Source organism: Aedes albopictus, chromosome 2 (assembly GCF_035046485.1).
Source record: "Aedes albopictus strain Foshan chromosome 2, AalbF5, whole genome shotgun sequence".
In the NCBI taxonomy this organism is placed as follows: Eukaryota; Metazoa; Arthropoda; class Insecta; order Diptera; family Culicidae; genus Aedes; species Aedes albopictus.
This window is the reverse complement of record NC_085137.1, coordinates 309,365,606-309,429,377: the sequence shown is the minus strand read 5'-3', so window position 1 is coordinate 309,429,377 and position 63,772 is coordinate 309,365,606. Positions and strand designations below refer to the sequence as shown.

Sequence of the window (63,772 nt, the reverse complement as noted above, 5' to 3'; positions counted from 1 at the left end):
GTTTTGCATTTACAGTGTACATCGCTGTGACATTTGAACACTTTTTAATTCGACATGTGTCGTATAAGCGGGGTACGAATTAAAAAGTGTCGTATTAAAACGTGTCGAACCAGAGGGGTAAGACGGTATCGTGCTTTCAGGTGCACCATACGCATAATTTTATGACGGTGTGTTTAAAGAAGAAAGTTAACAAAAAAAGATGATAATCATTAGGACCATCACACAATATTTGTGGGATCCTTCCAGAAGTTCCTCCGGTGATTCTTCTAGACATTCTCGCATCCAGGAATTCTTCCAGAAATTAAGTAAAAAGAAAATCGTGTTAAGTGCTGATACTTTGAATTCCACTAAGAATTTGCATCCTTTGACAGATACGTATTTCGACCTCAACTGTAAGGTCGTCTTCAGTGTCTTAATTGTACTTGACTCGACTGAAGAGATCCATCGCATCCTACATGTTTTATACATCTTAGTTAAAAATAATAGGTAACTAAATCTAGGTAGTTTTTTTTCGAGCGTGCAAAACTTATATCTATATTAACCTCCAGAAATTGCTTATGGGATTTCTCCAGGAGCTCCTATTGTCCTCCGGGAATTTTAGCTGGAATTCCTGAAGCAACTCCTGCTGCGATTCTTCCAGCAATTTATCCTAGAGCTTCCCCACAAATTCTTATTGGTTTACTGGTGTACCTTCATGACTTCTACTAGGCAGGGATGGGAACACTCACTTGCAAAGAGATACATTCACTTGCTGCAGTCTCAATCAAGAAATGATGTATGGACGACTTTTGCCTGTAGGTATTCCTCCAGGTATTTGTTCAAGGAATTTCTCTTAGGATTCCCAGGTATGATTGATGGGCTTTCTGTAGTAATTCCTGTAGAGATTCTTCCAATAATTCCTACTAGGATTTCTCAAGGAATTTATTTTATGAATCCTCACCATAGGCGAAACTACTGGGGGTGCCAGGCAACCCCTAGCATTTTAATGCATTGCTATGAAATATTGGGTGATGATTGATGAATGGATGAACTAATGAATATTTGTTTGTAGGGAACCCCCTGGCAAAAATTCGTAGTTTCGCCAATGATCCTCACGGAATTCTAGGAATTTCTCCGAAAATTCCTTCAAGGACTCTTGGTGAGACTATTTAAAACAATCTTCCATGGATTATTCCAGAAGTTCCTTCGGTGATTCCTTCAGGAACATGTTCAGAGATTTCATCCAGGAATTCTAGCTGCGATCCGTCAAAAAATTGCAGATGTGGTTCTATCAGTAATTCCTCCAAGGACTCCTTCAGAAATTCATACCGTAAATAGTTTTTCCAGGGGTTTCTTTAATGATTTATCCAGAGACTTCTCCTGGGATTTCTTCAGTAATTTTTGCTGGGCAATATTTCGGACATTCATCCAGAAGTTCCTCCGGTGAATCCTCTAGGAACTGCTTCAGAAATTTCATGCAGGAACTCCTGGCTATAATTTCTCATGGAATTCATCGTGACCTCTGAAATTTCTCAAGTAATTCTTCCTGCGGTTCATCCAGCTATTCTTGCTAGAACTCCTCCAGAAATTCTTACTATGATTATTCAAAAATTCTGTTAATGGTTCTTCTAGAACTTTTTCTTGGTTTTTATCTGGGACCTTTCCAGGCAATCTTCCTGGAATTAAACAGAAATTGATTCGGTTGTTCTTCCAGGGATTTCTCCAAGAACGTATCCAGGAAATTCTCCAGAGATTTTATCTAAAGATTCCTCCACAAATTGCTCATGGAAACCTGCAAAAACTCCTCTTGGCCTTCCTCTAAGAATTCCACAAACAACTTCTCCTGTGATTCTTCCAGCAATTTCTCCTCCAAATATTCTAACTATGGCTCCTCCAGGAACTTTTTTTAGTGATTTATATTTTTTATATTTGTCTTGGCATTCTCACTGGAGCTCTTCCGGGAAATATTCCTGAGATTCTTTCAGAAATTCCTTCTGCAATTCCTTCAGGGCCTTCTCTGTGGATTCCTCCTGGCATTTCTTCAAGGATTTTGTAATCCTTCAGGCATTCCTGATGGGGCGGTTTCTCCAGAAATTCCTGTATAGTTTCCTCCAGCAGTCTCTAGGATTTCTGCTGAAATTTCTTTCAGAAAATCGCTACGTTACCTCAAACACTTTTGAAGACAAGGTGTAAATAGTGAGCTGGTCTCAGCGAGAATTACCCATATCGAAGATTTGGTATGTACTGGATCAAGCAAGGACAGTTCGTTCAAGCTGTGGGAGCCCATAACCAAAGATATCCGATTAACTTAACAAATAAATGTAAGTCCACATTTTAATATTTTTCAAAAAATCAGAGATCGCTTCCAGATTGATTCTTGAATAAATAATGATCAAATCTGTCTGCATTCAGGCTCTTAACTTTTGAAATTCCGAAGCACTAGATGATCGGTTTTTTCAAATGCAACTTTAATCTAGTACATACTGCGTCTAGTACTTCAATCTAACCAAAATTTGACAGCTTGGCAACTGTCAGAAAATGACAGGGATTTGTTTACTTTGCTTTGTAGTGTTCGTGAGGCTTTGATTGATAATAATGGCTACATACCCTTCAACACATATTCATTTTCATTAACAACTTAATGTGTCTGTATGCATCACATTCATGTCGTTCTGTTCATCCCTCAGCTAAGAACGATGAAAACCGTTCACTGAGCTGCTATCGGACTTTGATATTTACTGCTCGGTTGTCAGCTGCTGCTGATTCTAGCCTAGTAGCGGACCAGTCTGTTCTAGTGCACGTATGGTAGTGTGGCATATCGCGCCTATCGCTCGCTCGTACTGTTATCTACAAATCCAACCAATCCAATCAAAATCATCCCAGTTTGGAAGCGACCACTGTGTGTTCAGTGTGCAGGCATAGCCATCGGTCGGTACTCTGAAGAGATCTCCCACGTAGTGGAGTGGACGCGTGTGCATTCAATAAAGATTCGAGAGCACGAGGAACTAGGCTACCTTTTAAGTACACAAAAGTAGTAATCCACCGAGGTATGTTCTGAAAAATCCGGTTAGTGACTATTAGTGGACAAAATTGTTGTCTCATCCGAGGGCACAGGTCAGTGTGCGTGCGTCGTCGGTCGTGTGGCACAACTTGAATATTTATCCAAGCAACTCGCGAAGAACCTTGTGTCGGTCGAGCAGTCTGTGCGATGCGCTGGTTGATGCTCAGTGCTCTCTCGGTGTTGATTACGTTCTACAAACGAATGTAAACAAGGCGAATTTGGACTGTGATTGTGAGGTTCATCGAAGCTGAATAAGTGAAATAAATGAAGGCAGACTTTGTAATTTGGAATTTATTATTTATTTCCTTATTTTACTACTTATTTTATCCTTTCCTCCCATTTCTTGAAAACAAATTCTATTACTAAATTCAGTCATTTGAGTTTTATTCTGAAGTGAAGTGAATCAAGGTGTTGTTGAGTGACGGGTGTCGAAGATAATCTTATTTTGTTATCACTTTTTCTCTAGATCGCAGAAGGCGGCTGCCAGTGATTGATTAGTAGTGGAAAGCCTTGGAAAATAGGCCTAGTGTTTCGTGCAAAAGTCAAGTGCAGTGTTCTACTTGGGAAGTCTAGTGTGGGCATTGGAGTGGAAAAGTTATTACTGCCGAGAAAACGGTCCCAGAAGTTGCAGTAAAATAGCGTCGAAACGCTTCGTTTGAGGTGAAAAAATGAGCACAGAAGCGGAACTTCGGAGGCGAAACATTGGCGAGGGAGATTCGTTGGGCGAGTCTCAACTTAAACCGGAGGACATTAGCAAACAGGCGCCACAGGAATCGACCACTGCTGAAAGTTCTGATCATGTAAGTTCGCTGTACGATCTTTTTCGCTAAACCATGCAAAATCGGATTTAATGCAACATTGTCGGCCTGTGGAATGGGATAAATTTATCGATTTTTCCGCAGTATCTCTCCCGTTGCTTCCCATTACTCAGCCGTCGCTAGGCACTTTCTCTGGAATGGTTTCCCTTGTGCAGCTGATGCGAATCAACAGCGCCTGTCCGCCTGAAATCGTCTTTCCCGTTCATTCACCATAGCTCTGTTATGATGTGGTACCTACGATTACTTCGCATAAGTTTGCAAACAGAAAAAAATTAAGATATCAGACATAATATCGTTTACCATCGTCAAAAACGACACTTGTTCGTATAGATAGATTGCCTGTCCGACCGAAGGCCTGTGCGTGTCTATTTGTCTAATTGGATTTGGTTCCACCGGGACGCCGCCTGGCAAATCGATAAATGAAACCTTGTCTAGTGTACTCATATAATCGGCTCTGAAGAATGTTTCGTAACCTTGGTGATGGATATTCCGGGGATTCCAAATTGTATAATGTCTGTTTACTCAGTTTAATTGACTATGCTGCCGTAAATCGCTAGTCAGTCCCATCTTAGGCCTCGAAGTCTTACAACTTGTTTCCTATAGTGTCGGACATATGAAATCACACAAAATGGCCAGGTTTAACGGTATAGTTCTCGGTTTCTAGTAAACCGATTTAGCTGAAATTTTGGCTGTCGCCTTGGAATTATATAAATTTTGATTTCTATAGGGTGTCCCAGAAAGTACAACTTTGCAGCTCTGCCATTTGGAGATGTAGCTTTCTTTCTTAAACATCCTGCCTTAACCCTTTGGAGCCGGAGGAGTAATATATGACCCCAACATAGAAACGGCTGTATAAATTCACCCATTCGATAAAACAGAATACTGTCTTCAGCAAAGTTGCTGTAAATTGAGTCCTCTATTAGGGAAAAATGAGCATATTTGTATTTCGAGCTTGATTGAAAACCTGGAACATTTTTTAATTTCTTTTCTATTACGAAAAAAATCAACCGAGAACATCCTGAACATCATGAAATTTGGAAAAACAAAATAAATGACATATATCATGATGTATGACACAGATCGAAAAAAGAGTGTAAAATTCTGCGACATATGATGCACATGATTGGAGCGTGGGATATCACAGAAGTTTACATGACATATCATGTAAAAGTCATAACATATAATGTAATCTTCCATTATATGTCATGTAATTTAGCATGACTCTGTGTGTTTACATGACATATAACACAAATTTACATGATATATCATGTAAAGCATCATAACACTAAGTTTACATGACTAAACTGAAGTTTACATTACGTGTAAATCTCATTATTTTTATCTGTGATACCACTTGATCTAAAAGCTGAACTTGGATGTGGGTTACCTTTATATATATTCATTTAACCTTTGCCAAGAATAGAATATCCAAAGGTGTTTTATATTCTGGAATGTTCAAAGTGTTCCAAACTGTCCTATAGTGAAGTCCTTCAAATCTACAAGAATATTTTATGTATTTTCGCCACAAATAATAGCATTGCATAACCTACTGGCATCCGTGAAGCTGTTGACATCTACAATGTCATTTATAGACACTACAGGGATATTCCAGGTCAGCCAAACTACCTTGGAGTTCAGAACTCCAGGTCTACACTCGCCAACAAAAGGCGAGTGTTATACTGAGTACGTTGCACAATCAACCGCAGTTACTGGAGCGATCTGAAGTCTACTAGCTTATTACAAATCTTTGGGGCATTCAGGATCGTCCAAATTGTTCTATAATAAACATCTTCAAATCTACAAGCATCACTTTATGTGTTTTCGCCATAAATAATAATATTGCATAATCTACTGGGATCCGTGAACCTCTTGAAATCTTAAATGTCATCTAGAGACACTACAGGGATATTCCAGGTCAACCAAATGACCTTGGAGTTCAGGACTTCAGGCCATATCTGTTATACTGAAGTCTACAAGAATAACTTTGTGGTTTCACCATAAATAATAATATTGCATAATCTGCTAGGATCCGCGAAGCTCTTGAATTGAACCGCGCGCGACACTGTCGGCCATGATGAATTTCGATTTGACGTTTTGCTGACACGCACACTTGCACAAATTGCTTGTAATTTTCGTTTGCATCATTCAGCAACGTGTACACTGGCATACGTCAAAGCGATCGAACACTAGCGCATCGATCGCGCAAATCAAATGAAATTTGAATTGGTCGTTAAATGCATGTGCCAAGCCGTTTTGAAGAGTGTTACGTCTGTTTGTCTGTGCTACAGGGATATTTCAGGTCAGCCAAACTACCTTGGAGTTCAGGACTGCTATACAGAGTAGCGTTGCATATTTATCCGTGGTTGCTGGACCAATCTGAAGTCTACTTGTTCATTATACACCTTTGGGACATTCAGGTTTGTCCAAACTGCTCTATAATGAAGTCCTTCAAATCTACAATAGAAACTTTATGTGTTTGCACTATAAATAATACCGTTTACCCCCGTTGGTTTGAACGACACCTCATGCAAACCACTGAGGTTCATTTTTCAATTTGAACTTCTAGTAACCCTGTTGGCATCGAAAAACACACTGATGGTAACTCTTTTTGCTGTTTTGTTTTGATTCTGCGTTCCGGTTCACCCCGTTCCAAGACCAGAATGACGTTTGAACCATTTTTAGTTTGAACGATATGCAGATTAGCGGGGGTCAAATTAAAAAGTGTTCAGATTAGATGCGGTCAAACTAACGGGGGTGGACGGTAGCATAGCATAATCGGCTGTGATCCGTGAAGCTATTGAATATTTCAAATGTCATTTAGAGACACTATGGTAATGTTCCAGGTCAGCCAAACTATCTTGGAGTTCAGAACTTCAGGTCTACACGCGTAACACCAACTATATCTGACATATTGAGTAACGTTTCATAATTAATCGCGGTGACTGACCAACCTTACCAACTATATATTATTATGAACCTTTGAGACATTGAGAGTCGGAAAAAAGTTACTATCCTGAAGTTCAGTTCTTGATAGTAACAATAGTTATTCTCATACTAAGCTATAAACTGTAATCTGTAATCGCCTTGCATATCATGAGTCATCTATAGAGATATTATTATTATTATTAGTTTATTAAAGACACTTTACCACTAGAGTGGCATTCGTGTCGAATAAGGTAATCATACAAGCTAACAAGTGGTATTCTAGATTTCGTTAAACAGATTACATTCTTTTAAAAACTTAATTACTGCACTTTCTTTTCTTGCATCATATGCTAGTATTTCCCCAATCGATCCAGGGATTCCACAAATTGTCCTGTTTTGCTGAAATCCTCTGCATTCCGCCAACAAATGTTGAACCGTGATCTGCACTCCGCATAAGTTGCACACCGGTGGAGTGCCGTTATTGCTCATCAAGTATGCGTGGGTTATTCGTGTGTGTCCAATCCGCATTCGTGAAAGGACACGTTGTTCGGAGGGGCTTTTCCGGTCCGGATATTTACTAGGTGTTGGCTTGATTCGCCGAAGGTGGACGTGGCTGCGGTGCCACTCTGCATTCCATACTTCCCAGATTTTGTTTCCCAATGAGCGTGCTACATCTTCTGCCGGTATAGGTATGTCTAACAGTGGTTTGTTTCTTCCTTGCTTTGCAACTTCGTCTGCAATTTCGTTGCCTACTATGCCGGCGTGACCCGGGATCCAGCTAAAGGTGACGTCGTGTTTCTCTACCATTCTCTCAATCACTTGTAACCATGGATGTTTGGAGCGGCCTCCTTTTAGGGCATCAATACAACTAGCAGAGTCTGTCAATATGACAACTTTTTCACCAGGTTGAATGTTGGATACAGCAACTTTCAGAGTAAATGCTTCAGCCGAGAAAATACTGCATTCTTCCGGCAATCGATAGCTAAGATGTACGTTATCCATAACTACTCCTGCGCCGATTTTATCGTTGTCTTTGGAGCCGTCTGTGAAGATTTTCTCATGAGTACTGTAGCGACTAGTGATAAACTCTTTGAACGTGGGTTGTACAATTTCTTTGCTAGTGCCAGCTCGGATTTTTCGTTTGAGGTAGTCATCGATTTTTGGAGGTGGTTTAAACCAAGCTCTGTCTGTAAGCCTTAGTACCTTACTCACACCTGGCAGAGGCCACCCGGTTATCTCCAATACTAAAGCTCTTGCTCTTTTTATTAGAGGATTGTCAGCTCCATCTGCATTTTTCTCAAGCAGCCGAATGGCCATTTTACCAAGCCGTTGGGTTAGTGCTAGGTTGAAAGGAAGACATCCTGCCTCTGCCATAACTGAAATTACAGGGCTTGTTGGAAAAGCTCCAGTGGATTGTCGGACCACATCGTTGTAAACAGGTTCAAGGATTCGCTTCATTGCATCTACAGGGGATAGACAAAATGATCGGGACAGGCAAAATTTTCACTTTTCAAAAAATGTTCAATTAGCTGTAACTTTTCGAAAAGTGCATCAAATATTCTCAAATTTTTACTGTAAGTTCTTCAACTGTGTATCAGTGGACAAAATTTGGGAAAGATCGGACTATTCTTCACGAAGTTATAAAGATTTTTGAAAAAGGTAAAATTATCCGATAGCCAACTTTGAGCTGTTATATCTCCGGATTCAATGAACCGAATGCAATGAAATTTTGACCATTTATGATTTATATAATGAGCTATGAAAAACCGTTGACTTATTTTAATATTTTCAACACGGAAGAAAATTATAACGATTAGATTATTTTTCTAATGAAACACCAAATTATCCAAAACATCAACATCGTTTCAAAATTCAAGATGCAAATTGTAGTTCATTTAGTTTCCCTCTAATTGACTTATATATAAATGCGTTTTGAAGGAAAGTAACAACATAGCCGCCAATAAGTTGAAAAAGTTATGGGATGCATATTAAAAATAGACCAATTCACTAAAAAATCGTGAAAAAAACAAAATCGCTGTAACTTTTTTGCTTGTTGAGAATTTCAAGTTAAGTCAAATGTTTTCCAGAGTTCATTATATAAGTCATGAATTGTCAAAATTTCATTGCAATCGGTTTATTGAATCCGGAGATATAACAGCTCAAAGTTTGCTATCGGATCATTTTACCTTTTTCAAAAATCTTTATAACTTCGTGAAGAATAGTCCAATCTTTTCCAAATTTTGTCCACTGATACACAACTAGTTGAAGAACTTACAGTAAGAAATTGAGAATATTTGATGCACTTTTCCAAAAGTTACAGCTAATTGAACATTTTTTGAAAAGTGAAAATTTTGCCTGTCCCGATCATTTTGTCTATCCCCTGTATGTTAGTGCTCGTTAGTCCTAAACCAAAGAATATCTTCGATATTACTAAGGCGAATCCTATTTTCAAGAGCGTTGCTCTGCTACTTCTTTTAAGACGGTAGCCCAATATCCGCAGTACATTGATTTTCTTTCTGCAACTTTTCTTCGTAAAATCAAAGTGTTTTAGGAAGTTGAGTCTCGAGTCAACAATGACTCCCAGAACTTTAAGACTCCGTACTCTTGGAATAATGGCTTGGTCGATTTTAATGGCTCTGCCTCGTTTCCGGTGGGGTATCAGGCAAGCGTGTAGCAATTTGGATTTTGTCGGGGCTATAGAGAAACCCACACTAGCTGCCCAGCGAACAGCTGCTGAAACGGCTTTCCTCAGTATCCTACGAATGGTACCGTGGTCTTTTCCTTTCACTATCAATATGACATCGTCCGCGTAGAGAAGAATTTCAGCGTTAGTTGGAATTATTTTGAAAATTGGTTGCATTGCGACGAGAAATAGTGTCACAGAAAGTACCGACCCCTGTGGCACTCCATTTTCGGCTTTTCGTAAGCTAGATACGGAGCCGTTAGCTGCCACTTGGAAGTACCTGTCACAAAGGAAGCTTGAGATTATATTCATCATCCGGCCAGAGATCCGCCATTCTGTCAAGGTCCGTAGAATTTCCGGTCGGTACGTGGTATCGTATGCTTTTGAAATATCAAGAGATACGATTTCCACGTGCTCGTCGTTTTCGAGGCAGATGAGAGATTCCAACTTGGCGAAATGTGTATCAACTCCTTTTCCAGCACGGAAACCATGCTGGCGAGGATATAGCTTTCCAGTGGATTCCAACTCGGTGATGAGCCTACGGTTTACCATTCTTTCAAACAGCTTACCCACGCAGCTGAGGAGAGTTATAGGCCTGTAGCCCTCCGGTTTGCTTCGGTCTGCATCGGGCTTTGGGATAGGGATTATGGTCCCAACTTTCCATTGCGCTGGGAAGCTGCCACTATCCCACACTCTATTGAATAGTTCTAAAAGAGTAACTTTCGAAGAGAATGGAAGTCGCTGCAGGTGGATGTAACTGATGTTGTCGTTACCGGTCGAACTACCAGTGCATCGATCAAGTGCCCACATAAGCTCCTCAATTGTGAAATCTACGTTGTAGTTCTTGTGTAGGTTTGTTCGTTGATTCCTGAATGTAGCGCAATTATCGGACCTGTGTTTTTTCCTGAATTCCTCAGAGTAGTTTTCATTAGACGATTTGTGTTGGTATTCGTCAGCCAGTGCATTCGCTATTTTTTCTCCGTCATTCGTGTGACCTGTTGTTAGGTTCAGTGTGATGGTGATATTTTTCCTTTTACCTTGCAACCTGTTGATACTATTCCATACTTGGCTTGTAGGAGTATTTGGGTTGATACTTTCCACGAATTTTTCCCAACTTTTCTGCTTTGAATCATTGATCGTTTTACGGCAGACAGATCGAGCTTTTTGAAATTGCTTCAGCATCACGGGTTTCCTCGGATCATTATCACTTAATCGACGAAGAGCCCGGAGACATTTACGTCTGTTCTTGATAGCTGCTTTGATTTCCTCGTTCCACGATTTTCTTCCTACAATACCAGAAGTTTTTGGAATACTTGAGTTTGCAGCGGTAATAATCCTCTCCGTGAATTCATCTACAGTTAAAGCAGCATTAGGGTGTAAAGTTGCACTTGTTATTTCTTCAAAATAATTCCAATCAGCCTTATCGAAGATCCATTTAGGGCGGTTCTTCGGTTCATTTGTATTGCCAGACGTGCCTATTAAGATAGGGAGGTGGTCAGTACCCGAGAAATCTGACAGAGTTCTCCAGTGCAGTTGCGCTGCATGTGACGTTGAGCAAATGGAGACATCGAGAGCCTGTGATGCTCCAGAGGATGGGTCAATTCGCGTGTGGGTTCCGTTATTAAGGACGACCATGTCATAATGTACTACTAGATCCAGTATGTGATCACCTCGTTTTTTTGCTTCCGATGTTAGGTTGTTAATCCTGCTTCCCCAAGCGAAATGGTGAGCGTTCAGGTCTCCTAGTACTAGCGTGGGTCTTGGGAGTTCTCCAAATAAGTCATCGAGCAGTTGGCCAGCATTTTTGTCCCTTGGTGGAAGATACACTGAGGCGATCGTCATAGTTATTGGTGCGAATATTTGAACTGCGATCGCTTGTATTTTTGTTTGGATGTGGATTTGTTGGAAGGGCGTTCCAGTTTTGATGGCCATTCCTGCGCCTTGTCTGCCGTGGGTGGAACCATGGCCGAGCAGCAGTTGGTAGTTTGTCCCGAGAGCGGTTGATCCTAATTTGCGACTATCAGCATTTGTCTCCTGAAGGCAGATGACGACAGGCTGATATTTAGCAATCAGGAGTTGTAGTTCGTTGAGGTGTGAACGGAGACCACTGATATTCCATTGAATTGCCAGAGACGAGGTGGTCTGTAAGCCGATGGGGCATCTGTCGGTATCTGTCGAGGTTTCTGATGGTGAACGCTGTCCTGGAGAATGGCGGCGAAGGTCCATTGATTCAGTATTTGTATTTGGCCCTAAGTCAAGGGAAAAGAGAGCGGAATTTGCCAATTCATTGGATGGGAGAGATGTAATTATACTTGCCCGGGGGTACGGGCAGCCCACGCCGACTGCCGCCAGGGGCTCATCGGAGGAGTGCTCCGGGACATCCATGGTCAGGGTCGACGTGGGAGGCCTCGCGCATGGCGAATCGGAGAATCGAGGATCTGTTGGTAAGTTGACGTCAAGACTTCGTGTTGGGGTTGATACCTGTTTGGATGTGGTGTCTATTCTGGCACGAATTCCGAGGAGCGGCAGTGGGCTGGATTTGTTCCTTTGTAGTAGTGGAGATCTGATATATTTGTTTTCACTTGTATTGATCGGCGGTTTAGGTTCTGTATAAGTTGAAAGGAGACCGGTATTTGACTGTTTATTGAGCGAAAGAAGTTTGATACTTGCCCGGGAGTGCGGGCAGCCCACGTCGACTGCCACCAGGGGCTCATCGGATTTCTCCGGGACATCCCTGGTCAGGGTCGACGTGGGAGGCCTCGCTCGTGGCGATTCAGATTCATGAGGTGCTGGTAATACGTTGGATGCTGAGTTGGTGCAAGGATTGTTGGTTGTTGGTGTTGACGCTTCTGTTTTCTCCCAACCTTCCACTCCGTGTGTTGAGAGGCAGCAGGTTTCTGCATACTCGTCTTCCCCTCGTCGAGGTACATTGTAGATTTCGTTGATGCTATTGCTTTTGGTGCCGTAGGATTTACGTCCTGGGTTTGTAAAAAGTTGGGTGGAATTTGATTGTTGCTTTGATGGATAGTGTAATAAAATACTTGCCCGATAAAGCGGGCAGCCCAAGTCGACTGCCGCCAGAGGCTCATCGGGTTGTTCCGGGACATCCCTGGTCAGGGTCGACGTGGGAAGCCTCGCACTTGGCGAATCATAGTGTTGAAAGCAGAGTGTTTTGCTGGTGGTTGGTATACTGGTAAGATTGTGTATTCTATCGTATTCGTCTGCAGTTATCGCTGGAAGTAACGGCATCCGAGTTTGTTGATGTTCTGCTGCAGTTGAAGCTGGATGTTCAGAATCGTAGTCCATATAGTCGCAATTGTCAAGAATAACGTTGTGAGGGGGTGTTCGTCGTTCGTCCGTTTTCATATCCATTTTCATTGCGTGGTCTTTATGTGCGTTCCAGTGCGTGTTCTCACAGGGTTCCTGGTCCATTATTATTCTCTATGTCGATGGATGTGCTGATCGTTTCTGACGGTGTTGATATGCGTTTACCACGATGGTTGTTACTTTCGGTAGGCGATATTTCCATTTGCCGTTTGTTGCTTCGGCTGCGGGTTTGCATACCATGTTCTTGCCGGTGTTGATGACGATCTTGTTGAGAAGTTGATTGTGAGGAGTAGGGTTGGTCCTTTCGAGAGAGTCGATCGTTTTGTGCTGGCATGCTTCGTTTAACGGGTGTGGTCATCGTGGCTTTTGCTGCGGGTTTTTTGAATTCAGATACACTTTGTTCGTGAGACGAAGGTGACGGTTGACTGCGTCTGGCGGGTCCCAGTGAGTGCTTCAATTCTGCAAGTTCTTTTGTGAGCATAGCTACTTGCCTTTGAAGAGCGGCTATTACCTGGTCTTTAGCGGCTAATTGTTTCTGAATTTGTTCCTGAACCACTTCAGCGATCGTGCCCTGCTTTTTTTCTTCCGCATAAATGCGTCTCGCTTCAATGAACGATATATTTTTGTCAACTTTTAGTCGGACAATTGTTTCTTCCTCCTTATACTTTGGGCAATCGCGGGATGTTACTTGATGTCCAGCTTGACAGTGAAGACAATGCGGAAGGTTGGAGCATTGTTCTCCCTCGGGGACTTCATGCGATGTAGAGCAGCGTAAGCAGATTTCGGGTTGGAGACAAGCCTTTTTTGAGTGTCCATAAAAACCACAATTAAAGCACATCATCGGCGTAGGGTAATACACGCGAACCTTCATTCTCTCCAATCCGAAGAACACATGGTCTGGTACAATTGTGCCATGGAAAGAAAGTACTACCAATGGAGTATTTTTTAGAGCACCGTTTACCCGCTTTTTGATTCTCCGAACTGCCTGTATACCCTGTGCCTTAAGGTATTCAAGCATCACCGTTTCTTCCATGTTTACTGTTTCTGCGTCGTATACTATTCCTTGGGCTGTGTTGAGGGTCGGGTGAGGGACGATTTCGATTTCAGTACCGTCTGTTAGATGCGTTATTTTCGTTAGCTTCTCGTAGATGACTTTCGAGCTGGTACGGAGAAGGTACCTTGTTCCTCGTCCTTCACGGGACGCATTGATTGTGCGTGCTTCCTTTGCGCCAATTTTCAATTCAATCGTGGTACCCACTATGAAGGAGTTCGGCAATGGGACATCTTGATTTCCTTGTTGATCATTCTTCCGACGCAGAACAAGTACCATTACTTGACCCAGATCATCTGGACCGAGCATCCACTCAGGCATATTACTTCGCCGTACCGTACCTATTGTGCCCCCGAAGGAGCCAGGCGATGAGCCGGACATGTGTCCGGAGCACTAATCACTCCACCGTTTAAATTGTTGATGTCTTTTCCGATCACTTTTTGGTATCACTTATCACTCGGGGTATATCACTCTGCTTTCACAATAGCGACGGCGTGTGTGTAGGTAAATTTATTGTCTTTAGCGGCGCACCGCGTGATATTTACACCATCGGTTAAATATGAGTTTCACTCTAAAACCACAATTTTAGCATTAACTCCACTTCACTGATGGATATTTAACTATAATCTATAACGTGACCGCGATAGATTTATTTTACACCGTGTAGTTTCAACAGAAGATGATTATCAATTTCGAGCTATACGCACGTATTGATTGTTTTCTGTATCCCGAACACGAATTCATCTATAGAGATAGTTCCTGAAGTTCAGTTCTTGATAGTAACAATAGTTATTTTCATACTAAGCTATAAACTGTAATCTGTAATCGCCTTGCATATCATGAGTCATCTATAGAGATAGTTCGCCAGCCATCCCACAGGAACGTCGGTCGGTTTTTGCTCCTTCACGATTTCTAATAAATCACTCTGCACCAGCAGCAGCTCCATACGAAACTTCCAACTCGCCCAGTTGAAATTGTTGAGCCGCTCGAACTGGATCTTCGCCTCCGCCATTCTGCCGCCGAACGATAATACACCACCAGCAAGCAACAGAAATATTCTCTAATTTCTTTTCGATTCGCTGCAATTTCTTCTCACTCGCGCCGCGCAACTGGACCCATTACCTGTTGGCCGACCTCCGAAATAAAGAAAGATTACACGATCGCAAAAGAAAAGTCTACGCGCGATGTTACTTAGGACTATCGTATATTTGGTGTTTCGCTCGGAAGGTTTACTTATTGACTAAAGAGGTATAACATAAAAACAAATAACATACACTTCTGCAATGCTCATCGTGGCAGTGTTGCCAGTTTATAAGGGGCGCTCACTGTTTATCCAACAGTTTCTAGTTGTATTCTGTGAGGTCTAGTAAGTATAATAGATTATGCAACCTAACTCTATATGTATAGCCAAAACAAAACTTCAATTGCTGTAGATGCTAGATATTAAACATCATAATAGTTTGGATGGCCCCGACTGATCTTATGATGTCCATTGAACATTCAGAACAAGGTTGTTAATCGATAAATTATCGTTATCGGCGATAAAGTTAACGTCTGTTGTCGTTTATCGTCAATAACGATAACGGCTTCAGGCGGAAACGTCATCAGCGATACAGTCAACTGTGAAAATTATCGACTCGATAACGTCTCCGAAAAATTTCGCGATCTGAACCGCTGTTGATGCCGTTACTAGGGTAACTAGAGTTATCGCAAAATTATCGAAGGTACGTTGATCTTCGCGTTGATTTATCGTTTGATTATCGTTATCGAGAGATTATCGAGCAACCTTTATCGTTATCGAGTTTGCGATGAGTTAACTGTCGATAATTTATCGGTTAACAACCTTGATTCAGACTTAACCGCTAGGCTAACTGGAGACCTCAAATCTAATGGAAATAACTGAGAAATTGACAATTCAACAGCTTACATGGAGCGTATAATAGCAAGTATAATAGAAACCCATTTTCAAACTTGCTAGCTTGGGTGTCATCTCATCCAGGCACGTCTGGCAAGTTTCTTCAGCAGGATTATGTCCATGTCCTGTCCTATCCAAATTCTAATGTTTCAGCACTATTCCAGCGACCGGGTGGTAACCTTACAAAATGAATGAATCATTTTGTTGAATATTGCTGATTTTACGATATCACGAATTTTTCTTGTTTCTTCGAACAGCAATTTTATTTCCTAAGAATAAATGACAAATTTAACACGTTTGTAGTTGTTTCATCAGCATCGAGCATCAATATAAAAGTTAATAAACAATGCTTTGGCGCTCAAATCACTTGGCCATTGTTATGTACGTCACATGTAGCATGTGCAATGCGGAGTGGCAACCCGCGCCGCCGTTCTCTTATCAATCCCCACGTATGGTCTGATGGGTGAGCTTAGGCACGTCACCTATACCAGTTAGTCAACCGTTGTTGATGTGGACCATACTTTGTTTAGCACGTCGAGTGTTAATCAGACCACCAGATGATAATGTTGATAAAAACACCGGCCGGTCTTTCAGCCATCTGATGCATGCCCGACTTGGAGTGCAAGGTATTCATGATGGAATTCCCTCGTTTTTCAACTGGTTTATTCACGCTAACACGCTTTGTGATGCTACAAAATAAAAATATCAAACTATTCGATTGATGTATCTTAGGTTATGGTCAGATAGGGATTGAATAAAAATATCTTGCCAGCAATATTACTTTAAAAATTCTATGAATCTGTGCAAATTACTTTCAATTATACATGAATCAATCCTATGTTTCCAATGATTTTTCTCTTATTTCTCAAATAGTCATCCAATTTCGCAAAAAAAATTTATTCATTAGGTGCACTAGCTTATGTATAACATGGGAAAAAAATAAAAAATATTTGCATTGCATTTTAGTTGATGATATTTTTTCGTTTCTTTTTTCAACTCTACAAGACCTACGTAAATGAACAGCGCCAGCGTTTTGTTTCTCGTCAGACCAAATCATCCGATGATTCGTTCTCAAATCGCATGCGTACTCATCTCAGCGGTTCTGCACCATATGTCATTGACGACGGCGTGATTGAGAGCAAAGTCTACTGAACGAATGCTCTGTTTTGCCCGGCTTTGAAGTAGCGTCCCCCGCAAATTGAGAGGAACCTTGTGCAATTGCTCATTGTTTATACGTGGTTGAGACAATCACGCAGTGAACGCAAATTGATGTAAATTGGTCGCATGGCGTCTGTATTGTTATATATGTATTCAATTTCAATCACCCCCAACCTATATTGCTGATTAATTAACATGGAGTGTTTCAATCTCATCAACATTTTACAGGTCGATTCCGAGGAAGAAAAGTTACCTGAAGAAAAAGATGTTGAAGAAATGGCCAAAACATTACCGCAAGGAACGAATAAAGCTCCAGAAGTACTCACGGAAGTGCTAAGCGGACTACCAGACAAGTAAGTTCTTTTTCAATTACGTCATACGATGGAATATTAGGCAAACCAAATCATGTTAACTTGTTATGTTATTGACAGGAAGTTACCTCTGAAGCATGTGTGAAACTAGGTCATAAGTCTAGCAGAGATGGGTGGTGTAAAAGGGCATGTCGATATAGTAATAGATTTGTTACACTTCGGAACTGCCTAAATCTCGTGATTAGAAAAACGACGTCACATGCTAACATCCAAAAACTGATGTTTTGTTTGTCATCCAAGTTAGCGCGTACTCTGTTGAGTCACCGTCATTTTTCTTTTTTCATCACAACTGCACAGAAAAAAATATGTAATTAAAATTCTGCGAGAAATCATGCACATAAAGGGAATGCTAGAGTTAGTGCACTTTTACATGAGATATAATGTAAAATTACATTACCATCGTGTAAATTTCCGCCAACCATCGCGTAAACCATCATGGACACCAACCGGTTACGCGACTATTAGCGGAAATTTACACGAAAGTAACGTAATTTTACATGACATCTCATGTAAATATGCACTAACTCTAACATTCCCTTTATGTGCATGATTTTTCGCTGAATTTAACATGATTTTTTTTTCTGTGTGGACTGACAGCGATGATGAGTAGATGACACTTTCTACCGTGACGTTACAACGTTTTGACGCCTTATCGGTTAGATTTTCTACTATAACTCATAAATTTGACGGTAAACCTCAAATATATTTGCATATTTGGATTCCTTGTAAAATTTTCAGTAAATATGGTCAGTTAAACGTATACAGTAAGGACCCGATTTTGTCAGCCCCTGGTAGCATTTTGGGCTGACAAAATCGGGTACCTGACAAAATCGGGACATTTTTTAAAATCATTTTTTTATTCATGAAAAATTGTTCTGAGCACGTCAGAGACGGAGATAGGTGTGGAGGGTCTGCTTTGGGTTCGTTCAAATATTATGTAACGCCAATAAGGAGGGGGGGAGCCCAGCGCTGTGTTACGCTTCACACAAAATTTTAAAATTTCTCTTTCAAAAATAGTTACGCGGTGGAGGGATAGCGGATAGGGTCTAAATTTGCCAAAAAATTGCGTTACGTAATATTTGAACGAACCTTTTGTGGTGAAAAAAATCTAAAGAGTGTTAAGGGCACAGAAAAAAATGGTATTTGGCAAAGTTAACATTCAGTGCTTTTTTACAGCAAAACTATTAAATCTTCTATTTCTTTTTCTTCTTGTCATAACATCCCTACTGGAACACAGCCTTCTCCTAGCTTATAGCAATTGTGGTCTACATAAGACAGTTGACACTGGTTAGCACAGTTTAAATCATAACATCTAACTTTAGCTGTCAACGAATGAAAATGAACCAACATCTGAGTGACAAGTATAGACACTCAAACTGTCCGAATTGGCTACGTTTCCGCTGCCTTTCCACTTTAATTTCCAGAGCCTAATCTCCAAAGAATCTCTGGAGAAATCTTTGAAGAAATGTTCGGGTAAATTCTTAGAGAAACTACACAAGGATATACGAAACGTAACCCTCAAGACATTCCCGGAGGGATCCCGTAAGTAGTTTCTGAAAAAGCTTTAAGGGAGCTCCGGATAAATCAGTTAAGTAATTTCTGAAAGAATCCTTACTGCAATCTCCGTAGAAATCTCTAGAGGCATTTATTTAGCATTTTCTGAAAAATCATTGAAAGAATCCCTATTGCAATCTTTCAAGAAATCTCCTTGAGAAATCCATGGAGGAATTCCTGTAAAAACGTACTGGGGAAATATTAGGAGCAGTTGAAGGAGAAACCATAGCAAAAATGAATTGTTAAAGTCTAGCATGAATTCCAGAAGAATTTAAAACAAAATTTTCTAACGGAATTTCAGAAGCAATGCCAAGGGCTTTTCGTAAAGAAATACCAAGAGGTAACCCTGGAAAAATCTCAAGCGGGACCTCCGGGAAATCCATAGAGGATGCCCAATTGGGAAATCTAACAGAGGAATCATAGTGAAATCTCTAGAGGAATTCTTGTATGAGTAATAATTGAAGGCATTAATAGAGGAACATTTTTCGAAATTCCTAGAAGGATCCCTGAAGGAACCCTAAAAGGAATTCTTGAAAAAATCCCTAGGAAAATCGCAAGATTTATTCATCAGTAGGTTGGCTCCCGGGGCACGTTCTCTTCCATTTGGAAAATTTGTGCCTTCCGTAAATTTATTCATGGACTAATGCACGCAGTAATTCATATAGGAATTATTTCAGAAATATCTACAAAATACTCTGAATACATAACTAGAGGAGAATTTTTGAAGGAATCTCAACAGGAGTTAATCAACCTGGGGGTATCATAGGAAGAATGCATGAACAATTCTTAGGGAAATATCTGAAAAGGTTCTTATAGAAATTTCCAGAAAATTTCTTGGAGGAACTCCAGCAGAAGTTCATGGACTATCCAAACAGATATGTATGGAGAATTGTCAGCAGGATGTCGCTGAGAATTGTCGAAAGAATCGCTAGGAAAATCCCTGGATAAATCTACGTAGTAAATGTAGAAGGAATTTTTGGAGAAATCCTTGGAGAAACCCCTAGATACATCGCTGTTGGAGTTCATGTAAAAAATTTCTGAAAAAAAAATGCTGTAAGAATATCAGCAAAACTTTTGTAGGAATCCTAGCTTATTTAAAAAATGAGAAAAGCTTCTGGAAAAATCACAGGAGGAATGCCTGAAAAAATCTTAAAGAGACACACCTTAATGAATCGTTAAAAAATTCCCGGAACAATTCCTTTAAAAACTTCCGGCGGAATTCTTGGAGAAATACCAGCAAAAAATCTTACAAGAAACCACGCAAAAGTTCTTGAAGGAATCACAGCAAGATTTTTTTGAGGAATCCCATCTCGTATTTCTTAAGGGTTTCTAATCAATACAATTCTGACAGCAATTTTTGAAGCAATCCAAGCAGGAAATCTACAATACAAATCTCATAATAAATCTAGACCAACATGTAAAAAGGGCGGAACAACCATTGCATTTTCAACTGCTCCCACCCCGTCTAGGCGTATTTCAATTGCAAATTTATTCCGTTATCAGATAGAGGGCAGTCTGCTCTATCTGTTACTGGTAAGAGATTACATGAAAAATGGGCCATGTGCTCGTAACCCGAGCAGGAGAAAATAGTTGAAGAATACCTAACTCAGGTATGGAAAACCAAATACCTACAACCTGAATGAGGTATTAAGTAGCCCTGCATAAGAGGTAAAATACCTAAAACAATAACTGGTGAGTATTCTTTGCATAACGCATGAATAATGACTTCAGGTATGGCAATACCTAAGTAATAATCGGCTATTTTTCCATATAAATAGTGATTTTTCCATAATTGAATAATTACCTCAAGCAGTCCTCAACACCAAACCAATACCTCGTTGAGGTATGCTATCAATACCTACAAAATACCAAAATAAGTTATTTTCAATACCTGGATAACCGATCAATACCTTGTCCTTGTATGATACCTGACTTTGGTATGCTCCAGTTATGTGACAGTTATTCATTCCTGCTTGGGAAGGAAGGGAAAAGCAAAAATTCGAAATGGTTGTTGCGCCTTTTTCAAATATTAGTCTATCTGAATCAATCTAAACAAGTAAACCTAGAGGAAACCCAGAGATGCCGGAAAGAAGTAAATGGATTGACTTGTAATCACAACAACAGGCTGCGTTTATTGTTTGTTCTGTTCCTGAGGAAATTCAGAAGAATAGTCTTTAAGCCCATATAGCCGATGTGGTAAGCGCTGATTGCACGTGCAAAACCATGTTGAGGGTGTGGAGTTTGATTCCCGATTAGCTCAGAATCCATTTCATAATCGACTTTTCCTTAACCACCTTGTGTATAAAATATCTTCATGACTACCACACGATATATGTACAAATGTAAAATAAACATTGGCTGTGGGGGACCTCAGTTAAAAATATTAAGAGTTCTTGTAAAATAAGCTGAGGAGCAGGCTGTGTCCTAGTTGGAACGTTACGCCAAGAAGAGAGAGAGCTGGAATCTTTCAGCAATTTAAAACAATATTGGTCCAAAACATTGGCGAGGGTTTGGTGCAAAAATTGCCTCTATGTGGTAGTTTGCAAAACAAGTTTGGCCGTTTTCAAAAGTTACACGAGTTTTGTTCATTGCGTTATTTTTTCTATGGCGCCTAAAGACATCAGCTGCATTAATAATGATTACACTAGTTTACAAAATAAAACGAAAGTCGTGAACTTCTGTCAACGACCAAAATTTTTGAAGCATAATTTAGCACTGACTTCGAAACCGTGCTTCAAAAAATTTCAAGTAGAGCAGTTTTTGAGTTTTAGCTCAATATTGAGTTTTACAACTTTTAAAAATATGAAATTTTCCAAAATTCAAATATCTGGCGTTTTGTTCAACCAATTTCAAATCTTTTTCCATAAATTAAAAGCTGAATACAATACCATTCGATCATCTGAATGCAGGTTTTGCGTCAGATTGATGAAATTCAAGATATTGGCGAGTTTTAGGGTTGATCTCCTTAAATTTTAGCCAAATTTCCAAAAATATATGAAGAAATGTATTTTTTTCAATAAGAAAAAACAATCTAAAAATTCGTTCTCAAAGTTAATTTGACATATCATATGTAGGTGAGTTACAGTAAAAAATTCAGCTCAATCGGAGCATTTATTACGGAGAATGAAATGTGTCAAGTGAGCGACGTTGCTTAAAAATAGAACAAAAATCGATTTCAAACCATCAACCTTGTATGAAAAGTCGAAAAAAATTCCGCTCTACTGTAATTTTTTTCCTTCGCGTTTCCGAACTCAGGGCATGATTCTACACCAAAAATGATCATCAGCTTACCGAGTTCAAAAATGCTGTAAACTAGTGTTATAAAATTAAAATTCTGAATGAAATACAAATTTATTTTTTACTTCAAAAAAGGCTGACAAAATCGGGTCAAAAAGCTGACAAAATCGGGGGTAGACAAAATCGGGGGTAGACATAATCGGGGGCTGACAAAATCGGGTCCCCACTGTAGTGTTCATTGGAAAAGCTGGTTCAAAATGATAATGGGTAGCGTAGCAATACAACGTTGTAACGTCAAGCTGTTGATATTTTGCACACATTTTTCAAATTAAAACTGTTCAACAGATCATATTTATTGCAAATTTTACAGGGAATCCGAATATGCAAAAATATTTGAGGTTTACCGTCGTATTTACGAGTTATAGTGGAAAATTTGATCAAAAAGGCGTCAAAACGTTGTAACGTCACGGTAGAATGTGTCAGATATTATTTACTGATAGGCTATCTTAAAAATTCGTTTCAAAATCGTAATTAACACTTTCCGTGATAATATTTCAATAGGGGGATTCACTAAACAGCGTAAACTGATTAAACGTTGCAATCACCAAGACAATCTTTGATTTGATGCCATTCATTCGCAAAATCATGAAACAATTCAAAAAAGCAGAAAATCATGGCTTACGCAGCAATTTAATTTGTTTAGTGAGTACCCCTAATGTGTGATACAAAATAACAAGCATTACAATTTAGGCATTGAAAACTTTGAGATTTGGTTAGAATCGGCAAAATATCATTTTAGTTGCAATGATAGTTCTCTGAGTGTGAGTCAATATCAAGTCGTTCACTGTCACTGTCGTCTTGATACTAATCGGCCTACATGACTGATATTGTGCAGCTCTGGTCCTTAGCTTAGCTTCCTATTCTCGAGTAAAGGAAAAAAAATCAAAACCATGTCATATTCTCTGAAAATCATAGAGATTGATACGTTGCACGGCATGCTTCAATTGGAAACCAGAAGTGTCCCCAAAGAGGCGCCGATGGGACTTGTGCCAGATGTTCTAGAGTGGCCAAATCAGTTGAAACATAGCAGTTGTGCTTTATTGTTCTAAAAACAAATCTACCAGAAACTCCCTGGCCAAGTTTGCAGGGGTTGACGGTATGAAAGAAAAAGTGTTTCATTTTGATTATTGTAATGTAGTGTTCTTTAGTGAAGCATATCACCTTTTAAACACTTTAATGCGCCTTCAACGGTTCATCACGAACTGACTGTTGCAGATGGAGTATAGATGGTCATATGTTTTGACATATTCATCAGACATGCTCGATAAACACGGAGGGACCGCCGGGGCTCAATAGATTCTATTCCCAAGCGAAGAGATGAACCTCTAGATGAAATCTCTACAAGAAATAAATAATAATAATATTCCCAAGCAATAGTTTCAAGTCGGTTGGGTTTGAGAAGGTTTTGATGATCCTTACAAATCCTGGTAAAAGTATTATAGGGTTTGTGACTGGTTTTGGAACCTTTTACAGCCAGAAGACTTCAAAATGATGTTTGAGCTTTCTTTCCCACATTTTCGGTTGATTTTGATTAGTAATTTATTATTGTCATAGTCCCTTTTCAAACAATTACAATGATACTTAGTCATATTTTCTTTAAATAAAGCTAGTAAAATCAATCGAAGAAGAAACAGTGGGAAGGAAAGATTCAAAGATTCAAAGCTAACGTGCGAACAATACTTAAACGCATTGTTGACGTCAATGCGTTCGACTTGACATTTTGGACATAAACTGATTGCTTTTTGCTTAACCTTCTGGCTTCTGTAACTCGCGCGGTTGACTACCTGCATCAGCACCACGCAAATGCTGAGTACAAAAAGCGAGATTTTTTCAACGTGTTAGTACAAAATACAACAGCGCGATCGCTCGAGGGTTAACAACGTTACTTGTGTATGTCTAGGTTGACATTTCTAGGCTACGCGGGAGACAATTACATGGTTTATCTAAGTAGGACCTGTCCTATCGGTCGTATTGAACGAATTTGAATATTTTTCTTAGTTTTTGTAGGGATGAAGATATAATAGCTGACAAACAATCTTTATAATTTTTAAATTTTATCGCAATCAACTGACCGACTTGACGTACTTTTGTGTATCTTATAGATGGTATACCTAACTAACGGAAAAAGATCAGGAGTTCAGTTACATGTTTTTGTGGGATTTGGACCGATGACAATTTGGACACAAGAGATAAACGCAGAGGAGTAGAAAACGATAAGCGGCTAAAAACGCTAGTTCTGGTAGCTGCCTCCGAGTAATTTTCAGAAATATCAAATCATTAAATATTAGCTACGATAAAATTTGGTCATGTTTTTTGATATATTTCTTAGGAATATCATCTATACTGTAAAAAAGAGTCAACATAAACAGCATTTTTCTTTCTCTGAGTGTCTGGGACATCCTAGGATTTCGAAGTTTGCGAAAGTTAATATATGAAGCAATTAGCTAGTTCTTATATTTAGTCGCATCTTTAGATCTTCCATTCTGCCAAAACACTGGTGGGATGGGAATAATTAAAACACAGTATTTCAGAAACTTCTACGATCCGATACTAATTACTGAGTGTTCAGTTGACGACATCTTTGCAACTCCATCCACGATTTGTGCAAGTATTCGTGCTTCGCTATGCTTTGGCACCTCCCTGACCCCAGTACAATTTGAAATATCCACGTGAAAGGTCCGGCCCGGACAAGTGCTAAAAAATCATTTCGTCATATCTAAATTCAATCACCTACAGCTCATTTTAGAAGCTGAACCTGAGAATATGGTATATGAAAAACTTGTGCGGCTAGACCAGCTCTGCAAGAAAGTCACGAAAAAATCGGTATTTTTCAAATATTTAAGGTAAATGTCACGGACTACCTTGGAAAAATGCCAATGATATTCACGGTGAATATCATTTGGCATTTTTCAAAGGTAGCCCGTGACATTTACCTTAAATATTAGAAAAATAGCGGTTTTTTCGTGACTTTCTTGCAGAACTGGTCTAGCCGCACAAGTTTTTCATATACCATATTCTCAGGTTCAGCTTCTAAAATGAGCTGTGAGCAGTGCCGGATTTAGACTTCGGGAGGCCCGGGGAAAACCCTATAAAGTGGGCCCCCAAAAACAACATTTTGGAGAAATACATTTACATTTTCTTAAATCCTGTGTATTATCCGTATTTTTTCAATTACGCAACTGTTTTGTTCATTAAAATAACCAAAGTTTAATTTGTTTTCAATTATTTTTTTTATATTATTGTTGTTGAAAATATTCAAGCCAAATATTAAATCATTCTGATGTCTTTTAAAAAAATAAGCATTCCCAATACTGCAATCCCTCAAAATTTTGACAAATTATTTAAGGACAGACTTGTAAGAATCCCAAAATGGCCCCCACAATGGCCGACTTTGGCACCTACTCGCGATTTCGAGGGCACAAATCTGTTCGTTAACAAAACTAGCGCACCTGATCTTCTTATATTAAGCTTAATACAAGTGAACAAGAACAGAATAATAAAATGCATTGTTGTTTGAAGCTTCTTGAGATTTTTGCGTCTGAAGTTCTGATGCACTGTTGAAGCGGGATTTCAAGACGTTTGTCCCTAAATAGATGAAAAATTCAGTAACAAATTTTGAAAACGACGTATAATCAATGCTACACCGTTGATTATACATCGTTTTCAACATATGTTACTGAATTAATCGTTTTTTATGTTTTGTCTAAAATATAAAAAACGATTAATTGTAGGAAAAACTTTTATCCAAATTTATGCAAGTTTTCGATCTTAGCGTTCAGTTGAAAACCTAAATACGTAAAGCAATTTTATTAGGTATTGCAAAATTGTACGACTATTCCATGATTCAGATTGAATGCAGATAGGTCTCCTAGAGGCAACAGTAGCTATAAATACCAAAAACTTCTGTAAAACCCAACATAAAGATATGTAAAATGAAATGTTCCGAGATGTTTTTGGACATAGTTTCCAAAACTGCCTCAAATTTCCAAATATCACCAGGAATCATTACATTCTGTTCCAATAAAAGAATCTCTGTCCTCAGCTAACTGATGCAGATGGGTGTTGAACAGTTGTTTCAAAATATAATCGTATAATCGACAGACGTATGTTTAGTCATTATAAAATTATTGATTAAATTGTGGAGGTTTTTGATTCCAACTGTGATGGAATGTAATGTAAAATGAACTTTTCAGTCTCTACAAAATACAAATTCATTCATTTTCATTTATTTAGTTAACATCAAATTCATGATAATACTGAATCAACAATTTAAATACAAATACAAATGCTGCTGTTTAATCTTGTCCGACGTTTCAGTCACATTTGGGACCTTCCTCAGAGACTCCAATATTCGTTCGATTCAACTTTATCTTTCTCTTACTCTATAGAGACGCTTCTGTGTAGTAATTACAAGTTACTGCACTGAAAAATGTGTAGTTGTCCAATACTACACCATGAATCATAAATTTTGGTTTTCGATTTATTCTCAAGTGAAAATTTAGATAATTGTCAATCAATAATCTGGGTTTCCTTTAAGAACCAAATTATAAATACCACAGGTCATGTATAAAATATAAACGTCTGTTATAGTGCCCTTCGTGTGGTTTCGTTGAAAACAAATATATAGTACATCAAGATTTTCGGGGGCCCCCTAATTTGGGGGCCCGGGGAACTTGCCCCCTTTCCCCCCCCCCCCTTAAATCCGGGCCTGGCTGTAAGTGATTGAATTTAGATATGACGCTGGGTCCGGGTAATGCATGGCTACTTTGGTGCAATAATCTGCATTAAGAGTATACACATCAATTTGAAGCTAATGAAAATGCGATCGAGTCAACCCACAGATGTTTGAGTATTGATTTGTATTTGACCAAATATTTGACCCTGTGTACTAGCATCTTAGGAGAAGAAAATATCGAGTGAATGGAGCGGATCTGGTGTGATGGCTAAAGCACCTGACCATCACGCCGAAGACATGGAATCGAATCCCACTACTGACAAACTCATCAAATGTGAGTTCTTCCTTCGGAAGGGAAGTAAAGCGTGGGCCTCAAGATGAACTAGCCTAGGGTTAAAAATTTCGTTAATATAGAAAGAAAAAAATATCGAGTGATATTTTCGCCATTGGGAAAACTCGTTAGTTTACTTTATGAATGCTCCGAGCTCCATTCTAATCCGTCCGAAATTTCTGCTATATTTTATTTCAGCCATATGTTGCATTCTACCTGGGTATCTTACCAAAACAGCGTTGTCGTTTTCATTATAGCAAATCAGTGTGTTTGCGAGCATCGCTGCGTGCAAGGTATTTAATTACCACATTAAAACGACCTTAATGAGGGCGTTGAATTACCTGTTGCTGGCTGCATTGTATATAGCTCCGACACGATAGTAGGTATCTCACTTATTTGGTATATCAAACCGCAAGTTTGCGATTTCATTTACCGACTCATGCTAGCCCATGCATTTGCCACTGGCTGATAAAAAGCGGCTTGAAGTGAAATAAACCTCTACCGGCAGCTAGTTTTTTTTTTTTTAATAAAATTTATGCCATCTTTTCGATAATGAACCTTGTAGTGGTACATCCGTTCTAAAAGTGAAACTGAAATTTGATAGCTGATAGACAAGCCAATGTAAGTTATTCCGATTTATGATGAACATTTTGGGATTGGCCATGGCTTGCGGTTCAGCTCGAAATTAAACTTCTGTTTCGTTAAACTTGTTGTTGAACCACTGTTATTAACCGAGAGTTTGTTCAGCTATTTTGCATGTGTTTTTCGTGTGGCAGGCCCCTCCTATCAGCAATCATGTTGAAATAATCAAATTATTTTAAATTACTAGTTCACCATTTAAGATAAGCTCCAGGAAATTGTACTACAGAAAAAAAATAGTTTTTTTTAATATACAGTCGGGTCTCCTATAAGACGCTGCCACCCACTTTACTCCCACCGTAATTTCCAGGTTGTTTTCCGGCATTTTGTTTACTTGTCACGTTTTTTCTCGCGTTCCCGATTTGTGTAGTTTGGAAAATAGTTTAACTCGTGCTACGCCATCCGGTAATAAAACGCGTGTGATTCATGGAATTCACTGGATGTAACCTCGGAAGTTTATTTATTGCCTGTAACGTTGCATTTGTAAAGTTGTGAGATTGTGAATTTGTATGCCGTATTGCCGTATGTTTCATTTTGACCGACGAGAGGTGGTAACGTGATGGCCACTAATTATTAACGGGCTTAAGAAGATAGCGTTCAAACTAAAGAAATTCGCATATAATTTGGTGCTAATATAATGAGTGCAAGAAAAGCGTCGATAAAAACTGCAGTTGTGAAAAAGGTAGAAGAAACACAATCGCATCGTGAAATTAGCGAATGGGCAAGTGGTGTGCTCACTTTGTGTGCAGTTACAAGCTGTGATTGTGGCTCTGTGAAGGCTGCTGTCGCTACTGTTTGGTGATCATCGGCATGGAAGCAATCAAGCCGAAGGAGGACATTCGTACTGCAACAAGATTTATTATGTTTAACAAAGTGTCTGAAAATTTAATGCAATTATTTACCACGATTTTATTCTATTGCATGATCTTTACGGTGCAATAACAATGTGATTTATTTTAAATTCATTTAACATAAATTTTGTTTCAGGTACAACACAGGTAAAATGATGAATTATTGTTCTAATCCCATTTTAATAACAATGCATTTCATAATAACAAATCGGAGCGTTTGGTACGGTATGTCCACGCATCCTTCCTCCCCTGTAGATTCAAGAATTGTTTCGATATTCAATTTGTAATTTTTCTAATTGATAGTACATATACTTGAATTCGAGACAATTCAAAGAATCATCTTCGCGGCAAACACAACGCAGTAGGCCTGGCCGTTTTGATGCTTGTATCATATCTTTGATATGCTGCAAGTCTCAATATTGACAAGAAAAATAATTGGGCGTAATCTAACCTAATTATTTTCCAGGATGCTTTCTCGTACTGGCTGCGTTTGTGTTAGATTAGATTAGATTAGACCGTAATTTCCTGGTTGTTTTCCGACCAATTTAGTTAATTTTTAGAATGTAACAAGCTTGTTGTATACTCTAATCACGGTCGAAAAATCAGCTTGATCGGTTGTAAGACCGCTGGGATATTGCAGTGGGTGTAAAGTGAGTGGTGGCGTCTAATAGGAGACCCGACTATGTAAGAGATACTCTGCCGTTTTACGCATAACTGTCTCATGTTGTATATGTATTAAAGTGGGTCAACGATGTATAAGGAAAATTAAAATTTGATCGCATCAACCCGGTACAAACATTTTTCAATCTATATTAGCGTCAAAAACAACTGTGCAGAATTTGGAAGCGATTGGTTGCGCCCCATATTCCGCATTGCGATTGAAATTTGTATGGATTTCAGTATGGGAAAACGTACTATTTTGCATTTTACTCATAAGTTGATTTTTTTGTGTCTAAAACCATGTAACTAACGTCATTGAAGTATAGCTTAAGAAGTGCCGAAAAACTTGGCTGAAGACCGTCAGACCACTACGCTTGTGGAAATAGTTATACAGCCATTCCATAGAAAAACGATATAGTACATCTCCGATTGTCGTGAAACTTGGTGGGCTTGTAGTTCTTCGGAAATAATTAGTATTTTTTATTTCGTCATTAGGGTGACCAATTTGCATATAGGGTGGTCCAAAAAATTAAGGTTTTTCAAAACTAAACATTTTCAAAAAATCGTAACTTTTATTATTATTATTATTATTATTTCTTTATTATAGAGATTTTCAGCCCTAGGCTGGTTCATCTCTTAGTTTTATTAGTTTTTTCACGTTTTCATGGTCTTGGGACCAAAGAGGTACCCTGGTTTTATATTTTTATCAGAAAATACAGGAAATTTGGCGTAACTTATCAAAAAATCAGAGATGTATGTTTTTTAGTTTTTGAGATATGATTTTTTGAAAATAAAAGGTCAAATTTTCCCATACAAGACACTTTTTTAAATTTGATTATATTTTGATTCCTTATAATATTATGGATACCAAAACCACCAGGAATCACTTTAAAAAGCAATACTATGCATAGTTTTATGAGAATTTGCCATTTCAAGAAATTTTAGAGTAGCTAGTAGTTCTAAAATATATGACTCTCTATATTCAAAAAACCATATCTCAAAAACAAAACAGCATACATTTCTTATTTTTTGATATGTTACGCCAAATTTCCTGAATTTTCTGATAAAAAAATTTAAAACCAGGGTACCTCTTTGGTCCCGAGACCATGAAAACGTGAAAAAACTAATATATTTGCATATTTTATAGTACTCTTCATATTTTAGCCCCTTTAACGTATTTTTCCTGAAAACTACAATTCAATAGCTTTCAAACAAAAAAAAAAGAAGTTTAAAATCGGTTAAATGGTTCAAAAGTTTGACAATGATTTTATTGCCCTTTTCCGGCTATACCAGTCGGCTAGTATGTCTGAAATAGACGTAAATACTTGAAGTTTTTTAGGCAAAGTACGTTTAATTGGCAAATTGAGAGATAAATTTGTGAAAAAATTACCACTTGTTTTGGTGGGATTCGAACCCACGACTCCGTTATCGCTAGTCCGGCGCTTTAACCAACTGAGCGCTCAACGCATACTGAGTTTGCACCGATCATATGGTTGGTGACGAAGTATGTGTCAGTCGAGCTTCAATATCAACATTCAAAAACAATACGCGCACACTTGTTGTTCGTAGGCCGCGAGAGTGCGGGAGATTGGCATCTAAGAGCCGAAAGAGAGATAAAGTTGTGAAAGACAGACCCGGTTTAGGGTGGTGCTTCGAATCCAGTTTGACTTTCTATTCTGCAGAGTTGTAACTTGTTCTGTAGCTTAGTTGGTTAAAGCGCCGGACTAGCGATAACGGAGTCGTGGGTTTGAATCCCACCAAAACAAGTGGTAATTTTTTCACAAATTTATCTCTCAATTTGCCAATTAAACGTACTTTGCCTAAAAAACTTCAAGTTTTTACGTCTGTTTCAGACATACTAGCCGACTGGTATAGCCGGAAAAGGGCAATAAAATCATTGTCATTTTTAGTTTTGAAAAATCTTAATTTTTTGGACTACCCTATATGAAAATTGGTCACCCTAATGACAAAATAGAAAAAAATACGGGTCTAATTATTTCCGAAGAACTACAAGCCCACCAAGTTTCACGACAATCGGAGATGCACTATATCGTTTTTCTATGGAATGGCTGTATACTCTTGTTAATTCAGGTCAAAAATTAGGCTTTTATTATTGATGTTTTTCCTTTACATGTTAAATGAAGCACCATCAGACGATATGAACTTAATAACTTTTTTCACTAGTGTCGGATCACTTTGCAATCTTCGGCAAAGTTTTTCGGAGTATCCTAGGCTATACACTTATTTTAGAGTCACTTGTTCGGCTGTTCTATTTTCGGTAAAAGTTCGGATTACCGAAGTTCAGCACAGTTTTACTGAAGTTCGACTAATTTTTACCGAACGTTCGGTAAACGTCACCGATGATTCAGTAGAGTTTACCGAACGTTCGGTAATTTTTTGACGAACTTCGGTAGTATGTTGCTGAACATTTGGTAATCTGAACTTTTACCGAAAATAGAACAGCTGAATACGGTACTTTATTTTAAGTGTATATATACTTTAACGTCATTAGTTAGATCGTTTTAGACAAAAAAATCATTTTATGAAAAAAATGCAAAAAAGTACGTTTTCATATACTAATTCCATACATATTTCAGTCGCAATGCGAAATACGGGGATGTAACCAATGGCTCACAAATTTTGTCCAGTTGTTTTGGACGTTAAAAGGAATCAAAAAAGCTTCGTTCCAAAAAATCGACTTTGTTGACCCAGTCTAATATGCATCCCTATGAACATGGAACAATTATTCCATGCCAACTTCATACCACGCCAAACCTCATAAACCTACAGAAAAGTGATTTAGTTTTGATCGTAAAATCACTGATTTCGAACATTGTGGCGTTCTCAGATATGCGGTTGCAGGGATTTCCAAATTCTTGCGGTTTGAGGAATTTGCGCTGCAGATTGGTATACTAAGTGAACGCTACTAGCATTTCTATTTAAATAATGACGACAGTGATGATTGGATAGGCGTGTCTCCTTCGTTTAAATTTAGAAATGCACCACAGCTTCTCCAACCAAATCAATATTTGTGTGGTGACGAGTGAGTGGGTGTTGGATGATGTTTGACAACACGATGACTACAGTGTATCAAACAATTGTCCGTACAGCAAATTTTTGGTCAAAATAACTTTTCATTCAAATGATCATAACTTTTTGATACATCAATCAAATACGCTGAAATTTTGATCAATCATGAACCATATATTAAAGCTCCATTGGTAAAATTTTGAGCGAGATCAAATAAGTTTTCTGGAAGTTATAGAACTTTTAGTAAAACTTATAAGATTTTTGAACACTTTTTAAAAACATTATATCTTAATATGTACTCAATGAAACTTTTTCATTTTTTTTTGTGATACAGCTTATATCTAAGGCTTTCATATGCAGCTTCGTTTGAGGTTTTATATTCACTACAAAAAATATGAAAAATCTGTATATGTTCAGAGTATAATTTGGCAATTTATCATATTTTGATCAATAAAAGTGCCAAGTGTTTTCAACGTTTTGAAACTCTCTAAATGTAATATTTTTATACAAGACCTACTAAACTACATATGATAAGTAGGTCCTTTGTATTTTTTGTTCAGTTAATGCACTTTTATTAGTGGAAAACGTTTGGCAGATTATATGTGCAAAATATGGTAAATTTTTAAAAATCGTCAGCTACATAAGCTTATTTTTCATCTTTTTTGTAGTGAATTTAAAGCCTCAAAAGCAGCTGCATATGGAAGCCTTAGGCATCAGCGGTAACAAACAAAAAAATGAAAAAGTTTCATCGAGTACATATTGAGATAAAATGTTTTAAAAATGTGTTCAAAAATCTTATAAGTTTTTCTAAAACTTTTATAACTTTCAGAAAATTTATTCGATTTCGCTCAAAATTTTACCAGTGGAGCTTTAATATATGGTTCATGATTGGTCAGAATTTCAGCGTTTTTGATTGACGTATAAAAAAGTTATGAACATTTGAAAGAAAAATTATTTTGATAAAAAAATTGCTGTACGGACAATTGTTTGATACACTGTACGTATTTCTTGCAAACAGTAACGGACAAAACTGTTCCTTTATGGTGTAAAAAATTAGCATAAACTAATACGAATATACTAAATATACTAAATACACGAATAAAAAAATGTATGTAGTTTTAATATTTCTTGTCAATTCAATGTAATTAATGTGCTCCCTCAGGTTTTTATTATAAAAGAATAATCTCAATTTAATTGTGACTCACATTCATATCATAGGCACCTGCAAGATCTAATCAATAGCAATTAGATATTCATTTGATCTACAAATTACCGGTTTTAGTCAGAGTGGCCAATGCATACTTTAGGCAGGGATAGGCAGGAAAGGAATTCGACAACTCTGAGCTTTTCGACGCTTTTTTGATATATGTTTCATTTAATAGAAGAATATGCTGTATAATAACTTTAAATCTTTTACCTCTTATATCAATCAAACCAATATCATGCATTGATTGTCAGTACTTCCATTCTAACTGGGATACCAACGTCAATACTATCATCGTTTATATCTGTGTATTTTTGTTTCTGTATTTCAGATGGAAAAATTGGGTGATAAGAGGTATTTTCACATTCCTGATGATAAGTGGATTTTGTTGCATTATTGCCGCTGGACCACTAGCGCTAATGATAACGGTAAGTTGCTATGTGTTCAATTGTTGTTTTAATCTTGTTCGTAAATTGATGTAGGAGAACTGAACGTATAACGCCAATAGGGGGCAAGATATGCCACCCTTGTATTAGACATATTACGTAGCATAACCATGTAACATTTTCAACTGCAGTCGTTAAAATAAGTTTGAAAATCGTACGTTTATTCTAATAATGAGTTTTTGTTACTTTTGATGCCGAAGCAGATTTTTGAATTTTTAAGCTATTGATCATATTTTTTTCTCGCTTTCACCAGTCAACACACATCGTCTTGCTCACTTTCATTATTTTTGTTTCATTCATAGAGCTTGCTGTCACTTAAATGCTGTTGGTTGTGCTTAAACTAGGGTAGCAAACCACTTGGGCAGCGGCTGGTATTTTGGGCACTCTTCGCTATAACTCAGTCAATTTCAAACCAATGGACTTGAAATTTTGTACTATACGTAGCTCATCGCATTCCAAAAATTGTGTCAATTGGTTCAGAATTGGCTGAGTTATAGTAGAAAAGTGCCCAAAATAGGACCCCTGCCGAGATGGTTCCACTTCCCTATTAGCGAAAAAAATCATAGTGAAATTTATCTCGGATTAAATGGAGACATGACAAATTAAAAAAAAAACTGGGACAATAAATTTTGTCATTTTTGTTTTGACGAAATTTCTCACATTTTTTCGATTATTCTTATTAAACTGATTAACTTCTAAAAAATACACTTTCATTAAATATACAATGCATTTCTCTTCGGATTGTTTATACACCAAGCAGTTTCACCACGAGTTTAATAATATTGGAGATTATATTTCCTTTAAACTAAATAATGAAGTAATGTCGTAATATCGTAATAAATCATGGTACATAGTTCAATGTTCATTTTGTTTTGTTTTTTAGTGTAACCATCTTTTATGCTTAACATCAACCTATTTAAGGCATTAGTGGTGTTTTGATAACATTGGATTTTTTTTCTCGCTAACAATATAAACATGCCTTTAAATTTCAATCAAGATATAAAACGAACAAAACTATATATAAATATAGTAGAGTGCAGTAACATGCGCTCCACATACCTTACATTGGAAGGATGGAATCTTATCTAGCACAATCTTACTTCATAGCGGATTCTTTCAAATGATTACCTATCTGCTTCGCGCATTTGGGGCAGTTCTCGAAGCTGTTCCTAAAAAGAGTAAGAAAAACTGAAATACTACAAGCAACCTTAGTCGCAAATCTGGTAGCTTACCGTAAAACATTGCTTAGCACCTTATTTCTACTCATTTCGTTGGCAAGTTTCGCCTGGAGGGCTGAAATCAGTTCATCTTTGGTCTGGAGCTGTTGCTTCAGATGAGATATGGTTTCTTCCTGAGCTTCGAAAATTATCTGAAATTAGACAATTGCCGGTTATTTTCTGGTTTGTTAGAATGAAGAGTCTATCATCTTACCCTCGACTCTTCCATGCTCTCCGAGTAGGATGGTGGTTCATCAAGGCAGAAGAACTCCCGTACCACGGGGCAGGTTCGCATGGCCTCATCGCCCATGATGATGTTGATGAAGGTCTGCAAACCCTGTATCCGGTTGTCGATGAAACCGCTGCTGAAGTTGTCGCCGAACCATTTCTTCCGCGGCAGTACCAGGGTACAGTGCGGGAAGAGCGTTCGGAGTTTGTTGTTCAGTCGCACAAAGTCGGTGTAGCGTCGCAGTACCAGCCAGCATGTGTGGGAGATGCTGTTTTCGATGCGTAACTTGAATATCTGCATCATAGGAGATTAGGATTTGGCAAAGAGATGGTATTGATATAAAAAGATAAATAATTAGGTCAATTAAAAGGAATAAATAACGGCTTCGGCTGTGATCATTCAAAAGGAACCTAAATATACAATCCGGTTCGAAAGTTTGGAGTTACCCCCTCACATACATGGTAATTTTTTAATCTTCGCCAATTTGCCTCCGATTTCAAAAATCTATGACTGAAAAAAAAAAATGGTTTCTCAACTAACAATCCTTCATTTTACAAGCACCTTCACGATGAATTAATTCAGCATGATGCTGAATAGCATTTGGACATTTTTCAGGCACAACCTTTGTTCGGATTTTGTTCACACAAATTTGGAGAAACTATTAACCTTCTTCGTGCATTAGCTTGCGCGCATCTCGCTGACCTAGTGCACGTTTAGGGGTCATAATGACCCTAACACACGAAGAGGGTTAAGCAAAGTGTTGTGTACCAACTGAATTGTTTGTTGTTAAATCGTTTTACAACTATATAGTAAAAGCTGTTATTCAAGCAAAAATAATTATAAATTTAAAAAATGCAAATGCATTTTTAATCATTACGGTGGTTAATGATTGGCACTTATTCTGTGACCAACTGTTGTGAAATAATAACTACGAACTCGAGACCCGTCGATTGCCAGCCGCATGCCTTCCTATCTACGTTTTCCTAGAGATGATGAATTGAAGCGCTCAAATCAAAACATAAACTTCCCGTGGTTTAATAATGATCACACTTTGACTCCTAAATATAGTTGAATTAGCACAGAACATTATGGTTAACAACTGAACAACACATTAATTCAGCTGCTGTTCAGTAAAAAACACGTGCTTTTCATCCTGTAATCATGTTACTGTGTATCGTTCTCAAAGTTCTTTGCAAAGTGATTCTTAACCGGATACAGGAGAAGATTGACGCAACTCTCCGGCGGCAGCAAGCATGATTCCGTGCCGGACGATCCTGTGTGGACCATATTGTCACGCTCAGTATCATTCTGGAGTAAATCAATGAATTCCAAGAGTCTCTCTACCTGGTGTTCATTGATTACGAAAAAGCTTGCGACCGTTTCAATCACGAAAACATGTGGGAAGCCCTCAGGCGCAAGGGTCTCCATGAGAAAATCATCGGCCTCATTGAAACACAGTACTAGGCATTTTCGTGCGGAGTACTGCACATTGGTGTTTTGTCCGATCCCATCCTGGACGTTGCTGGAGTGAGGCAAGGATGTGTACTATCACCGCTACACAGATAAAAATAATGAAGTTTACACGTCATGTAAACTTCATTTAAGTCATGTAAACTTCCAGGTATGATAGTTTACATGATATATCATGTAAATTTGTGTTATATGTCATGTAAAAACTCTGAGTCATGCTGAATTACATGACATATAATGGAAGTTTACATGACTTTTCATGAGATTTACATGACATATCATGTAAACTTCTGTGAAATCCCACGCTCCAATCATGTGCATTATATGTCCATGAATTTTACTCTATCTTTTCGATCAGTGTACTGTTCCTCATCGTAATCGACGAGATCCTGGTAGGTGCGATTGACTGTGAACCAAATCGTGGATTGCTTTGGAGCACCGAAATGACTTCGAATTGGCTGATGACGTTGCACCCCTAGCTCAACGGCGCTCTGATATGCAGAGCAAGCTCGATTATCTTGCCAATCGCTCCTCAGCGGCAGGTCTTACCATCAACGTCAACAAGACCAAATCGTTGGATGTACACACGGTCAACCCTTCTAGCTTCACGGTAGCTGGGCATTCAGTGGAGAATGTTGAATGCTTCCAATATCTTGGTAGCCAAATGGCGGCCGATGGCGGCACCAAGATCGACATAGGTGCACGAATCAAGACCGCTTGCGCTAAATTATAGTTTCACCAATTGCGCTGAAATTTTGCACAGTTCATATGGGACCTGAATGGAATCAAAAAAGTCGACTGGAGCGAGAATTTGATGTTTGTCGCATACTAGGGTAAGAAATAAAACTTTGAACTAATCAAATTGTAATCTTAATTTGAACCATTTCGAAATTCATTAAAACGACGTACTTTTTAGGCAAATATTGTCCCGAAATAGATGTCAAACAGCTTTCCGTAATAGAACCTGATAACATTGACTTTAAAAGCATTGAAAAAAAGCGTTTTTGTCATGGAAAACAGGCAATTAAAAAATCACTGTGATTTCACGCATTTCTCCGCAGAGAAAGCACATTTTCGGTGCACTCGTACAGCTCATGCATTGTATCACACGCAATATGTGAACACGTCAAATGAAAGCTTATTTATCGGAGAATCAACCAACCGTATAACATTCCGCATTATTTAAGTAATTCTCACTTGGAGAATGTTATCTTAAGTTGAACCATTTGTAATCTAAATTTTAACTAGTAAACAGGGGCGAGCTTCCAGTGTTGTCCTGCAGACTGCGCTAGTGATTGTTTTGTTTAATCTTGGGGGATTAAAAATTCCAAATTTGGAAACTTCCAAGTTCCTGAAGAGTTTAGAACATTCTTAGTTGAAATTCCACTGCCTAATGAAAAAATAGTTATGGGAATAAGAAGATCCATGTGTTTTTCTATTGTACAGCACGAAATTGACAGTTGTAGGAGATGCTCGAGTTGCTGCCGCCAGTAGTTCAAATTAAAATTAAAATTGGTTCAAATTATGATTACGATGGTTCAAATTAAGATTAAAATCACGTATTGGACGTATACGAGCGAATCCAAAAATCGCCGTCACAATGGCGGCCTTGCAAAGTTTGAAAGCACGGATCTCACCATACACAAAACGCACGAAACTGAAAATGCTATTCATTGTTTGCTCACTCGTAATAAACATTAGTCCTGTTCAACGACGCTGGTTGAACTTGCTCGAAGTTGCTGCATCCCGCTCTTACCCATTTGTCATCAAACGGATAAGAGCGGAATGCAGCAACTCTGAGCAAGTTCAACCTAGGTCGTTGAACAGGACTATTGAGTAGCAATCAAAAATGCTTCGGGACGCGCTCCCACTGGCACCTTCATCTTTTGAACTAGTCTATGTGATTTCCTAATATTTTCCATATATCGTATTGATTTCATGTGATATTTTCGAAGACATTTTCATCGGAAAATCCAATAACAGTTATATAGCCAAACTAATGGAAATTTTCCATTGGATATGTGATTTATTTTTTCAGTGCTGAATTCCATTTTGAACTGTGAAAAACTCGTTCCGTTTCCACTCTACTGAAAATCCCTTTACGCGCTCAGTGTGGCACTGCGGTGCAATTTTTTGACAGTACGAAAATACATTTAAGGATCCTTTGAAAAGATGAACAATGGGTTGAACAATTGTTCCTTGACTACCATGCGCCTCCTTCACCTACTATTACTGCTAAGAATAGTTAGATGCAGCTCCATGGTAGCTGTTTTGTGGTGGCTTGTCAGTCTTGACAAAAATAAAACACTATTTATGTTATTTTGTCCGACGTTTCGGTCCGTTTGGGACCGAAAGTCAAGACTGACAAGCCACCACAAAACAGTTTCGTAAAACAGCTCCATGGTAGCAGCTTCTAAAAAGCAACACCTTTTCTATTTTTTTTTAACTTTTTCGATAACTTTGATATTTTGTGAGAACCAAAAGTTGGCGTCTCTGTAGTAGTAAACTATCCTCTGAAAAGTAAAACACCAGTAAAATCAGACTAATTTTAGTTATTTGACCATAGTTTGTTTGATCAGTGCATTATACCCATCATTCTGCAACAAAAATGAAGTCGTTAATTTAAATAGCAGTTATTAAAAAAAACGCTCACATTAGAATCGCTGCTGAAAATGGTCTCTTGCCCCTAGAATGAACGGGGCTCCCTGCTTTATTCCAAATCAATAGAGTCCATGCATGCTATTTTCGTGTGCAGTACAACAACTGTTGTCCATCGAGTTTTGCATACCAGTATGAAATCTTACTCTTTTGAAAATGTTAGGATTATTAGCTCCGTTTGATTATCATGCCAACTTCATTTGCATTATGTATAACACTTTCCACTAATCTATCGACAACATCGAAAGATCCCATAGTAATTTGCATTGCGTGTCGGACTTATCTCGTGTTTTCCTAAGTCATGCAAACATTCCATCACGTATAGATCTTTACTCATACCGCCACAATGCCTATCTTAGCACTCGCTATATCACACCCTCCACTATCTCTAGTTACAGATAATTGGTACCCTCTTTCATCTCTACATCATAACAAAAATAACAAAAACATGCACTTACAGTGAATCTTGCTCTCTCTTCCATGACCTCATAGCCGATGATCGGTATCCGAACGGCGACATTGTTATTGTTGCTGATTTCGGCGTACTTGTCGGCCCTGCCCAGATCGCCACTGCTGATCTCCGATGGCCTCCGGCTACTTTCGTACATCCTGTGGCGTTGTCCACCAGCAGTCCCACTGGTGGTCAAACTGGCCTGCCTAAATGGCGCCGGAGGCTGATGGGTGCTCTTGACTGCCAACGTCCGCAGGCAAACCTCGGATTTGGCACCCAGGTACAAATTGTTCGTATCCACTGTGTCACTCGACGCCATCCCTCCCGGGGATTGGGCGTTGGTGTAGAGATCACTTTCGGACTTGGTGAACCGTAACGACGACGACGACGAGTGGGTGGTGCTGCGTTTCTGTAAACTCGGATAGGAAACAGAGCGTTTCTTGGGAGTCAGTGTTGCCGTTGCAGAAGACGATATGCTGACGGTGCTTGAATTTCTCCACTTTTCATTTTTGCTACTAAGCTGGTGATGATGTCGGTGGTGATGACTATTATTGTGATGGCTAGCAGTAGCGCTAGCACCAACACTACTGATATTACTACTGCCACTGCCAGCGACGACGATCGTCGTAGGCCCTCCGCCGAAGCTTCGACTTTTGTTGATAAAGTGTTGCTGCTTCTGCTGGGAAGATGATAATTTGTTCCTGTCCCGTTTCTGTATTGCACGAAGCGACATCTTCGCTCCCTGTCGAACCTGTTACACTCTCCTATACACGTATCGCCACTGCTGGTCACTGTATTGGCCACCGACCAGAACCGATTCTAATTAGATGATACACTCGCCACTTTCTTGCGTACGATGATATATGGATGTGCGCAAAGGCTGTAGTATATTTGCACACTGTCAACTCAAGAGTAAACCTTGAAGATTGCACTGACGAAGGTCTACTTCCTCATCGTAAGCCAATTTGTGTTTGGCGAACGCTACGCTAAGCTCGTTGTTTCTTTGTCCACTGTGGACTGGTCAGACTGCAGCGCACCTTGTTTGGTGCAGAACACCCACTAGCTCGCAATTTGCGATTGATATGAGTAATCTAGTTACACATTATTGTATTCAGGTTTTTGTCCGAATAATTCCACTGGAGAGCAAGATATGATCGACTTACTGACTGACTGGTCAGATGACTGAATGAAACTCCTACTTAGTTCCTGCGCTGCAGAGCTAAGTACACCGTAGAAGTGACTTACATGACTTTCGAGTTTTGAATGCTCGAATGCGTGGTTGGATCTTTCAATGGTGTTGAACGCAGCAGCAGCAGAAGCAACAGCCAAAACGAACGGAAAACAAAAAGCGAAACAAGCAATAAACATCTGTAGGAACCACGCTATAACGAAATGTGCTGTATACCTCCTCCTCGTAGCTGGTCTGTGCTTTGGGGATGTTGGGCATGGGTGCTGGTGCTGCATATTGAATGTTTTCATTCACCACCATGATAGGATAGGACCGTCTGTGCTGATAGTCGAAAAGAGAAACATGCAAACTGAGTCTGTTGTGTAGTGGTAATCGGCGACCAGCCACCATTCAATGCAATATACCGAGGCCCACAGGTACAGTAGAGCTATTATATCACATGCTTGGAAGGTTGGTTGCTTTTGAACGTGGATTGCTGCAGCTGTATTGATGCATAAGAAATACTGAATGAACCTTAAGTTGTTCCAAGTGTTCGTGTTCGTAATCGTGAAAAGATGTTTGCGTGATATTCATTTTGCGTTGAATAAATGTTTGGAACATAGGGTTTATATTACTCTACTATTGATAGAAGAGTGAACGCAAAGTTACAGACTCGCCACAAAGTATTGATACAAAAAAGCCTATTTTGCAAAACAGCATAACTATTGTTCGGTAAAGCTGTAGATCAACATATGTTCCTAAGCCACTGAATCAAATTTCAACCATCGCACAACTATTATGACAATGCCGCAGTCTGTATTGTTGGAATTATCCACCCAATGCGATATAGGTTTGTCCCAACGTGAAAATAATACATATGCTTAAGATCGTTCACCATGTGTTTAGACAGTTTTAAGCCTTACGTTCGACTTGCGAGGGGTAACTTCGAGTTGGTAAACATTGCTTAACTGTTGAAGAACCACCATTCCCACAAAATTTATTTTGGGTTCATGATAATTGATTATTCGGAGGGAAAAGCGCAGATCGGCATAGGGTCCAGAGGATGCGTTGAGATAACAGAATAACAGAATGATAATTGACTAAACATGAGTTGAAAATCTTGCAACAAATTTAGTCAATACTTTTTTTATCTGTATTAACGAGATTTTTAGCCCTAGGCTAGTTCATCTCGGGACCCACGCTTTACTTCCCTTCCGAAGGAAGAACCCACATTTTGTGAGTTTGTCGGGAGTGGGATTCGATCCCAGGTCCTCGGCGTGATAGTCAAGTATTCTAACCATCACACCAAGTCCGCTTCCCTTAGCTAGCTAGTACTGTTTAGTTACCATCACCAACTAAAATGTTTAAGATGATGTCAAGTTGAGACAAAGGATAAATACCACACCTTCTTTGACATTTGTTTTGTGTCTCTTTTATTTGACAATTTTCTAATCTGATCCTAACTCTGCATTAACATGTCTAAAGGGTCTAACTCGTTTTGTATACAAACATTGTTTCTGTCGCTGTAGGGACATCGGATCGGAATTCTCGCTGAGACCGGCCCACTATTTACACCTTGTCTGCAAAAATGTTTAAGGTGGCGATTTTCTGAAAGTCCTCGCTAAAAAAGTAAGAAAAATGCATTTGGGTACTCAAATTGATGGACCCTCCGTTAGTTAGAGCCACAATAATTTTTGCAGACCCCTTCATTTTGGTCAAATGGTGGCTCATTTAAACCGTTATAACTCGAAAGTTTTTCCAAAAACCACCTGAAAACGAATTGTTGTTGAAAAGAGGAAAGATAGAGCTACTATTCACAATAATAAAAAGTTATGTCGGCCATATTGATTTTGGCCGCCATCTTGGATTTTTATCCCAAAACATTTTTTTCACCATGAGGGAACCACCGATTTTCAAAATTTTTGCATCAATTGAAACTGGGACATTCGTACATAACATATCAAAAAATTAGAGATGTCTTTTTCTTCTTTCAAAAGTTATCTGCCGTTTTGTAAACCATGCCACTTTTGCGCGCTGGGCCTGGTGCCGGCCGTTTACATAAATGCAGCGTTATTTCGCAGTATTAACGAACACGAATTTAAAATCTGATGGAAAGCTGAAGGTTTAAGCTTTTCAAAGTACTAAAAAAGTTATAAAAACAATGCCCGCATCATTGAGAAACAGTCAAAAACGGAAACGAACCTCCGATTTGGCCAAATATTGCGGCAGGTGCCTTTGTGTATACATGCAGGCGTAAACTCGGATGCTGTTGCATGTCGTTGCCGGTGCGCATGGAAATGTTTGGAGAAAACGTGGCTTAATTTACAAAACTGCAGATAACTTTTGATAGGAAAAAAGACATCCCTAATTTTTTGATATGTTATGTATAAATGTCTCAGCTTTCAATTGATGCAATAATTTTGAAAATGGTGAAAATAATGTTTTGGGATAAATATCCAAGATGGCGGCCAAAATCAATATGGCCGACCCAACTTTTTATTATTGTAAATAGTAGCTCTATCTTTCCTCTTTTCAACAACAATTCGTTTTGAGGTAGTTTTTGAAGAAACTTTCGAGTTATAGCGGTTTAAATGAGCCACCATTTGACCAAAATCAAGGGGTCTGCAAAAATTGTTGTGGCTCTAACTAACGGGGGGGTCCATCAATTTGAGTAACCAAATGCATTTTCCTTACTTTTTTAGTGACGACTTCCAGAAAATCAGCACCTTATACATTTTTGAAGACAAGGTGTAAATAGTGGGCCGGTCTCAGCGAGAGTTACCCATATTGAAAATTTTGTCCTATCCAAAGACCTAATGAACTAAATATAGTTGTGCGCAAACGCATCGTGCTCCTTCATATAGAAACGGGACGATTTCAAAATTTCGACGTCATGTTGTACATATCTGATGAAATATCAACACTGTGGTAGGTATGACTGCTATGATTAGGATGCAAGATCTAGTTGTAATCTAGCATCCATGGAAGAAAACTTAGAGAATGACAAAGAGTTTCATGAATAATAACTAAAGATATGGTAAAATTGTGTAGTAGAAGAGGTTTCGTTCTCCTGAGTGGACACTTTGAATCAATCAATGTTAGAGTATCGACCGCAATTATTTTATGATGCCAAGCTACTAATATTTTATGTGTCAGATAAGCTCGATCCATACTGGGGGCTCGTGCCTCCGCTATTGACTAATGTTACTTTGTTTTTTTTTTTGTTTCATTACACAGACTCTGCTGGTACAGGTGAAATGTTTCGAGGAAATCATCTCCATTGGTTATTCAGTGTACCGGATCCATGGCTTGCCCTGGTTCCGCAGTTTGTCGTGGTACTTCCTGATCACTTCCAACTACTTCTTCTACGGCGAGAACCTAGTGGATTACTTTGGAGTGGCCGTTAACCGACTTGTAAGTTACTTGTGACACACACAACAAACGGAATGATTTATACATCGGACTCTTCGTTGCAGGACTCCCTTCGGTTTATGATCAAGTATCACCGTTTCCTGTCGTTCTGCTTGTACTGCATTGGCTTCGTATGGTTCGTGCTGTCGTTGGTTAAGAAATACTACATGAAGCAGTTCAGTCTGTTCGCTTGGACCCACGTGGCTCTGTTGATCGTGGTCACCCAAAGTTACTTGATCATTCAGAACATTTTCGACGGACTGATCTGGTTTATTGTACCGGTTTCGATGATCGTGTGCAACGACGTGATGGCGTACATGTTTGGGTTCTTCTTCGGGCGGACACCGCTCATTAAGCTTAGCCCTAAGAAGACCTGGGAGGGCTTCATTGGAGGTGGATTTGCGACGGTGGTCTTTGGGCTAGTTTTTTCGTATTGGCTTTGTCAGTTCCAATACTTTGTATGTCCGATTCGATACTCAACGACTGCAGGGCGCATGGTACTCGAGTGCACTCCGGGCTATCTATTCCAACCACAGGAATACGCTTTTACCCTGGTGAGTGATTGTTTTAGTGTTTACTGTTGATTACATGCAGAATAAAATAAGTTTTTCTTTCAGTTCGGATCGCAGAGATCAATTTCCATCTACCCTTTCATGCTGCATTCACTGTCGTTGAGCATTTTCAGTTCCGTAATTGGACCGTTCGGTGGATTCTTTGCATCTGGATTCAAGCGAGCATTTAAAATCAAGGTGAGTTGTTTATTTTCTTACTCTGAATGAAAGAGGAAGCTTTATAGATCTATATAAATAATAATGGAATGGTGTTTGTATGTCACGAATAGGCTCAGGAACGGGCCAACAACGGATCGACACCATTCTTTCAGTGTACGAACAAATAATTGGGAAAATCGACCGGGAATGCACCCAAAACGACAATGTATGAAATTCAATTTTGCGGGGTATTGTTTGCAGAGCTGCATTTAAAAAAAACACAGTAGGCAGGCAGTACGACGTTTGCCGGGACCGCTAGTTTATAATATATTGGCACCAGAGGACGTAACTGCTTTTGGAAACAATGCATAATGGGTTCGGCAGAGCCGTATTTATGAAGATAAAAATGTTTGTGCCTAAACCTTCAGTTTTAGATGCATGGTGTCTTTGAGAAAGTTTTTTTTTACATTTTTCCTCATTATTGTGAAATTGCAGTGGTTCCTCTAGTTTTGCTGATCCAAACATCTGCTTTTCATTGTTTTTATATACATACGTTTACAAAGTGTCCTGTTGTAGATAAACTAATTTGTAACAACTTTGCCGGAGACACCATTATTCTATCTCTTATGATTTCTTGGATGAATTACCCAGAAATTTAGTTTTCTTACAATAACTTTTAATTCATTCGTTTCTCGTAAGAACTTCCCGCGCAGTCTTATAGCAAATTTAAAACTAATTTTGATGTTGTGATATTGCAAACTTTGATAACTCATGTTGTCGTCGTTTTGGTCGTTTTAACGGTTAAAACATCAAAAATGTGAGCAGAAAAATGTTCCTGTGATAGCAAATTGAAAACAATTCCTGCTATCGATGATAGCAAATCAATATCTGTTTTTGATATCAGCGCAAGAAAAATGGAAAATCGTTAAATGTTGAGTTTTTTGGTTGATATCAAATCATAAATGCAATAATATAATTGCACTAATGCAGACTACTTTGCAGAGTTTACTAAAAAAATTAAACAATTCTTACGCATAATATTTACATTATTTTAAAATGACAGCAAACCGAAAATAAAATTTGAAATCAAGTTAAGTAAAAGACAAACTGATATCAAAATGTGATATCAATTTGTTGCTGAATACAAATCATGTTCTCTATTTGCTGTAATTTTGTTGTTGGGCTTTGCTCGTATTTGTACCGAGTACTTCAACGACGTATATTTGTTTCTAAGAAGCTCGTTGTTCTATCTCCCATATTTAACAAATTATTAGCAATTTTCTATGAAAACAGTATGTGGTACTTCCCCAGTTGACGTCTCGACTAATAATGATAATTCCAAAGGCTCGGCCTACTTAATCTGCTAAACTACCACATCTCCCTTTCTTTCGAAATTGACCATTGTTCGTTAACCGCAATCACTTCCTCCCGGTCACATCGAGAGATGGGTGTTTAGACTACAACCGCTCAAATTAAGGATTGTAAATAGGCACAGCAAGTGAAACGTTGCAGAACCACTATCTCGTCTAAACGGAAAACTTCGTTTCCGAAGCAGTTCCCCTTTGAGGTGAACTATGAAATCTTGTCGCCTAACTCAACGGACTGAAGCCATTCCTGAGGCAGTCCACCGTCGGGTGAACTTCATAATTTTATCGCCTAACTCAACGGATTGCATCCGTTCCTGAGGCAGTTCACCTCTGGGGTGAACTTTGTTATATTTCGCCTAACTCAACGGATTGAATCCGCTCCTGAGGCAATTAACCATTAAGGTGAACTTGATAACCGTTTCGCCCAACTCAACAGATAGAATCCGTTCCTGGGGCAGTTCCGTGCAAAGGAACTTGTTTTTTTTTTCGGTTCAGGGAACCGAAGTTCGCTGCCAAGGTAATCACTGTTTGGCTTGATTTTTCACGTATGTCTTATCAGAGCAGGAGAGGGTTCCTTCTTGATTTTATGATGATTCTCGATCAGCTTCACTTGCAGGACTTGCACGACCTTGCACGATCTTGAATTTTTAATTGTCTTGATCTCCAAAATGGCTGAGTCGTTTGGCTGATAATCGTGCCGAAGGATCTGCTACTCATCTAAAGTAAACGGGGGTTCTTTCGTCGCCAATGTGGTACTTCCCCAGTTGACGTCTCGACTAATAATGATAATTCCAAAGGCTCGGCCTACTTGATCTGCTAAACTACCACACAGTATTTTTTCAATAAGTCTTAGGTATCTTAACCCGTATGCTACGGGGCTTACAACAAAACTTCAAAGCGCTGGCAATGACGCAAACATCAATATTTTTCAATGAAATTTTGAGGTTCACTTTATTAGTAGTTGTAGTTTCAATTATGCTGGGAGCCTCAATAATTGGAGCAACGAGTACAGTTTTATTCCGGTGGACATCTGGGTCAGGAGAGGTGAAAATTGCACAACCTTCCTATTAGCAAGGCCCCATTAGTTGGAATTCAAATTACTTAATCTGAAAAGTGGTTAGTTCTATATATTATTGTATATTACGTCAGGCAAGGGGGTTAAGAAGTAATATAAGTAGTGTAGAACTTTTTTTAAGGCCTCCAAAACATTTTGAAGTTTGAGTCAAATTTCTATGCGCTTGTAAAATATTTTTTTGCAATTTCTCATCGTAATAGGCTGTTTTACCTCAAGCAAAACTGTCAGAAAAAGGCCTACTTTCCCACACCAGATTAGCAGTGCTGTAATGGTATATTACAGCACTGATTTGCGTTGCGTAATGAACCATTACAGCACTGTTTTAATTTTGATCAACTTCTCGATGCTTTCTGGGCGCAGATTTGATAAATTGTGATAACTGCACAGTATAACCTGCTACGATCAGATTTTCTTAAACATGCCTTTGAGCGTCAGCGTGCAGTTTGATGAAAAAGTTTTGTCAAACACTATCCCCAAGTGGTAGTTCATGAAATTGCAAAAAACGTTGTACGCAACTCGGTGCAGAACTCGATTTTTACAGCACTCGTCGTAATTATTCAACTCGGCAAGCCTCGTTGAATAAGTGTACGACTCGTGCTGTAAAAATCTTCATTCTGCACCTTGTTACGTAAACTACTATTAAGGCACTCAAGGAGTAGATTTTTTTGTGCTTAGCTAGGTCCGAAGCATTTTAAATTTAACTTAAAGTAAAACTTGATGATAACATACTGTTTTTGTATGAAAAATCATGTTTTTCATGAGAGTTAGACAATTTTAAAAGAAATTGCCTACAAAAACCATCAAGTTTTACTTATAGTTAAATTCAATATGCTTAAGACCTAGCTAAGCACAAAAAAAATCTACTCCTTGAGCGCCTTGACATCTTTTACAAGTGCATAGAAATTGAACTCAAACTTGAAAATGTTTTGGATGCCTTAACAAAGTTCTACACCACTTATATACTTCTTAACCCCCTGGCCTGACGTAATATACAATAACAGAACTTAACACTTTTTAGATGAATTCATTTGAATTCCAACTAATGGGGTCTTGCTAAAAGGAAGGTTATGCAATTTTTACCCTTCCTGACCCAGACGTCCACCCGAATAAAACTGTACTAGTTGCTTCAATTATTGAGGCTCCCAGCATAATTGAAACTACAACTACTAATGAAGTGAACCTCAAAATTTCATTGGAAAATATTGATGTTTGCGTCATTGCCAGCGGTTTGAAGTTTTGTTGTAAGCCCCGTAGCCTACGGGTTAAGACCGTAATTTCAGGTACACCCATATAAAAACTTTGTGAACTTTTTGATGTGGCAGCATGTTACATTCACTTTTATTGCGATACGTTACTAACATTTGATAATTTTTGTATGATTGACCCAAAATGAGCGGTGAATGGCGACCTCACGGTACACTCATTCGAAGAGGGTATTCTGCTTAGAAGGTTCGAAAAGACGGTTCAAGAGTAAACTTTTGTTTGGAATGATATGTTTTTCCTCATTCTATGTTATTTTGACTCGCTGCACAAAACGTTATTGTTTTTATTTTCCGTCAAAATTTTGCTACAAGCTTAATGACATCAGTTGTTGATATCTGCCACACAGCTCCAGAGGTCTTTAAAAGGGGCTACCGCATATTTATAATAATGCTGCATTGCGTTTTTTTGTGCATTACACAATGATTGATTTATGGCAAAATATTCTATTGAATAATAATTAATCTAATTCCAGGACTTCGGAGACATGATTCCCGGACACGGAGGCATAATGGATCGTTTCGATTGCCAGTTTTTGATGGCCACCTTCGTCAATGTGTACATCTCCAGTTTCATTCGCACGGCTTCGCCACAAAAGATCTTAAACATGGTAAACCTCGTGGCGATTGATGATGACTATCGTTTATATACTTTTATTTCCTTTAATTTTACAGGTTTTTACCCTAAGACCAGAACATCAGCTGCAATTGTTTAATAAACTGAAGGAGAGTCTCGAAGAACGAAACATAATTTAAATAATTAGGTGAACTAACTTCTAGATTTATAACTGTCGACCTATTTAATACAGAGAAGGTAGACGTATTGCTGTCGAGAGAATAAGTAATTGTACGTACTGATTGGACTACATAATGATGATCCATTTATTTCTCACATACAAAGAACAATCGTAAAACACAAAATAACCATCACTGATAGATCAAATTATTAGTGGAATAGATCAATGTATTATGCATTAGCACTAGATATCTGGGGCAAAGAGAAATGTTTATCGCGTCGTTGCTATCTAATGTAAGGTTTTATAAGCCAATCTTCAGAAATATTTATGGACGTCGCAATACATTACTGTTGATATACCTATCTGTTGACAGTCTGGCTCTCGTTAGAGCTGAAGTGAATTTCCTCTAAAATGGAATAATGCATGATTTCAAAGAAGTAGGATCGCTGTTGGATAAATTACAATCGCCAAACACAACGTGGGCAACTGCTGGTTCTCTTCCACATTCCGGATGACACCGTAGGAATACGAAAGGCTATTATTATATCATCTGTTTCGACACATGCTCACTCATACCGGGGTTTCTCCCAACGCAAGGATAGTGCAATTTTACGTCACTGCGCTTACTTATTCTGTTACCTTCGTTTGTTTTTAATTTAAGTTACTGTAAAGGAGTATTTTTGATCCGACTGTTCTACTTCGGCTAGGTGTTAGAGCTTTATTATTTTTTCCTGATGTATAAATAGATGGTTCTAGGTTATTATTAGGTATTTGACGTTATCTATTGCATATTTTATCAGTGTGTAGCATGTAATTGCTATGATATTAAACAAAATTAAACGATCCTTTAATCGCTTCGTCTCGAAATCGAAACATCACAAATGTATCATGTTAACTCGTATAATCTTCCTGTTTCCTACGCAGACGTTTCTCTATTCATCAGCTCGATACAGGGATGTACTGCATATGTAATATAAATAATGGAATATGTATTTATTCCCGTCTTCGTATGTTATCGGCCTGTTTTTTTTATTTGGCTTATCAAGTACATAAAGTAAGAAAACAATAAGGGATTATTGGTACAGAATGTGTTAAAACATTTACCATCTGGCGAAGAATTTCTGGAAATGTACGCGAAAATTTGAGTTAGAAATTTTGGTGGAATTACTGGAAATATATGAGAAGATTTTCGGGGGAATTATAGGCATTTTAAAACGAATTTGTAAACACGAATTTTGGCGGCATTCCTTGGATAATTTTACAAGAATTCGATTAACCTTCCGTGATGCAACGTGATGCAAAAACGTTGGGTACAGCTCGCTGGCGTAGTGTACGGTTTGGGTCAAAAATGATCCTAACGCCAAAGGAGGGATAAATACCTATTCTTCTACTAGGAACTTCTTCAAACATCCCCAATAGAAATATATGATACAACCTGCTTAACAACCCTTCTTGGGCTATCATCTTGATTAAACACATAATGATACAATCATTCAATCATTCACCCAGTCCCATTTTTATTAGGGATGCTCCAAAGAAATTCCTAATTCCTTGTGAAGTTTTGCTGCAAGAATTATTTCACGAATACAAACTTACCAGAAGTACGCGCAAATTTGTTTCAATGTTTTTTTAACTGCTTTTGATTCTCTAAACTTTATTTCTAGATGTTACCATTCTAGATGTTACCAAGTTTTTCAATTCTATCGGTAATTGCAGTGATATTATTTATTTTCTAGATTTCCATTCCCCAGAAAATACCATTTTTCGAAAAGTCATCATGTTACGATAGTTCATCTCGCGGAAAGAAGATGCAAATATTGATATCGCGTTCCCGGAGGTGAATCATTCTGGAAAGTGTGTCATTACGGAACAAGGCTTTCCATAACACGCCACTTCGGAATGTGGGATTCCAAGAAATGAGATGAAACTTTAATTTCTTGTAGAACATTCTCGATGGATTCTCTTTCTTTATGAAATCCTACTGAATGATGGGGAAATAAAGTTTGGGGGGAAAAGCTTACTATAATCTTCAGACGGGAATAAAACTACATATAAAACGATGAAGCTGTTAGATTTCCTCTATGATCACCACCTCGAAACATAACCAAATTTAGTAGCAAAATGGAAGAGGTACTAATATTTAGGAATGGTATGTACCTTCGAAACAAATATTTAAATGTGACCCCAGAAAGCGTGACAGAACAGCAAGTAAGAATTTAGAGCTATCATATATTGATAAATTTATAAGAAGTTGAGTAAAATAATGCTCGATAAAATATACATTTGAACGTGGAACAGGTGTTACGCAATTCAGAGAAACTAAATGAGTCGTATATATCGATCTAAAGACCGTGTCGTAATGAAATTAGGTCTTTATTGATTTATTGGCAAGCTGCATGTCTTCAAAGATTTATTATAATACTGAGTATAGTTCACTGCAACCAGGTCGCCATTTACTTAGTGACTGCAAATTCAATTTTGTTATGTTTAATTGGTAGAATACGGTAACAACCTGCTTGTTGCTATTGGCTACCAAATTCCTTCAATCTGCTGCAATTGACCGCAACCATCGCCTTAACCTTCTGCAAACAGACCGCTATTCAGGCAGGAGAGGAACCTCATCAGTCAATTCGAACCCATGCGTGGCCACGGTTAGGTTTCCTATTAATAACATCTACCAGGATCAGTATACAGACAAGACAAGAAACCTTTCAGTTCTACACGGGAATGTCTCATATTGTGCTGAAATAAGGCCGACACTTTTTCAGGGATAACTGTAGGTTCCACTTTTTATAAATCTATTACGAAACAATGTGACATTTGTGAAAAAAGTGGAACAAATATTCGAGCTAGGGCATGATATAGTTTTCAGAAACAACTTAAAATTACTAGTTAGCTCTTAGGAATTTAAAATGCCATTCAGTTTGAGCCTTCCAAGATGGTTAACATCCTGCCAAACTGATTGAGGATAAAAAAAATGAATTCACAGACATATAGTAAAAAGTGGCGTGGTTCCAGTGATAATCATTATTACTCACTGTTAGTTATATTATGTAATAAGTAAACAGATATGCAATGTAAGAACAAGGAACTTTGTCAAAGAAATGAACAATTTGTTTCAAAGAATAGAACTCCCTACATGTAACTGTGTAAGACGGTTGTGTTTCGTTTGTTGAAAATTGCTTCGAAATCCATTTTAATGAGAAACCACTCACTACCAGTATATTTTGTTTTGTTTCAACTCAATTTAACGCAGACTAATACCTTGGGCAAAGGGACAACCTTGTGATCAGCTTGATTGCTGTCAGGTTTCGGGGCTTAAATGCATCTTTATGCAATTCAGTGTTATAATTTCTATGTTATACTACCGTCAAACGGGGTTACTTGCAACAGCGGTGTAACTTGCAACACGATGACATACATTAAATGTGAACTATTTTCTCATAATAATGAAAGCTGGTATGTAGAGGAGCATCCGGTTATCAAAATTATGTGTACCAAAGATCGTTTTAGTGGAAAAATCAGTTTTATTTCTTTGTTTATTGCTTAGCTACACTGTTAAAACGGTTTGCTCATTTTATGCCATATAAACAAGTACGAAAATCGTTCTTTACCTCTCTCCTATGGTAAGTGTGATAAGCTTGATGACCTTGCTTGCAGTTAGGGTACCTAATAGTAAGCTTAGTTGAACGATAAAAGATTGATAAACTTATCGACTATCTAATGAAAAAAATATGATCATTTTCGACAACCGCTGTGGGGTAACTTGCAACAGTTGAAATTAACAAATTTTTGTATAATTTACTTTCAGTTCACGATACTTTAGATAGAAATAATTAAAATGGATCATTTATTAACTACGTAACGTGCTCAGCTCATATTCAAACATCGACTCAATTCCACCATTTTTTTGCACGTGATTTTCAAACATAGTTAACCCTCTAATACCCAAATTTTTGATTTTGATCTAAATATCATTTTTCGTCATCTAAAATCGATTTAAACATGTTTTGGAAGATAATTCTTTTTAATTCTCGATTTCGTGAATTTCAGTTTTTGATTTTTCTAATTTTTATTTTTGAACATCCCCACACTTTTATATTTTTCCTGGAAGCCAATTTGGGGAACGGATTTTTTGAGATGAAAACATTTTGAGATTTTATGACTATTATTGAAATATAATAATTTTTAATTTTTTTCACAGAAAATTTTATTTTCCGTGTAATTTTAAGGAAAATAATTTTAGAGTGTATTCAATTCCCTTAAACTAATAAACAAGGATAGAATGATTTTGGAAAAATTTAAAATATGTTAATTGTAGCGATTCAATACAAAATAAACAATGACTTCTAAAAGGTGACTAAAACATCAATTTTTCAACGATTTTTAAAAAATGTAAATACGCTTTAAAATACACCAAAAACCATTTTGAGATATACAAAACAGTCCTAAATATCAGCCAAAAATATAAAAAAATTGATATTCCACGAAAAAAAAAAATACAAAAAATGCTCAAACTATACCCCGTCTAAAGGCGGGATTGGGTATTAGAAGGTTAAGGACATTCATATTTTGACATTTTATTCATGTTTCACTTTGATGAAAAATTTAATTAAGTTTATGAACGTTCTAAAACAATAACCAATATCTATTCTGATTCTAGATGAAGTAAATTATTTCAAATAAATGCCCAAAGTGGCGGCTTTGATATTAACAAAGTTGAATGGGTGTGTAAATCATGTTATTTTAGATGATGGAGAAAATCAGCACTTCAAACTAAACATTAGCTTAAGATGGCTCACTTTACATTTTCAACAAGTTACATTAAGCTTCGTTGACACTTTAACTAGTACTGAGTCATGAGATCCATATATATTTTATTTTTGAGAGTCGTAAGATCTGCTGTGAAAAAATATACTCTCGCTCTTATAATAATTACCAACTCTTAAATGAATAATCATATTCCAGTTGATTAATGTACATCTTTTCCAAGATTTTTTCATGTTACATCACAAACTTATAATACAACCAAGAATTAGAATGCTAGTGCAATTTGATTGTAGCTAACTTAGCTTCATATCATGTGTTGCAAGTAACCCCACAAATGGGGTAACTTGCAACAAGCATGTATTTCGCACCTCCTGATAAAGTGGCAACGTATTTTGGTAAATGATGTCCAGCATAGTATTCTACTCGTGGTAATTAGTGTACAAGATGGTTTACAGTATTTCTCAAATGTTTAGATTTTCAATGATATTGTTTCAAAGTCGAAAAGTGTTGCAAGTTACCCCATTTGACGGTACTCATTTCAGTATCATAATGATCTACTTTTCTGTACCGGTTCATTATGCAACTAAAATGAGTTGCATTATGTTCATTATGCAACTCATTTGAGTTGAATTATGAACATTATGCAACTCATTTGAACATTGCATAAAATTTTGTATGGAACTCGTTGCAAAACTCGATTTTTTTCAACACTCTTCGTATTTACTCGTGCAGAAAAAAACAACTTTTTGCAACTCGCTCGTTACATAAATAGCTATTAAACAACGATCGGGAAGTCGCATCCTGAAACGTGAGAACTTTGAATGAACGTGTTAGGCTCCGGGTACGTGAACTACAGAATGTCGGCGTGAATGTGGTAGCTTAATGTTGAGAATGTGGGGCAAATTCTTCAACCCTGATGAGGATCTATGCGCCAACGAACGATAACCCAGTGACATTAAGGATAAGTTCTATGAGAGCCTTATCATCAGAGATGCAAGGCCTTCATTCCACTGCTGCTTGAGGCATGGAATCAGCAGTATCTACCTCGCACGTAAGAATATCCGAAAACACACTTGGCGACACCCGAGTGGTGACCAAGGTAGTGATTCTTGCTCCCAAATAGACCACGTGCTGGTCGATGGGTGACGTTTTGCGGACGTCAGACGTGAAGTTCTACAGAGGCACGAACATTGCACCTGATTTTTTTTTTCACGGATCGTTTTTCAGCCGTAGCTCAGTCAATGTTGAACCTACTGACTTGATTTTTCGTATACGGATAGTACTAACCGTGTCGCTCTGTGTACAAATATTCATGTGAATCTGTTAAAAATTGAATGAGTTATGACCAAAAGTTAACCCGTAGAAAAAAATGGGTGTATTGACTCGGATCATTATCTTGTAGGCGCAAAAAAACGGGTGCAGTTATCTAGATTCACGAGTTCAAGAAACAGCAGAACAATGCGTTTCAATATCCAACGCTTGTCAGCAGAAGGGGTTGCACGATACTATCAAAAGCTAGATGATTGCATAGGAGAGACCAACGGATCTGGAGATGTCAACAGTGTATGGGAGTTTCTCCATGAAACAGTGACAAAAACAGCGCAAGAAGTTATAGGTACGTCTCGCTCAGCGACACCAATGCAAAGATTGGTTCGACTAGGAGTGCCAACGAACGATGGATCAAAAGAATGCCGCCAGAGGTCGAATGGTAGTGGCCGGTAGCCGGCTCAACAGGGAGCGGAACAGGGTGGCAAGAGCAGAAGATAAACGAACTCACCGTAGTAAAAAAAATCCGAAGAAAGTGTGATTGCCGAAGTGCAGGAAAGTATGGTTCCTGTCCATATGCGAATGTTTTATGCAGCTGTCAATGGCACGCAGCGTGGCGTCACGAACATTAATGCAAATCTACTGGTTGAAAATATGCCCATTTGATTTTGCCGGAAACAGCTGATTTTTGTTTACTATTTTCAATCCGTAACTCAGGTAGTGTTTGTGTAATGCAACGTGTACGTACACGCAACACCACTAAAAGCAGAAACCACTATGTGCAAGTACCGGGAAGGATATTTACTGACAGACAAAACAATGACAGCTAGGCGTCAGGAGTACTTCGAAGATTTGTTGTATGGTAGCAGTGAAGGAGCGTCCAAGAGCAGGATTTACGTAATGGATGATGGTTAAGGAATGGAAATACAAGAAAGGACACAAACTAGAGTGTGCCAATTACAATAGTTTACAAAATAAAATGAAAGTCGTGAACTTCTGTCAACGACCAAAATTTTTGAAGCACAATTTAGCACTGATTTCGAAACCGTGCTTCAAAAATTTTTAGAACAGTTTTTGAGTTTTAGTTCAATATCGAGTTTTACGAGATCGAAGTGTGCTGTGAAGAAGTGAAGACGTGGACTTTTGCAGCTCTGTCATTTTCAGCAAAAAAGTCAGATTTTTTCTAATATACCTTTTGTAATTGGCTGAAACGGAGCCCCTCATCAAGACAATTTTGGAGTTGCTGTGGTAGCTGATTATTTGAACCCTAGGATTAATTTGCTGACTACACAAGTACTTCAAGGCTCGCGGCAAGTTTGGGCGTCAAAAATTCCTCACAACATTTGCAGAATCACAAGGAGTGCAACTACAGACGATACTCATCAATCTGAACTCCATGCACAAAAGGGCTTTCTTTACTGATATTGGATTGCGCAGAAACAAAACTTCAGAAACCGGTGAGGTAGTTCCGATTGCATTATTCAATATTTGATTTTCATCTATATCAGACGACGTGTTTTTTTATCTTGAAACCAAAATTGAATTCAACTATTAGATCTACTTGATAAGTACATGTATTTTCTGGGCTAATTGTGGGGTGTCGAGCCACTTAGGAATTTTGGACACTTTTTCGCTATAACTCGGCAATTTCAGACCAGTTGACTTGAATTTTTGTGCACGGCAGGATTATATGCGTATCTCACCACGTATAAGAAGTTATGTCAATTGATTCAGAATTGATTGAGTAATGGCGGAAAAATACCCAGAATAGAAACTCATTGTACATTGTACAAGCATAAAGTAATCACCACTTTGCTTTCCAGGATCAATAAGCTAAATACATTAATGGGCCGATTCAAATATGATGTCTATCATTTTTCATGATTTTTAGACCTCCCCTCCCCCCTCAGTCACGCTTATTCGTATACCTAATACATGGGGTGTCACACTTACTCAGACCCCCCTTCCCCCGTGAACGATGGACGTCATATTTGAACGACTCCCAATATTGATGTACATAATCAATTATATTTCCACATATTGCTCAACCATATAAAACTAATCCAATCGGAGCGTTTGGTACGGTATGTCCACGCATCCTTCCTCCCCTGTAGATTCTAGAATTGCCTCGATTTTGAAGATTTCTCACTAAAATCTAGACAGTTCTAGTTCATCTTTGCGGTAAACACGACGCAGTAGGCCTGGCCGCTTTGATGCTTGTATCATATTTTTGATGTGCTGCAAGCATCAATACTGACAAGAAAAATTTTTGGGCGTAATCTAACCCAAAAATTTTCCAGGATGCTTTCTCGTACTGGCTGCGTCTGTGTTAGAATAGATTAGATTAGATTAGATTAGATTAGATTAGATTAGATTAGATTAGATTAGATTAGCTCAATATCGAGTTTTACAACTTTTTAAAATATGGAATTTAATAAAATTCAAATATTGTGCGTTATGTTCAACAAATTTTAAATCTTTTTCCATAAATTAAAAGCTGAATATAATACCATTCGAACATCTGAATGCAGATTTAGCGTCAGATTGATGAAATTCAAGATATTGGCGAGTTTTGGGGACGATCTCCTGAAATTTTAGCAAAATTGCCAAAAATATTTGAAGAAATGTATTTTTTTCAATAAGAAAAGAACAATTTAAAAATTCTTCCTCAACTTTTATTTGACATGTCATATGTAGACAAGTTACAGTAAAAAAAAATCAGCTCAATCGGAGCATTGATAACGGAGAATGAGATATGTGAAGTGAGCGACTTTGCTTAAAAATAGAACAAAAATCGATTTCAAATCATCAACCTTGTATGGAAAGTCGAAAAAATTTTCGCTCTACTGTGCATCAGCTTACCGAGTTCAAAAATGCTATAAACTAGTGTTATAGAGGGATTACTCTTTTTAATTCGGCGTATAAGATACTGTCGCGTGTCCTGTTCAACAGACTGAGACCTCTTGAGGAGTCCTTGGTTGGCGAATAACAAGATGGTTTTCGTGAGGACCGATCAACGACGGATCAAATATTTAGCCTGCAGATGGTCCTAGATAGTGAAAAGAAATTAGCTTTGGCAGATAATGTCAGAACATGGTTTTCCGACGAAACTAATAAGGCTGATGCGCGCATCCAGCGATCAAAATCATAGGATTGCAGACGAAGTGTCTGCGTCGTTTATGACCTTGCATGGATTGAAGAAGGGTGATGCTCTTTTAAAATTACTATTCCACATTGCACGGGAAGGAGCGATTAGGAGATGTGGCGTGCAAAGGAATGGCATTATCATCACACTGTTGTACAGGGGATAGACAAAATGATCGGGACAGGCAAAATTTTCACTTTCCAAAAAATGTTCAACTAGCTGTAACTTTTCGAAAAGTGCATCAAATATTCTCAAATTTTTACTGTAAGTTCTTCAACTAGTTTTGTATCAGTGGACAAAATTTGGAAAAGATCGGACAATTCTTCACGAAGTTATAAAGATTTTTGAAAAAGATAAAATGATCCGATAGCCAACTTTGAGCTGTTATATCTCCGGATTCAATGAACCGATTGCAATGAAATTTTGACCATTCATGACTTATATAATGAACTCTGGAAAACATTTAACTTAGCTTGAAATTTTTAACAAGCGAAAAAGTTATAGCGATTTTATTTTTTTCACGAATTTTTAGTAAATTGGTCTATTTTTAATATGCATCCCATTACTTTTTCAATTTATTGGTGGCTATGTTGTTACTTTCCTTCAAAACGCATTTATACATAAGTCAATTAGAGGGAAACTAAATGAACTATAATTTGCATCTTGAATTTTGAAACGATGTTGATGTTTTGGATAATTTGGTGTTTTTTTAGAAAAATAATCTAATCGTTATAACTTTCTTCCGTGTTAAGAATATTAAGTTAAGTCAATGGTTTTTCATAGCTCATTATATAAGTCATAAATAGACAAAATTTCATTGCATTCGGTTATTGAATTCGGAAATATAACAGCTCAAAGTTGGCTATCGGATAATTTTACCTTTTTCAAAAATCGTTATAACTTCGTGAAGAATTGTCCGATCTTTTCTAAATTTTGTCCACTGATACACAACTAGTTGAGAAACTTACAGTAAAAATTTGAAAATATTTGATGCACTTTTCGAAAAGTTACAGCTAATTGAACATTTTTTGAGAAGTGAAAATTTGGCTGTCCCGATCATTTCACTATGGGGCAGCTCCATACAAAGTGGTGGCCAAAAATATATTTTTGGTTTTTCCGCATTTTTTTGGAAGTATTCTAGTAAGATTAGCATAACATCAGTCAAATTTATGTATTTTCATCACATCTGGAAGCTGTAACTAGTATTTAACCCAGTTAGGAACTACTTATTCCTGAACAATTACCTTAAACGTTTCTTTTTAATTTTTGAGACAGTTCAAATGCAAATCAAAACTAGAATAAGATTGCCATGCATAAGATAAAACAGGAGAGGTGGAGGAAGAAGCACCACACCCCTTCCCCCCTTCGATGCAAATCTGACCCCCCTCCCATTTTTCAAATGTTATATAAGAGTATTGTTTTATCGATCATGTATTTTGGTAAAGAATTGTTTATCTGCCAAGAGCCTCCCCTCCAACTTATCTGCCACCACATCGCCCCCCCCCCCCCCCTACTGTAATATTTGTTCAAACTCGTCGAAAGGATACTTTTTTTTAATATGCTTCTATCATTTTACTGAACACATATCAACATCTATAACTAAGTTGGTGATTTGTCTCCATTTTTTATACTGCAGGAATGAATATACTGCTAAATAGAACATCATTTTCATTGATAAACTTCCATTACAAATTTTATTAATTGAGGGAGTTAGAAGCAGAAGGGTGTAAGTGACCAAAAATTCAAAATTGAGATATACAGGGGATGGCCAAAATGTTTGGGATAGGCAACTTTTTTTCTCCCACAAAAAAATTCAACATGCAGTAACTTTTCATAGAGTGCATCAAAAAATCTCAAATTTTGACTGTTTGTCAACCTATTATATGTGCATCATTGGTACAAATTTGGGCTCGATTGATTAATTTTTCGCGAAGTTAGAACCGTTCGAGTAAAACACTATTTTTTAGACAACTATTTTTTGAACTGTCATATCTCGGAAACCAGTGAACCGAATTGAATGAATTTTTTAACGTTTATCAACAATATATTGATACTTAATACGACGTTATAAAATGTAATATTTTCTCACGGAGAATTAAGTTATACCGAGTTGAAATTTTTACCCATATAGAAGAAAATAAGTAAAATTTACAATACCACACAAAAATTATTAAATGTGTTCTTCCTTTAATCTAAATAGGCTCTAATATATCTGATTAGAGATAATTTGAGAACAAAAGTGGAAAATCTTTGGATATCAGCACTAAAATTTATTGCCATTGATGTAAAAAAATTACATTTTTTTCGAGAAAAATCCAAAAAGTGTCAATCCATGATAACTTTTTTCAACGTTTACAAAGGACCTATGTTTTAATAGATTGAGAAGCATTTACATATTGTTAGTGTACGTTCAAAATTTCATTCAATTCCGAGATATGACAGGTCAAAAATGAGTTGTCTAAAAAAAGGTGTTTTACCCGAACGGTTCTAACTTTGTGAAATATTAATCAATCGAGCCCAAATTTGTACCAATGATGCACATATAATAGGCTGACAAACAGTCAAAATTTGAGATTTTTTGATGCGCTCTATGAAAAGTTATAGTATGTTGAACTTTTTTGTGAGAGAAAAAAAAGTTGCCTATCGCAAACATTTTGGCCATCCCCTGTATATCCTACGTAACTCTACGAGATCAACTGTGTTTGTTGCCGAAGACCCGTATTTTTAAAAAATGTTTTAGCATGTTTTCACATTGAACGAAAAAATGACGCTTAACCATGGATGAGATTTGTTTGGAAGCAAAGGGGTGTAAGTGCAATATTATATTAATAATATTTCTAAAAAATCATCATATTATACTTTATCACTAGTCGATGTCCATTTATGATCTCTTTGTATATGCTTTGAATCATGTCTTATGTTATGGGACCACGGCACGTGCCGAAGGTAGTTTGCAAAGTTGATTGATTGACTGATTTGTCTTTATTTAAGAGGCTTTCAGCCCAGTTTGCAAAGTAATAACTCTACTTAGTTTCAATTAGTTAGTTATATATCCAAGTACTTGTTGGCAGTGATGGTTTAAATATTTTGGCTTGTAGTTCAATTTCCAGCACACAAGTTCTTTGAAGAAAACAAGCTTTCTTCACGGGTGAGTAATGGAAAATTACAATACATCATAATTTTCGTCAGTATTTAGATTGATTCACACAAGTATTGTGTTATTTAGTTTTTCTTCATATTTTTTTGTCAATGGTAACATAGACTTAATGTTGATAGTAATCACACAATACAAACAAGAGAAATGGCTCCTGTTATTCTGAAAACATACGAATGCATACATACAAAAATATTACGCAGGATGTGCACTATGGATTCATGTACGCAGTATACCTCAATGAAAGTGCGTGATTACGTTAGATCTGGTTCAAGTCTTGAACGTTCAGTTTAATTTTTGGTATGATGAATAGGTGCGCGTAAAATCGTCAAATGCGTTGAAGTTTTCAAAGAAGATTTCTTGGAAAAAATTTTTGGCAGTCTAACAAATTACGTTGATTAATTATTTATTATCGCCCACATTTTGTTCCAGCTATTGGACCATCTTCAGGACTCGATACACAAGTCAACACAAATTTGTATAATTTAAAAACTATCGGGTTGAAAAGGGTAACACTGTCTGGTACACTTTTGTGTCATTCGTTACATCTCACATGATTATTTCCAAATGAAATAACGAGCCTTCCAAATAAACGAATAAGTAAAAACAGTTTTAAAAATTGACACATTTCTTGGCTTAAGGTGAAGATCACCAGCGGTCACTTTCCAAAAAAAAAAGTATTTTCTGAAGCACAAGTTTATAGATACCAGTGTTAGCTTTAGTCTGAAAATGCTACTCAGTGTTCACTAAGTAATCAAGCAGCAAGAAACAATTTCTAATCAACTTGTTGGATATATTTTTTGATTACTGCTCAAGAAAATCGAGAAGCATGAAAGACGACCCTTGTGGCGGCCAGCTTGATACTCAGGCAGCCTTGTCCATAAAAAATAAAACATGTGTTAGTAGTACACATTTTCCTTAGTTTTACTTTTTTTTATTAAATCAGTTTGAAATGTATTTTTTAGTTTACATTACAAACAAACAAAAAATAAACTTGGTCGAACTAGGTGGCCTTTTTGTCATATCAGGGTTACATCGAGTTAAACCTTGAATGTCAAAGTAGACTTCATAAGCTTTTTTGATTTAACCATTTGTTTCGAAGCGATTCCGAACTTTTTTGATTGTTGTTGATTTTTTTATAAGATGTCAAAGTTTACGTCCATTATCTCAAAATTAGGTTTTGGTCACTTACACCCCTCTGCTTCTGACCCCCTCAATTAAGTTTCAAGAGACAGAGCTTAATCAAATTCACAAGCAATATCTACTTATTTTTCTGTTCAGGTGACATCATTCCATATATTTTTTTGGGAATTGTAAACATTTTAGATTCACTTTCACGATTTTTGAGAACATGGCCAATCAAATTCACCATATTTGAATCGTTATGTCTATTTCATTATTTCTATAGTGTCCACATTACCGCCAAACATAACATCGTTTCCAAGTTCCGAATAAGCGTCGCGCCAATCGTTATTTTGTTTTTCAAAGTTTTTTTTTTTTTGCGTGAGCCTTTTGCTATGCATTGTAAAAATATTTTTTGCAATTTCTCATCGTAATAGGCTGTTTTACCTCACGCAAATCTGACAGGAAAAGGTCTACTTTCCCACACCAAACTAACAGTGCTGTAATGGTTCATTACAGCACTGATTTGCGTAGCGTAATGAACCATTACAGCACTGTTTTCAGTTTTGATCAACTTTTTGATTCTTT

At 37.8% G+C, this 63,772-nt stretch overlaps 2 protein-coding genes across 2 annotated transcripts; one reads left to right on the top strand and one right to left on the bottom strand.

Moving 5' to 3' along the window:
• The first annotated feature begins 3,099 nt into the window (after positions 1-3,099).
• On the top strand, positions 3,100-52,880 carry LOC109428639 (phosphatidate cytidylyltransferase, photoreceptor-specific). Its single transcript, XM_029880120.2, has 9 exons — positions 3,100-3,319; positions 3,507-3,840; positions 17,146-17,270; positions 33,861-33,957; positions 44,406-44,582; positions 44,645-45,133; positions 45,197-45,328; positions 49,467-49,601; positions 49,666-52,880. The coding sequence occupies exons 2-9, from the start codon at positions 3,709-3,711 to the stop codon at positions 49,744-49,746; spliced, it is 1,368 nt and encodes a 455-aa protein (XP_029735980.1). The 5' UTR covers positions 3,100-3,319; positions 3,507-3,708; the 3' UTR covers positions 49,747-52,880.
• LOC109422493 (uncharacterized) lies at positions 34,748-41,599 on the bottom strand. The gene is made up of 4 exons (XM_019697283.3): positions 40,008-41,599; positions 35,407-35,715; positions 35,208-35,344; positions 34,748-35,144 (listed from the first exon to the last, which is right to left on the bottom strand). Exons 1-4 carry the CDS (start codon positions 40,731-40,733, stop codon positions 35,072-35,074), a joined length of 1,245 nt encoding a protein of 414 aa, XP_019552828.3. The 5' UTR covers positions 40,734-41,599; the 3' UTR covers positions 34,748-35,071.
• Positions 52,881-63,772: the final 10,892 nt, after the last annotated feature.

Coding starts and splice junctions, on each gene's coding strand:
- LOC109422493 (XM_019697283.3), bottom strand. CDS start 40,733: ATGTCGCTTCGTGCAATACAGAAACGGGACAGGAACAAATTATCATCT. Junction 35,716..40,007: donor AAGAGAGAGCAAGATTCACT/GTAAGTGCATGT, acceptor CCTATGATGCAG/ATATTCAAGTTACGCATCGA. Junction 35,345..35,406: donor AGAGCATGGAAGAGTCGAGG/GTAAGATGATAG, acceptor GTCTAATTTCAG/ATAATTTTCGAAGCTCAGGA.
- LOC109428639 (XM_029880120.2), top strand. CDS start 3,709: ATGAGCACAGAAGCGGAACTTCGGAGGCGAAACATTGGCGAGGGAGAT. Junction 33,958..44,405: donor CACTAGCGCTAATGATAACG/GTAAGTTGCTAT, acceptor TTCATTACACAG/ACTCTGCTGGTACAGGTGAA. Junction 49,602..49,665: donor CACAAAAGATCTTAAACATG/GTAAACCTCGTG, acceptor TTAATTTTACAG/GTTTTTACCCTAAGACCAGA.